At 35.6% G+C, this 72,089-nt stretch overlaps 2 protein-coding genes across 2 annotated transcripts; both read right to left on the reverse strand.

Annotated features, from left to right (window-relative positions):
- Positions 1 to 12,808: 12,808 nt before the first annotated feature.
- Positions 12,809 to 17,714, reverse strand: LOC141718806 (uncharacterized). Its single transcript, XM_074521187.1, has 6 exons — positions 17,184 to 17,714; positions 16,577 to 17,095; positions 14,984 to 15,564; positions 14,220 to 14,899; positions 13,848 to 14,093; positions 12,809 to 13,311 (listed from the first exon to the last, which is right to left on the reverse strand). Exons 1-6 carry the CDS (start codon positions 17,712 to 17,714, stop codon positions 12,809 to 12,811), a joined length of 3,060 nt encoding a protein of 1,019 aa, XP_074377288.1.
- Positions 17,715 to 19,011: 1,297 nt separating this feature from the next.
- On the reverse strand, positions 19,012 to 22,992 carry LOC141718679 (amino acid transporter AVT6A-like). The gene is made up of 6 exons (XM_074521060.1): positions 22,801 to 22,992; positions 21,893 to 22,396; positions 21,582 to 21,734; positions 20,915 to 21,118; positions 20,092 to 20,557; positions 19,012 to 19,515 (listed from the first exon to the last, which is right to left on the reverse strand). Exons 2-6 carry the CDS (start codon positions 22,320 to 22,322, stop codon positions 19,380 to 19,382), a joined length of 1,389 nt encoding a protein of 462 aa, XP_074377161.1. The 5' UTR covers positions 22,323 to 22,396; positions 22,801 to 22,992; the 3' UTR covers positions 19,012 to 19,379.
- Positions 22,993 to 72,089: the final 49,097 nt, after the last annotated feature.

Genomic DNA, 72,089 nt, shown 5'->3' on the forward strand with positions numbered 1-72,089 from the left:
AGTAGTGAAAGTTCCAGTCATTGGATTTACATGCTTTAAATGTGGGAAGCCAGGACATATGGCCAGGGATTGCAAGACACCAACCCCAATCAGTAATGCATTAAGGATTATGGGATCTACCCCAACAGTGAATGAGACTCCGAGGGCTAGAGTTTTTGACATGTCGGTGAAGGATGCGATCCAGGATATGGATGTCGTGGCAGGTATGCTTAATGTGAATTCTTTATGTGCCAAAGTGTTAATAGATTCGGGAACAACTTGATCGTTTGTTTCACAAGATTTTGTTAGTAAGTTAAATTGTCCAGTTGGGTATTTAAATGAAATAATGACTGTGGAATTAGCAAATCAAGAACGTGTAACTGTTAACCAAGTTTGTGGGAATTGTGAGATTGAGATTTCTGGTAGTAAGTTTTGTGTAGATTTGATACCGTTTAAGTTAGGAGAATTTGACGTTATATTAGGGATGGATTGGTTATCTAAGCATGATGTTCAGATAGATTGTCGCCATAAGAAAGTAATGGTGAAAACGCCAGATGAAAGAATAGTAACGTTCAAGGGACAGAAGCAGGTAAAGAAGTTCTTAACGATAATTCAAGCCAAGAAGTTACTACGACAAGGATTTGAGCATTTCGTAGCATATATGATCGACAGAAGTCAGGAGCCAGCAAAACTTGAAGATATTCCAGTTGTAAATGAATTTCCAGACGTATTTCCCGACGAGTTATCAGGACTTCCTCCAGATAGAGAAATTGAATTTGCAATCGACTTAGCACCTGGAACCGAACCAGTATCCAAGGCCCCGTATAGAATGGCGCCCGTTGAGATGAAAGAATTAGCAAAACAATTGCAAGAGCTGTTAGAGAAAGGAGTAATTAGACCCAGCGTATCCCCGTGGGGTGCACCGGTATTATTTGTCAAGAAGAAGGATGGAAGCATGAGACTGTGCATCGACTATAGGGAGCTCAACAAGTTGACGATCAAGAATAAGTATCCGTTACCCAGAATTGATGATTTGTTTGACCAATTGAAGGGAGCCAAGTATTTCTCCAAAATCGATTTAAGATCGGGATATCATCAACTGAAGATCAAACCAGAAGATATACCAAAGACAGCTTTCAGAACAAGGTATGGACATTACGAGTTTTTAGTGATGTCTTTTGGATTGACCAACACCCCAGCAGCGTTTATGGACCTGATGAACAGAATTTTCAAGGAATATTTGGACAAGTTCGTTATAGTATTTATAGACGATATTTTGATCTATTCAAAGACGAAGGAGGATCATGCGGAACATTTAAGGACAGCTTTGGAGATTTTAAGGAAAAAGAAGTTATATGCTAAATTGTTGAAGTGTGAGTTTTGGCTACAGGAAGTTCAGTTCTTAGGACACATAGTCAGTAACGAAGGGATCAAAGTGGACCCGGCAAAGATTGAGGCAATTACGAATTGGGAAAGACCGAGAACACCCACTGAGGTAAGAAGTTTCTTGGGATTGGCAGGATATTATCGACGATTCGTTCAGATTTTCTCAAGAATTGCAACACCATTGACAAAGCTTACACGAAAGAATGAAAAGTTTATATGGAATGACAAGTGCGAAGAAAGTTTTCAGGAATTGAAGCGGAGATTAATCACAACACCTGTTTTGTCACTTTTAGACGATCAAGGGAATTTCGTAATTTATAGCGATGCTTCTTACAAAGGATTAGGATGTGTTCTTATGCAACACGACAAGGTGATTGCGTATGCGTCAAGGCAATTGAAACCCCACGAACAGAAGTACCCTACTCATGATTTGGAGTTAGCAGCTATAGTTTTTGCTTTGAAGATTTGGAGACATTATTTGTATGGAGAAAAGTGTGAGATTTTCACGGATCACAAAAGTTTGAAATATATATTTACCCAGAAGGAACTTAATATGAGACAAAGGAGATGGTTATAATTGATTAAGGATTATGATTGCTCGATTAATTATCATCCCGGTAAGGCGAACGTTGTAGCAGATGCGTTAAGTCGGAAGGAAAAGTTAAATGTATTATCCGTACCTGAAGAGATATATAAAGAATTTCAAAAATTGGAATTGGAGATTAGAATTTGCAAGCCTGAGGAAGCAAAAGTGTACGGTATGATTTCCCAACCGGAGTTATTGGAGAAAATAAAGAAATGCCAGAAAAAGGTAATGGATCAAGATATAAATAGTTTGGTAGGTGAGGAATTATGCACGCAACAAGATGATCAAGGTATTCTTAGGTTTTCTTCAAGAATTTGGATTCCATCAGTAACGGAGCTGAAAAATGAAATTTTACAAGAGGCACATAGTTCAAGATATTCCATCCATCCAGGGAGTACCAAAATGTACAGAGATTTAAAGAAGAATTATTGGTGGCCAAATATGAAGAGGGAAATTGCGGAATGGGTTAGCAAATGCTATACCTGTCAGAAAGTTAAAGCAGAGCATCAGAGACCAAGCGGATTGCTACAGCCATTGGAGATTCCAGAGTGGAAGTGGGAACATATTGCCATGGATTTCATAGTTGGATTACCAAGGACAAGGGCTAATCATGATACCATTTGGGTTATAGTAGATAGACTTACCAAGTCAGCTCATTTTCTGCCTATAAATGAAAGATTTTCGCTCGACAAGTTAGTTCATATGTACTTGAAAGAGATCGTAGTTCGTCATGGAGTTCCAGTGTCTATTGTATCTAATCGAGATCCAAGATTTAATTCAAGATTTTGGAAGAGTTTTCAAGAATGTTTGGGAACAAGACTGAATATGAGTACAGCTTATCACCCCCAAACGGATGGCCAAAGTGAAAGAACGATCCAGACGATTGAGGACATGCTACGTGTTTCTGCTATTGATTTCAAAGGAAGTTGGGACGAGCATTTACCCCTGGTAGAGTTTGCTTATAACAACAGTTATCACGCCAGTATTGGGATGCCACCTTATGAAGCCCTTTATGGACGCAAGTGTAGATCTCCAATATATTGGGACGAAGTAGGAGAACGCAAAATACTCGGACCTGAATTGGTGCAGCAGACAAAGGAAGTTGTTGAAATTATCCAGAAAAGATTAATAGCCGCACAAGATTGTCAAAGGAAATATGCTGACCAGTCAAGAAAAGACATGGAATTTGAAAAAGGAAGCTTGGTATTATTGAAAGTATCACCATGGAAAGGACTAACGAGGTTTGGGAAGAAAGGGAAGCTAAACCCAAGATATGTCGGACCTTTTGAAATCCTAAAGCGTATTGGCAAGGTAGCTTACGAGTTGGCGTTACCTCCGCACATGGAGCACATTCACAATGTTTTTCACATATCAATGCTTAAAAAATATAATCCACACTCCAGGCATGTAATAGAATATGAGCTAATAGAACTTCAAGCAGATTTATCCTATGTAGAGAGTCCGATAGAGATTCTAGAGGAAAGAGAGAAAGTATTGAGAAATAAAGTGGTAAAGTTAGTAAGAGTATTGTGGAGAAACCCAAAGGTTGAAGAGTCAACCTGGGAGTTAGAAAGTGATATGAGAGAAAAGTACCCTCATTTGTTTTCTTAGAGATTCTGAGGACAGAATCCTTTTAAGGGGGGAAGAATGTAATATCCGGGATATATCGTGTAATTATTTTTGCTATTATATAATTATTATGTGTGTTCAGTATCTATTCTGTGAGCTAATTGTTAAGTGTTATCTGTACTTGAATATTCAAAAATAATATTAATTGAGTATTTTAATTTTTATATGTCCAAAATAAAATATAGATAATTGTCATATCTTCCTAATTATTTTTATGTTGGTTTATGGATTTATAAGAATCATATGAAATTTCTAAAATCTTTTTCCGGGTAATTAAAATCTATTTTATAAAAACGGGAACCAACCGACGTCAACCGTTGTTACGTTTTTGGAACCCGAAACTTTTTCGAGAACTCCTTCCTAACCTAATTGTAATATTCCGAGCATATTCCATGTTTCGACTTTTTCGATCCGGCGTACGGTTTGTCCTGCGCGGGTCCCGGCGCAACATTTTCGATACAATATTCGTTTCGGTAAATCAATAAAACCCGTATTTTCGATAAACGGGAGCTTTTTATTAAACTATCACAATTATCACTTCGTAATACGTGTAACCAGGCGCTGAGACCAAGACCGCAGTACAAATTGTACTGATTTGGATAATTATCCCGAAAACCGATACCGTTTGGATCAGTTTTTACAAATAAACGTACCATTTTATATCCGGAATGATCCAACGGGATACAAATTTTCCGTAATTATAAATAGCCTTTTACCGTATTTTATTTCGTATCAAAATCATTTGCAGATAGTTAATTATATAATTTTCAGAGAAAAGCCCTAATTTCCTAAAACTGTTCTAAGAATCAAACAACAAAACGAAGGCGTTACCGATCTCTGTTTTCAAAGCTTGAGTAACCAAAACGAAGGATTTGAAGTGTTCTATTAGATTCTGAGCTTTGTTTCACTGCTGAAATCAAGGTTATTTTTCTAAAAATTTATTTATTTTCGAATTTATTTTATTAAAAATATGAAATTTTGTTCGGATGATTGTTTGTATGATTTGATGATTGCATGTTGTAGAGCTTGTTTTCCTGATGATTTTCATATGTCATACGTCTGATTTGGAGTTCAATAACATGTTCAAATTTGAGTTTAATTTTCGAATTTCAAAATTAGGGTTTATAACCCGTATGAATGTTCTTAATTGAAATTTGGGGGTTTCTTATTCTGTGATAGATTGATGTTGTGATATAGTGGGTTATATTCTCTGTGAAATTTGCAATCTAGTCGTATAAGTTTCATGAACCAACGAGGTCTGTAGAGAAGGGAGTTGTATTTTGAAGTTTTCTCCGATGTTCGCCGGAAACTGGAAAACTTCACGGCCAAATTCCGGCCAACTCAGGGATTGTTAGGATGAATTGATTGCATGGTTGTGTTCCTAGTGTTGTGTAGATGTGATCTGGAGGTGTTGGTGGGGTGAGGACGCCGGGAACGTGTTCTCCGGCGAACCCGACTGTTTTCCGGCGAAGGGCCGGAAAATTACAGTTTAGTACCCCAACTTTTGAAAATGATGCAGTTAGGTCCCTGAAGTTTCCAGACTTTGCAAATTTAGGATTCCTGTTTATAAAATGTTTAAAGATCATATTTCCTATTTATTTTAATTATAAAAATTCATTTTTAAATTCTGAAAATTCTAAAAATTATTATTTTAATTCTGAAAATTATTTTTAATTCACAAATAAATCTAAATTAATTAGTTAATTAATTTCAGTTAATTTATAATTGATTAATTGGTCAATTAATTCGAAAATTAATTGATTAATTGATTTAATTAATTATTAATTGATTTTAATTAATTATTTAATTAGATTTAATTATTTAAAAATGATTTAAAAATTCTGAAAAATAGTTTCGAGCTTTAAAATATTATTCTAAATTATTTCCAAGGCTCGATAATTATTCTAAAATTATTTCGGAGCGAGAATGGGCCAACCGAACCCTGTTTATTAACCCGAAATTGATCCAACGACCCGTTTTAATTCCGAAAAATGTTTTAAAAATCATTTTAAATACCAGAAAGCCTATTTATGACCCGAGACTTCTTTATAAATAATATATCATTGATTACGTGATGTATTATGTGCTATATGTGACTTGTTAATTGACTATCGGTCTATATATTCGGTGTTTACTTGATTATTGAATAACTTTCAATCCGTTAATCGGATTTGGGTAAACCGAAGGGTAGATAGAAGTATGTGTTGAATAGAATTCCATGAGTAAATTATTGATAGATGCTTATGATATTTGAGCAGAAGAGGCAAGACGTAAGAAAGGGAAACAGATAGTTGAAGAGTAAGACGGTTGTGATTGGAAACGAGTGCAGTGTAGTAAGCTAATATCAGGCAAGTGTTTTGAACTTTCTCGAGATATTGTAGTACTTGATAATCCTGTGATATTGCAAGTGCTTTGAAGCACAGAAACCTAAATCCTGATTTCAGTTATTGTTCTTGAGCCATGAATCATATTCTTTCTAATCCATTGATTATTGTATACCCAAACAAGAACCACAAATCTACGATACTACTCCACAAATACATATAAACTAAATACCAGACACTGACATGAACTATTATATACTCAACCCATGGTATCTTATACTTTGAAAGACCAAATCCTTGAAACCTTGAAACGTTGATTCCTTTGTTATCCAATTCTTTCATTACCCAGCATCCAAGCTTTTAAATTGCCTTATTGATCCTTACAAAGATTGAAACCCTTTCATTGTTAAACATTTATTGTTGTTAATGATTTCGGTTATTGTTTATTATTGCATATTCTGTTATTATATTAGAATTGGATTGTTTTTATAAAATTGTGGACCAGATTCGTGGTCAGACCATATAATGGTCAAGTTAGGCCAATGTGTGCCTTGGATCCAGTAGTTAGAGAAATGCTGTGTGCCTTGCTCGGGGTTAGTGCGTGACTGATCAGCAGCCTAACCTTGGTTTTTAAATTAAAAGTATAATATCCAATTCTAAATCATAATCCATTGTTCACTTGATATCATAACCATATTCACTTGATGATCATTATTCTCAGTTTTGTCATTGTGACTTGTTGAGCTAGTTAGCTCATTTGTGCGATGTTGTTTATATTCTTTCCAGTTAAAAAGGAACCAGTTGGTAAAGAGGATCCCCAGTCCAGCGCGAGAGCTAGGGGTTCAGGTTGAGAAAGCGGAGCTAGTAGGCTTCTTTTGGAATAATTTAAGTTTGTAAAAGTTTGTAATAATGTTTAATATTCAGTTTGAATTTGAAATAGTTGGTATTTGAACGGTTTGTAATATATTAGTGTGTTTGGCTTGTGTGCATACTTTAACCTGTTGCGGTCCGTGGTGGTTGGAAAGTAGGGTCATTGCATATATTATTATTATCTTTATTATTGTTATAAGCAGGTTATAATTAAGGTGTGTGTGTGGACCCCAAACTTCTGACCCGGGTTTGGAGGGCGTCACATCAAATCCCATGGCTACTGCCACCAAGTTAGATAAAGATACTGGAGCATCAGTAGATATTACTAACTACAGAGGTATGATTGGCTCTTTACTCTATTTAACTGCAACTAGACCAGATATCATGTATGCTACCTGTCTTTGTGAAAGATTTCAGGCTGATCCAAGGGAACCTCATCTAAAAGCTGTGAAAAGAATTTTCAAGTACCTCAAGGGTACAGCTGATCTAAGATTGTGGTATCCTAGGGAATCAGATTTTAAACTAATAGGTTACTCAGATGCAGATTTTACAGGATACAAAATAGACATGAAAAACACTAGTGGAAGCTGCCAATATCTTGGAGGCAGATTGGTTTCTTGTTTTAGCAAGAAACTGAAATCAATTTCCACATCAACTACAGAAGTAGAATATATTACAGCAGGAAGCTGTTGTGCACATATTCTTTGGATGAAGAATCAGTTACTGGACTATGGGTTAGAATTTTCTGAAGTACCTATTTTCTGTGATAATCAAAGTGCTATTGCTATGACAGGAAATCCAGTTCAACACTCAATGACAAAGCACATCAGCATTAGGTATCATTTTATAAAGGAACATGTGATGGAAGGTACAGTGGAATTGCATTTTGTTCCAACAGATCAACAACTAGCAGATATCTTCACAAAACCACCACGTGAAGCTACTTTTACAAGACTGGTAAATGAACTTGGAATGGTTTCAGGTTCTTTCTCAAAATCTGTTTAGTTTTTGTTCTCATACATCAGACTTCATGATCAGTGTTTATAGATTTTCTCATCTCAATGTAATCTGTGCTTAAATTGTAACATATTAAACACTGCTTATTATCTGATGTGATTCCATAAACTCTGAAAGTATTTTGAATGTTCTGTGACTATTCATTCCAATGAGGATTATCTTGTTAGATGCTGACTTAGTAATCTTTAACAAACTATGTATCCCATGTTTGAATTAGTTATTTATGTGGTAATCAATAACACAAGCAAATTCTGATTTTGATCTTAGTCAAATTTACTTCTTGTATCTTATTACTAAGTCACAAACTAGATTATTGCTTCTTATTTGTGAAATTCTGATGTCAGTAAATCTTAAGGATGAATTACATGCTTGATAAGCCTCACTTATCTGTAGAAAATAAAAAAATATTGAAATCAGGTACTCCTTTGAGATCTAGAGTAAATATGTGAAAAGGAAGATACAAGTGCATTGTTGGTATTAAGTTATATGCATTAGAAAAACAAATTAATTTTTCTTGATGACTTTTCACATTCTCTGATTAATGGAGAAATATTCTGATAATAGCATTAATTCTGATGGCAGTTGTAACTCATTTACACTGAGAAGCTCTTGTCAAAAGAATTTTAAAAGATGCATAAAATAAGCACAAACAGTTGAGGTGGATTCTTGCATAACTTTATTCTACAGTAGACTTCACAATTCAAGACAGATTTTAAGCATTTTTCTTAGTTATGCCTTATTTCTAAGATATACTGAAGTTTATCAGACTATAATCTTTATCTGATCATTTGCACATACACACACTATCACTCCATATAAATGATGAAAATTAATGTGGTGATTAAGTTGTTTCTGATAAACAGTTAAGTATTATTTGCATAAATTCTGAGGACAAGTTATGATTATGTTCTGATGATTAAACTCTAAAGAAACCAGTCAGTATTTGTGTGAAGAAACACAAAAACAATCATTCACTTTTTGAGTACAGAAGCCATATTCTGATGACCGTTAAATTCTGATAATAGTCAAGTTCGATGCAAATACTGATGTTTACGTGGCATTATTTATTTACTTGACTTATTTTTGGTATTTACTGTAACGGTTATATTTCTCAGAAAAATAATTAGGTGAGATAAAAATAGTCATAATCATTTGTTAGTGGGTTGCGTGTTGGTTTTGGTATGTGCATGTGTGCAATAATTACTGCATGTTTACTGTGCCCACTATTTATGTTTTAACTGATTACACGCTGCCAAGCGTAAAGCTGCCGGTTCTAATTCACAAAAAGAGACGTTACCATGTGCAGAATATAAATATCAGAGATAAAAGATTATACAATCTTTTACCCACTCTTTTACTCTATTCTCTTCTCTCTTATTTTCCTACTCTCTTATTTTTCTGACGTTCTCTTACAGGCATTTTATCAAACACCTTGCAATCACAAAATCAAGCTGCTCAACATACTCAGTTAAATGAGATCCAATCTTCAGTGGAACTACTTCTTTCTCTACTCCTGACAGATGATGCCAAAAAGGGGGAGAAGGTAGTTAAGTCCAAATACTCACCAAGCCAAATACTGAAGAAAAGGATGATCATGGAGATGACCAGGGAAACTATGAAAAGAGTAGAGGTCAAAGTCAAGGGAAGCAGCTGTGCAGAATTCCCACTCACAAACAAGTTCTCATCAGAGAATTTCTAGTAGCAAGAACTCTGATAGATCTGCTATGCAAGGAAGGAATAAGGAAGGAAAGAAGCCAACGGATCAGGATGTTCTCATCAGAGAATGTCTAGTAGCAAGAACTCTGATAGATCTGCTATGCAAGGAAGGAATAAGAAAGGAAAGAAGCCAACAGATCAGGATGTTCCTTTGTTGATCACAAATGCTGATACTTCAAATACTGATGATCAAGTTCTGACAACTACTTCTGATGTGATAGTCCAAGCTGGAAGCCAAGAGTCACATAAGTTTTTGCAGACTTTGAAATTCAAAGGAAAGAAAGCAACATTCTTCTACAAAGATCCCAAAATTTAATCTGTTGATGAAGAATTGGCCAAGAGATTATTCCTTAAGGATAATCCAGGAGTGGATTTAGAGGAATTAAGAGAAGAAGAAGCTAAATTTGCTGCTGAGAAGAGCAAACCCAATCAAAAGCTTCTGATGCTAAAAAGCCACCAAGGCCAAAAGAAAAGGGGATTGTGATAAGAGAAAGCTTTGCCACAGAGATTCTTAGATCAAGTACTAGATCTCAAACTACTACTGATCCCAAAGTCAAGGGAAAAGGAAAATTTGGGGAGACAGTCAAGAAACAGAAGATGAAGATTCCTCAAATTCTGATGGATCCTGTGTGCAAGATGGTTCAAGTCTTTGATGATACTGCTGCTGAAGATGAAATAGTTAAAACTCTGAAGAGAAAGAGGATGACAGAAGAATCTAAGACAACCTATGACATAGCTCAAGTTGTTCAGACTGAAGATATTTCAGAACAACAAGCTACAGATGAAACTGCAAATTCTGACCAATTCATCAAGACATCAACCTCTGACACTGCTCAAGTTGACATAGACAGCTTAACATTAGAAGACAAGAAGAAGCTGCTATGGAACAAGTCTATTCCAGTTCAGACTAAGACAAATCAGATGTTGAATCAACTTGCAGCATTTGGGGTAAAAGCCAAGCAAGCTAGAGACACTTCTGGATTAGGTTCCGACAGAGAGAAATTCCAGACTGGGATAGAAGTTGATATTAGAGATCCATTCACATTAACTGACAAGCCATTTGAAGAGATCACACAGAAGCACCTTGAAAAGTGTTTTCTGCTCAAGTAGTGATGGATACTCATGATGATTATGAAGTAAAAGAGAAATTGATCTTATTTCTGATTGATGGCAGAACTTATAGATTATCTGAATCTGATGTGCTGAAGAAATCTGTCAAAGAGCTCCAATATATTCATTATCTACTGGAGGTAAATTCTGATGTTATAAGGAAATGGTCAGAATATATTCTGAAGACAATAAGAAATTTACTCAGAATATTTGGTGCAAGAATGACAAAGTATACTCCAATGATGACTGAGGATGATGGAAGAGAAATTCTTATGAAGAAGAATTCTGCTAAGGTAGAATTAATTCTGAAAGGAAGATGCTTATGCTATAATGAAGATTCTACACATCCAAGGGTAATCAGACTGGGAGATGGACTTGAAAGAACTCTAATTTATGCACTCAGAGCTGCCATATATCAGATTGGTGATACTGAAGATGAAGAACTGCAGCAAGTCAAAGCTCAGTTACTTGAAGTTAAAAGAAATGCAGAAACCCAGATGGTATCAGACTTTGTAAGGAATCATTTTGGATTCAGGCTGATTCAGTGAATTTGGTTAAAGCTACGTGTACTGTAAGGTGTATTTAGCTGTTTAAAATAATATCTCATTGCATTTGTACTTAAATGTTTTTGACATCATCAAATCTGTTAACTTGCATATTTTTCATAATTTATAAGTTGGGGGAGATTGTTAGATATATTTGTGATGTCATGTCTAATCTGATTTGTTTAGTTTCAGAACTTAGTATCAGAACTTAACTGAAAATCAGAACTTACTGAAGACAGGAAGTTATCATAACTTAAGGCGTCAGAACTTATATCAGGACTTAAGTGCGGGTACACTTCAGATAAGGAAAACAACTGATTTATAGGAGAGGATCTGGATTAAACAAGTAAAGATATGCATGAAGAATTAGACAGCTATAGGACTGCAGTAGATAATCTCCGATTGATGTATTCTAGGAAATAGAATCATTATCATATCAATTAGGAGATATCTTGTAACATTGTAGTATATAAACACAGATTAGGGTTTACACTATAAGTGTTATCATTCACGAGAATATTATTTATTGTAACCCTAGCAGCTCTTAGTGATATCATACATCACTGAGAGAGTAGATTAAACCTACTGTAACAGAGTTTGAAATATTGAATAAACTTGTTTTTTGTTACATACTTGTGTTTATAATCGAATTGATTGTAGATACTATATTCAACCCCCTTCTATAGTATGATTGAGGCCTAACACTAAGTTCTCTAATGGAATTTGACTTATCGATAACTCAGAGTTCTCTAATGAATGTTGACTTGTCGATAACTCAGAGTTCTCTAGTGAAGAAATGACTCGTCGATATCTCCAATCTTCATGTCTTCAATTTGGCTTGTCGATATCTCTCTGTGAGTTCTCTATAAGCTTTTCTAACTTCTCGATAAGTCATTTGGAGTTCTCGAGTGACTTCTCTATAACACTAAATCTGTGACTTGTAGAGATCTTTGACTTAGAATATTTTTATCCAAACAGATTTATTCAACTTCAAGCTTCTTCATAATTCTTCTGAGTCATGATCTTCTTCCAGATAGAATCCTTAGGCTTGATACTGTTTAAATAAAAAGACTCCAGTCTGCTCTTTTACATTTTTACAGACTTTAAATGTTACAAGTACAAATGCAAACTAAGATTACAATACAACTTACTTAGGCTTGTTAATTTGACTTAGTCTTGTTAAAGTATAAGCATGTCTTGCACAACAGCTGCTGTCCAGTAAGGAAAATGAGGATCAGACATAAAATGACTTAAATGTTGAACACAGAAGGCAAGATCAGGTCGAGTATGTGTGAGAAAATTGAGTTTCCCAACTAATTTTCTACACAAAGATGGATCAGGAATTGGAAGACCTGTTTTGTGAAGAAGTTTGACATTTAAATCCAAAGGACTAACTATAACAGTATAATCTGTAGGATCAAACTCATCGAGCAATTCCAAAGTAAATTTTCTCTGTAAAATACTATGCCATCAGAGACATGATTAAACTCAATGCCCAGAAAATAATGGACGGGGACAAGATATTTGATTTTGAAGGTTGAATCAAGAGCTTGCTTGACTGAAGTGATCTCAAACATATCATTTCCCACAACCAGTATATCATCAACATAAACAGCCAGAAAAACAACGGAAGAACCTGACTTCTTTTAAAACATTTTTAGTTTCATGTACACATCCTCATGTAAATCCCCGTGAAGAAAAGTGTTATTAACATCAAGTTGTGACATATGCCACCCTTTCTTAACAACAACAGCAACTAATGTCCTTATGGTGGTCATTTTGACAATAGGGGAAAAAGTTTCCGTGTAGTCTACACCCAATTTTTGTGTAAACCCTTTAACAACTAATCGTGCTTTATAGCGTTCAATTGATCCATCAGCATGACGTTTGATTTTAAATACCCACTTACATGAGATTGCCTTCTTACCAGGTGGGAGAGGGACTAGTTCCCAAGTTTTATTAGCTTCTAATACAGAAAATTCTTTAGCAATAGCATCCTGCCATTCATGATATTTAATAGCCTTTTTATATGAATGAGGTTCAGAGACAGGAGTAGAAAGGAACTGAGAAACATTATGGTAGGATGAAACAGGGACATGAAGTAAGGGATTAGTGCAAAGAGATGGAATTGTGCAAGCACAAGTAGCAGCTGTACAAGAAGACTGCTATGGATGGATGTAATCTTGTAATTAGGATGGAGGTTTAATGGATCTTGTAGAATTTCTTAAAGGAAGTTCAGGATTAGGTTGAACAAAGGACTGGGAAGGCAGAGAAAAATCAGATGATGAAGTTGAGAAAGAGGTGTTGGAACAGAGAATTGTTCTATAGAAGTAAAGTCAGATACAGGTAAAGGGAGGCAGTGAGAAAGCATAAACATTTACTTACAAATAAAGAAGAAGATACCATGTAAACATTGCAATGAAGAAGAAGATACCAAGTAAAAATTGTAATGTAGAAGAAGATGTTTATCAATGAAAGAGAGCAAAATCTTATTTACTGAATTGTTTGTTAAATCTGGAATGCTGTATAATATGTTATTTAAATACAGATTAAGAGGGAAAATCTGTTACTAACTAACTCGTTGACCCTCGTTGACTATTTACAGTAATCAATAAATAGAAAAGAAACTGTGATGTCATGTAACACTCCCAACACTCCCCTCAAGTTGGAGGGAGGTTTGCAGACCCAACTTGCCAATAATAGCATGATGCTGTAGACCAGTTAGGGGTTTAGTTAAAACATCATCCAACTGATCTTTAGTTGGTGTATAGCTGAGAGTGATGAGACCAGAACTGAGCTTTTCCCGGACAAAATGACAGTCGATGTCAATATATTTGGTGCGTTCATGATATACCAAATTCTTAGCAATGTAAATTGCATCTTGATTATCACATTTAATTGGAACATGTATAACACCAGGTACCTCAAATTCTGTTAACAGACGTGACGATCAAGCGAGTTCAGCAGTGATTCTTCGAAGGGACCTGTATTCAACCTCTGCTGACAATAGAGAAACAATATGTTGTTTCTTAGATTTCTAGGGGATAATATTGTTACCAAGAAGAATGACAAAACCACTGACAGATCGTCTAGAGTGAGGACAAGCTCCCCAATCTGCATCACAATAACCTTGAATAGAAAAGGAAGGAGTATTGCTGAAAAATAACCCCTGAGCTGGATCATTCTTTAAATACCTTAGGACATGTAAAGTTGCTGTCCAGTGAGGCAAACGAGGATCAAACATAAACTGACTTAAATGTTGAACACAGAAGGCAAGATCAGGTCGAGTATGTGTGATGAAATTGAGTTTCCCAACTAATTTTCTATACAAAGATGGATCAGAAATCGGAAGACCTGTTTTGTGAAGAAATTTGACATTTAAATCCAAAGGACTAACAACAACAGTAGAATCTGGAGGATCAAACTCATTGAGCAATTCCAAAGTAAATTTTCTCTGAGATAATATTATGCCATCAGGGACATGATTAAACTCAATGCCCATAAAATAATGGACAGGGCTAAGATCTTTGATTTTGAAGGTTGAATCAAGAGCTTGCTTGACTGAAGTGATCTCAGACATATCATTTCCCATAACCAATATATCATCAATATAAACGGCCAGAAAAAATAATGGAAGAACCTGACTTCTTGTAGAAAAAAGAGTAATCATTTTTAGACGTGTTATACCCTCTATCAAGTAGAAAATCACGAAGCTTAGAGTGCCATTATCTGGAGGCCTGTTTAAGGACATTTAAGATTTTAAGAATTTGCAAACTAGAGTTGAATCGGATAGTTGAAGACCAGGGGGTGGTTTCATGTACACATCATCATGTAAATCTCCGTGAAGAAAAGCGTTATTAACATCAAGTTGTGACATATGCCACCCTTTCTTAACAACAACAACTAATGTCCTTATGGTGGTCATTTTGACAACAGGGAAAAAAAATTCCGTGTAGTCTACACCCAATTTTTGTGTAAATCCTTTAACAACTAATGATGCTTTATAGCGTTCAATTGATCCATCAACATGATGTTTAATTTTAAACACCCACTTACATGAGATTGCTTTCTTACCAGGTGGAAGAGAGACTAGTTCCCAAGTTTTAGCTTCTAATACAGAAAACTCTTTAGCAATAACATCCTTCCATTCAGGAAATTTAATAGCCTCTTCATATAAATGAGGTTCAGAGACAGGAGTAGAAAGGAACCGAGAAACATAGTGGCAGGATGAAACAGGGACATGAAGTGAAGCATTAGTACAAAGAGATGGAATTGTGCAAGCACAAGTAGCAGCTTTACAAGAAGACTGATATGGATGGATGTAATCTTGTAAGTAGGTTGGAGGTTTAATGGATCTTGTAGACTTTCTTAAAGGAAGTTCAGGATTAGGCTGAACAGAAGACTAGGAAGGCAGAGAAAAATTAGATGATGAAGAAACATGATGAGTGTCTGGAATAGGATTAGGAGATGGTGATTGAGAAAGAGGTGTTGAAACAGAGAATTATTCTGTAGAAGTAAAGTCAGATACAGGTAAAGGGAGGCAGTGAGGAGAGGAAGAAGTAACATAAGGAAATATAGTTTCATGGAAAGTAGCATCCCTGGAAATATGAACAGTGTGTGTTTCTAAGTTTAAAATTTGTATGCCTTTTTCCCAAATGGATAACCTAAAAAAATATATGGGATAACTCTGGAAGAGAATTTGTTTCTATGAGCAGAAGTGGTAAAATAAAGCTTAAACAACTAAAGGCTCTAAGATGTGTGTATGTAGGTTTAGGACAAAACAGAATTTCATATGGAGAGAGACCTTTAAGAACAGTAGAAGGCAATCTATTTATGAGATAGGTAGAAGTTAAGACACAATCTTCCCAATATTTAATTGGTAAATTGGATTGAAAAAGTAAGGCCCTTGATGTTTCAAGTGAATGTTTATGCTTTCTCTCCACAACACCATTTTGTTGTGGAATATATGCACATGAAGTCTGATGTATTATTCCTTTAGATTGAAAGAAATTACTGGCACTGAGACCTAGTTATAGAGCATTGTCTGTCCTAATAGTTTGAACAGTAGTGGAAAACTGAGTTTCTACCAAGGCAACAAAGTACTTGATAAAATTGAAAGCATTACTTTTACTACTTAAAAAGTGAGTCCAAGTAACTCTGGAAAAGTCATCTACAATGGTCATAAAATATTTATATTTGTTGTAGGTTAAAACTTGATAAGGACCCCAGATGTCAACATGTATTAATTGAAAACACCTAGTTGTAGTAATAGAACTATGAGGAAAAGGACGTCTTTGCTTTCTGGATTTTACACAAATACCACAAGCATCAATGGTATGATGAGAATCAGTATTACATAAGGACAAAGTTTTCAATTTGTAAAGAGGTAAATGCCCTAATCTGGAGTGCCATACAGAAACAGTGCTATTATGGTATGATTTCTCAACATTATTACAATATTGTGGAGAAGAGAAAGATGAGATTCCAAGCATGGAGTCAGGAACAACATGTGAAAAGAGATATAACCCTTTGTTCAATTTACCAAGTGCCAGAGGCATCTTCAGAGAAGAGCCCTGCAGAAAGCAACCATCATGAGAGAAATGTATGGTGCAATGAAGTTGTTCAGTCAATTTGTGAACAGACAGCAGATTAAATTTGAAGTGTGGAACAAACAAAACATTTTGTAAAATCAAGTCAGGTGAAATGGGTACTGTTCCTATGGAAGAGATAGTTATTGTATGACCATTAGGTAAAGAAACTGTTATAGGTTGAGCTAAAGGATTTATAGAAGAGAATAAGGATTTATGAGCACACATGTGATCACTTGCTCCACTATCTATTATCCATGTAATGTAATTACTATTTATTAAACAAGCAGTGTGAGCAGAATTACCAGCAAAGTTCACAGAGGATGGAGCATTAGAATCAGAAACCTGAGCAGACTTGAGCAGATTGATTAATTGAGAATATAAATATGGAGATAAATCAACATTACCAGAAGTGCCAGCTGAGAAGCATTACTAGAAGTGCAGAAGGAGTGCCAGGAGAAGAAACACCATTGTTATTATTAGTATCAGCAACTTCCACATGTGCAACCATTCTTTTAGGTTTAGTAAACTTGAAATCAGCAGGGAAACCATGAAGCTTATAGCATTTATCAATAAGATGTCCAGGTTTCTTGCAATAGTTGCAATGCAAAATGGATTTCTTAGATTCAAAATTAAATTTCCTTCGAAAACCTTGAGAAGAACCAGACTGAAACTTTGTATTAACAGCCAGAGATGCTGAGTCAGACATGAAATGAGCACCAGATTGGATTTCCCTTTGTGATTCCTCTTGAAGTAAGATGTTGTAGACTTGACCAATGGATGGTAATGGTGAAGACATGAGGACATAACCTCGCATGACAGAATAGGTGTCGTTCAAGCCCATTAGAAATTGTATGACTTTCTGATCTTGCTGCAATTTGGATAGTTTCTGTGCAACTCCACATTTACAGCCACAAGAACATAATGGAGCAAGACATAAGCCTTCAATATCATCCCATAACATCTTGAGTTTTGTAAAATAGTCAGAAACACTATTATTTCCTTAAGACAATTCACTTAGTTCCTTGTGAAGTCCAAACAACTGAGTTCCATTAGAAATCCCATCTCGTTCTTCTAATTCGATCCACATGTGATGTGCAATATCACAATATATCACACTGCGACCGATAGACTTGGAAAGGGCACCAAGAATCCATGAAATGACCATGTCATTGCATCTTGACCAGCTTTTTAAAGAGGGACAACAAATAGAAGGTTTACACAATGAACCATCAACAAAGCCAAGCTTATTACGTGCAGAAAGAGCAATAGACATTGACCTTTTCCAATTACTAAATCCAGTGCCATCAAAAGATTCGATGACAAGTTCATATGTAAAAATAATGGATTGTCTTGTTGCGAACTGAAATTGCTTGTTTGGAAAGTATTTTGAGTTTCAGGCGTATTAGAACGCTTAATAGTGTGAGAGGACGAGCTATTAGCTATGATAATTGTGCTAAAGAAAGACAGAAAAGTATGCACCAAAGGTGTTTGATAATATGTCAAAGAGAGATTTCAGATAAACAAACATTTTTTCCCTTGAATCAATGTGTACTAGCACAAATAACACTCATCAACACATTCAATACGTTCAATCAAGTCCAGATACTTAATTCGAACGTAAACAGACCAAACAAGATCAAAATCAAGTTGAAATGAAGATAAACATGATTTTGCAGAAAAGGATGAGAAAATGATGATTATACATACAAATTGTGTATATATCTCAGATTATGACCAGATAAGAATGAAATATGAAGATTATAGATGCGGAAATGAAAATAAAATGGAACTTTATAGATGAATTTCAACTAAATTGATGTATCGAACTTATCTAATTCACCATTGATGAAGATCGATGAAATTGATGAAGATCGTTGAAGCTTTTATGCTCTAATATCATGTAAACATTGCAATGAAGAAGAAGATGTTTATCAATGAAAGAGAGCAAAATCTTATTTACTGAATTGTTTGTTACATCTGAAATGCTGTACAAGATGTTATTTAAATACAGATTAGGAGGAAAAATTTGTTACTAATTAACTCGTTGACCCTCATTGACTATTTACGGTAATCGATAAATAGAAAAGAAACTGTGATGTCATGTAACACTCCCAACAGTAAGTAGAGAGTATGGGATGGTAAGATGCCGACAGATCTTTTCCTACTCGTGCAAGTAGAAAGAGTGTTTTTTTGTAAAAGGTTCTGTTTTTTAGGAAATCGAAGAGATACCAAAAATGCAGCTGAAAATAGTACAAGACTACAAGAGAAAACCAATATTTAACAATCTGGCTACAAAGCGTTCTGACAGGGACAGCAATATCAAATACACAGATCGGTAACCATCAAATTGCTTAGCCATTTTTCTAGATTTAAACAGAGATGTGATACAATAATGCGTCGGGTAGGGAACATTAAGACCCACAAAACAGACAAATATTGTTACATACACTTTGAGAAGGCAAATAAGCCTCATAACAAGTAGCATAATGTACTTCATATTATACATGCATCATCAAGCTCCCGGGAAAATGGAACTCGTAACTCAATCAAGACAATCATGCCTGGAGCACTGTCTTGTAATGACGTCAAATCCTGTTCTTAATGTAGCATTGTCGGAGGATATCATTCACTGGGGAGATCCAGTTTTCTTAAACAATGCATATGCATCACTATATATGGCCACCACATTTGAGAAGACAGCGAGTACAATCATGAAGATGCACAAAATCTTGTCTTTCTTTGTTGCTATTCCATGATGATCCCTAAAATAGAAGCTTATCATTAGTTACTTGTGATCATTTGCAAAAATAAATATATGATGAATTTCCTATAGTATCCTTTTTAAACGAAGACATACTAATTTTTTTTATGTGATAAGCTGCATGCTTTAGTTAGTTTCAGTGTAGGCAATATTCAGTTTTCTCTTCCATTCGTATGTCGAACTTAAAGATAACTCTTCACCAACAACCAGAATACACAGCCCAATTAAATATTACCATTCTTTAGTTTTCTGTTATTTCCTCTTCTAGTTATGGAAGATGAATAAAGAAAAGTTAAACTAACATGCATTTGTGGATACAAGGCAAATTCCAATAGGACAGAATGTCTTATCTTCAAGTTTCAACAATAAGTTACTAGTTTGTTTCATGTCAAGGCCTTAATGGAAAAATTTGTGATTAAGATGGTACCAAATGTTGAGACGAACATCCATGTTGGTGAGGTATCCGACAAAACAATACTGGGTTAAGTATTCTCTTACGCAAAGTTCAAAGTCGCAAAATGCATATCTTAAGTTAACAGTTACTCATGATTCCAGTAGTAAATAGAAGAAAACATACCCCAGAGTCACAGCAGCAGGAAAAATGAATCCAATGCAAACAGCAGCAGTTGCTCCAGTAAACTGGAAAGCATCCCAGATGCTAGGTATAAAATTTGCACCCAAGAAGATAAGACCAATGAGGCCAATGCTGATTACTGCAAACCTCATATTACTCAAAACTAAAGGCCTCGCAGATGGGAAAAGGAGTCCATCCAAATTTAATCTTAATGGAAAAAACACAATAGGAAAGACAAGCATCAAGTGGGCGGCATAACTAACACGAACAACATCACTTAGTACTGAGCTAAATGGAACTCCAAGATTTGTGTCAAAGTTGGCAAGTACATCATCGAGAGTTGCGTCACCGAATAGGAGAAATCCAAAAAGGCTTATCATTACATACACGGTCGAGCAGAGAGCTAGTGAAGATCTCACAACTCCTCTTATTTGCTTTCTGTCCTCAAGTTCATTTTCTATTGTGTGAACTGCAGAATTTGAATTATGTTAAAAAATGCTGGGGTAAAAAAAAAACTACTTTGCAATTACTAATATTGATCACGAAGCCATGACTCAAGCTTCCTAGGAAGCATATATGTACAAGAGATGTGTGATAGCATTGATGGTAGATAATAATATTTCATTCCGGGGTACCTCTTCAGTTTCTATGTGGCTCAGGACTCGGTAGCTCTAGTGATGAAACAACATTCAAGTATATAGTGTATAAATGCCTCATGCTTGTCTTATTTAAGTTACCCTACGGTGCATTTACATACTAATGACATAAGCCTTTTGTGTAAGTTGCATTAAAAGTAGATACAACATAATTACAAAAGCTTAAGTACCATTGTAATGGCAGATGTATGCTGTAACAAGAACAGGAACTGCAGTAAATAGTTTAAGGGCTGAAGTGAGATCAGTAGCTTCTGGAAGCAATCTGGGCATCATGACATTCCCACTCAACAACTTGTAGACGGTGATTCCTGCTGTGACAACTAGAAAGACAACCGCCAGAGCCACTGATAATGCAGATGTATATCTCAACGAATCTGCAAGTACAAATATGCCACCCCAAAATAAATTCAGAAAAAGAAGATGATAACGGGTACTTTGAATCATATAACTGTATACAAATTATACCATGTCCTAATGCATGGCAGTGGATTATTATATACCATAGGCATTTACTAGGTTTTAAATAATAGCTTACGACTTGCACAAAACCAGGACCTTTTCTCTTATATTTTACAGCTCGAGGCCCCGCTGATACAAATAAATTGCATCATGAGATAGCATAAACTCAAGCAACTATTTGACAAATTATAGGATTGGAATAACAGGATTACAAGAAAGAAAAGCAAAGTGTCAAGTCAAAACTCTAGATTGTACTTTGATTTCAAACAAAGCAAAAAAGAATTATGCGAACAACATATGATACAGAACCAGGTAAATAAGGAGTCATTTCAGAAAGAACAATTTTCTTGTTTTATCAACTTAAAAGAGAAAACTAACCAATCCGCTTTAAACTTGCCAATGGAGCAAATATTCCCAGCGTTGTGACAAGAAGAACAATGGTACGACCATTCCACCATTGCATCCCAAACCACCCTTCCAGAACACCGGCATGGTGAACTCCACTTGAAGTTGTTCCAGAAAGCACATCACCTGCAGATCATGTTTACATTACAGCATTAAAAGTGAAAACTGTAGAACATACATGTTATAGAGATTAAGATATCTTAGACTAACTAAACTTAAAAAACCAGAATATAAAAAGAAACTAAACAAATTAAACATGCTCAATACTAGAGAAAGACAATTACCTATTATAATCATGTATACAACAAGTACACCAATGTTATTGACTAAAACGCATACTTGCAGTAACATTCTCCCATACTTCCCAAAGGCATCATTCATAACACCTCCATAGGAAGTATTCTTCCCAGCCCTGCTAAACCTAAGTAGCATCTCAATAGAAGCATCAGTCAAGAATGCCATAAACACAATCATAGAAATCCCAAGTGCAAGACCCAAGACTTTCATAGTAGCAGGCAAGGACATAATTCCAGCACCAACAATCGTGGTGGATAAATTAAAAACTGCCCCGGTATAGGAAGCCCCGTTAAACTCATCAAATCCTCCATCTTCCACTTGCTTAGTCGGTAACAGAGGCACTTTCTCATCAACAATTACTTGCTTGTTCTTTCTTGACCTCTTCTCTTTAGTTGGTTTAGGGCTTCCAATCGTCATTTTCTTCTAAATTATCGAAATTTATTCGACCTTACACAAACAGCTCGAACCCCTCAATTTAAACAATACAAGACCTGTACAGGTAACTTCAGAATTAGCTTCAATTTCAACACATAAGCCTCATAATTCAATATCATTTTCTATATATCTTTCAACATCTTATCAAAAATCATAACTTTATACACTCAAATAACAAAAACTTACCCAAGTCAGTAATTCTTCAAGGGACAAGTAAAATGAGATAACTTAATTTTTTTTAACTAATCAAGTAAGAACACTAATCACATACTCCAACTTCACAAATGTTTCTAAATTCAAAGAAAACATAAAGGAGATAGCTTTCAAATAATTAAACCAAACTGACAACTACACGACATATTAGAATCACTTGTTTCATATACAATTGACAAGAAAATAGAAACCCCAATACTTCAAATAATAATACAAGAAAAAAACACAGAACAGAAGTAAATGTTACCTGATAGCCAGGTAGAAATGGATAAATCTTGAACACCTCTTCAAAGCAGATAGAGAGAAAGGGGGGGTAAGAATTTAAGGGGGTGTCTGAATGCACTTATATATACACACAATTATAGAGAGGTTGAAGAAGATGATGAGGGTGAAAAATAAGAAAGTATATAATTGACTGGACCACAAAATTTTCCCCAGTTTATACTTGACAGGTGTATCTGACATCATGCGGGTGAATTTAACGTAAACAATCAAAGATTACTCACGTGCCCGATTACAATGCATATCGTCCATATACGATTAAATGATGCGGAATCTAATATTCTAGGAGGATTTTGGTATATTTTTAAATAAATGGTATTAAGAAGAGTAAATCTATCTCAGCAGGCAGTTAATTATATGAAACTATCTTGAAATTCTAGGGATATCTGTAATGAAACTCCGAGAATATTAGATTCATATAATTATACCAAAATTAAAAATATACCAAAATTCTCGGAGAATATTAGATTCTGCATCATTTATTCATAAAATTTAAGAATATGGACTATATACATTGTAATCTAAAAGCACCATTTGGAATTTGAGAATATACCAAAATTACAGATATATTTTACAGGATATCTATAATTTTGGTATAGTAATTATACCAAAATTATATGAAACTCTCAAACAAGATTAAATGAAAGATATTCTTCTGAGATGTGAGAATCTATCTGGGCAGGCAGTTAATTATTGTAAATCGAGTCTTGTTTTCAGCCCTAATACGTCTGAACAGGATCGAGCTAGTGTCTGCGAGAAGCTGCAGGTGCAAGAAGTTGACAAACCTGGTAAGTACTTGGGGATGCCGATATGCGTGCGTTTAGTTTATTGCAGGGATAAGGTTGAGAAACGTTTACAAACATGGAGTAATAAGGAGTTATTCAAAGGAGGTAATTTGTTAAAATCTGCTGCACAAAGTATCCCAAACTTTTAGATGAGTTTGTTCCTAATCCCAACCAATCTGTGTGAAGGTATGGAGTGAAGGATAAATGCGTTCTGGTGGGGACATAGACAAGCTAAGCAGGGGGTTTAGTGGATGGCTTGGGAAATGTTGTGTATGCCAAAAACTAACAGAGGATTGGGGGTTCGAAGTCTTAAGAGTTTTAATCTGGCTATGTTGGCAAAACAGGGTTGGAGAATTCTAAATGATTGCAATTCTTTAGTGTCTGCAATTATGAAGGCAAAATATTTTCCGCATACTGATTTTCAGAATGCACAGGTGAGGTAGAATGCAAGTTACGTATGGAGGAGTATTATGAGTGCACAAAATGCTATTAAGAGAGGTTCAAGGCGAAAGATTGGAGATGGGATGAGTACAAATGTATGGGGTGTGCAGTGGTTACCAGATGCTGAAAATGGTTGTTTAGTGTCAGATATGCCACAACAGTTGCGAGATAGTAAGGTTCAGGGTCTCATGAATAGTGCAAGGAATGAATGGGATATAGAAATTCTACGGGATATCTGTAATGAAAGGGATGTGGATCTTATTTTGAGAGTTCCAATACCAATTAGTAAGCGTCCTGATATGTGGTTCTGGTTATTAGAAGATAGCGGGAAGTTCTCAGTTCGTAGTTGTTATAGAAGTTTGCAAGGGGAGTTCAGTAGTGTCAACTCGAAATTTTGGAAGCGTTTATGGTCTCTGAAAATGCCTGGGAAGGTAATAAACTTTTCTTTGGCGTGTTTGTAGAGGGTACCTACCAACTATGCTAGCGTTACACATGAAAAGAGTTAGTGTTGAGATACAATGTCCTTGGTGTCACAGTAGCCCAGAAACAGACACTAATGTGCTGCTTAAGTGTGAATTTCCTAGAACAATATGGTTCACTTCGGGGGTACAACAACTTATACAAACAACGGTGGATAGTAATGCAGCTATAATTTTGGAGAAAATATTCGAGGTGGGTACAGGGGAGCAGTGTGTGTTAGTAGGAATGATCTGCTGGAGCTTATGGAACAGGTGTAATAATTGGGTTTGGGAAAAACGACCGGATCTGTATTTGGGGTTTAGGCTTCGGCTTTGAATCTGCTGCAGGATTGGCGTGAGGCACAGGAGAATGATAGGACGACGAATACATAGAGTGTAGTACCGGTTCGAGTATGGTCTGCACCACCTGGAGGATGGTTGAAGGCGAATGTAGATGCTGCAGTTTTTCAGGACGGAACGATTGGCATTGGTTGTGTGGTTCGGGACTCGAATAACCAGTTTGTAAGTGCTCGATGCAGAAAAGTTGTTGGGGGCATGGTGTGGCGCCCTCCAAACCCGGGTCAGAAGTTTGGGGTCCGCCCAAACACCTTAATTATAACCTGCTTATAACAATAATAAAGATAATAATAATAATAATAATATATGCAATGACCCTACTTACCAATCACCACGGACCGCAACAGGTTAAAGTATGCACACAAGCCAAACACACTAATATATTACAAACCGTTCAAATCCCAACTATTTCAAATTCAAACTGAGTATTAAACATTATTACAAACTTTTACAAACTTAAATTATTCCAAAAGAAGCCTACTAGCTCAGCTTTCTCAACCTGAACCCCTAGCTCTCGCGCTGGACTGGGGATCCTCTTTACCAACTGGTTCCTTTTTAACTGGAAAGAATATAAATAACATCGCACAAATGAGATAACTAGCTCAGCAAGTCACAATGACAAAACTGAGAATAATGATCATTAGGTGAATATGTTTATGATATCAAGTGAACAATGGATTATGATTTAGAATTGGATATTATACTTTTAATTTAAAAACCAAGGTTAGGCTGCTGATCAGTCACGCACTAACCTCGAGCAAGGCACACAGCATTGCTCTAACTACTGGATCCAAGGCACACATTGGCCTAACTTGACCATTATATGGTCTGACCACGAATCTGGTCTACAATTTTATAAAAATAATCCAATTCTAAAATAATAACAGAATATGCAATAATAAACAATAACCGAAATCATTAACAACAATAAATGTTTAACAATGAAAGGGTTTAAATCCTTGTAAGGATCAACAAGGTACTTTTAAAGCTTGAATGCTGGGTAATGAAAGAATTGGATAACAAAGGAAACAATGTTTCAGGGTTTCAAGGATTTGGTCTTTCAAAGCATAAGATATCATGGATTGAGTATATAATAATTCAGTTCAGTGTCTGGTATTTAGTTTGTATGTATTTGTGGAGTAGTATCGTAGATTTGTGGTTCTTGTTTGGGTATACAATAATCAATGGATTAGAAAGAATATGGTTCATAGCTCAAGAACAATAACTGAAATCAGGATTTAGATTTCCGTGCTTCAAAGCACTTGCAATGTCAACAAGACTATCAAAAATTACAATATCTCGAGAAAGTTCAGAACACTTGCCTGATATTAGCTTACTATCCTGCACTTGCTTTCAATCACAATCGTCTTACTCCTCAACTACCTGTTTCCCTTTCCTACGCCTTGCCTCTTCTGCTCACATATCATAAGCATCTATCAATAATTTACTCACGGAATTCTATTCAACACATACTTCTATCTACCCTTCGTTTTACCCAAATCCGATTAACGGATTGAAAGTTATGCGATAATCAAGTAAACACCGAATATATAGACCGATAGTCAATTAACAAGTCACATGTAGCACATAATACATCACGTAATCAATGATATATTATTTATAAAGAAATCTCAGGTCATAAATAGGCTTTCTGGTATTTAAAATAATTTTTAAAACATTTTTCGGAATTAAAACGGGTCGTTGGATCAATTTCGGGTTAATAAACAGGGTTAGGTTGGCCCATTCTGGCTCCGAAATAATTTTTAGAATAATTATCGAGCCTTGGAAATAATTTAGAATAATATTTTAAAGCTCGAAACTATTTTTCAGAATTTTTAAATCATTTTTAAATAATTAAATCTAATTAAATAATTAATTAAAATCAATTAATAATTAATTAAATCAATTAATCAATTAATTTTCGAATTAATTGACCAATTAATCAATTAGAAATTAACTGAAATTAATTAACTAATTAATTTAGATTTATTTGTGAATTAAAAATAATTTTCAGAATTAAAATAATAATTTTTAGAATTTTCAGAAATTAAAAACAAATTTTTATAATAAAAATAAATAAGAAATATGATTTTTAAACATTTTATAAACATGAATCCTAAATTTGCAAAGTCTGGAAACCTCAGGGACCTAACTGCATCGTTTTCAAAACTATAGGTACTAAACTATAATTTTTCAGCTCTTCACCGGAAAACAGTCGGGTTCGCCGGAGAACACGTTACCGACGTCCTCACCCCACCAACACCTCCAGATCACATCTACACAACATCAGGAACACAACTATGCAATCAATTCATCCTAACAATCCCTGAGTTGGCCGGAATTTGGCCGTGAAGTTTTCCAGTTTCCGGCGAACATCGGAAAACTTCAAAACACAACTCCCTTCTCTACAGACCTCGTTGGTTCATGAAACTTATACGACTAGATTGCAAATTTCACAGAGAACACAACCCACTATAACACATCATCAATCTATCACAGAATAAGAAACCCCCAAATTTCAATTAAGAACATTCATACGGGTTATAAACCCTAATTTTGAAATTCGAAAATCAAACTCAAATTTGAACATGTTATTGAACTCCAAATCAGACGTATGACATATGAAAATCATCAGGAAAACAAGCTCTACAACATGCAATCATCAAATCATACAAACAATCATCCGAACAAAAATTCATATTTTTAATAAAATAAATTCGAAAATAAATAAATTTTTAGAAAAATAACCTTGATTTCTGCAGTGAAACAAAGCTCAGAATCTGATAGAACACTTCAAATCCTTCGTTTTGGTTACTCAAGCTTTGAAAACAGAGATCGGTAACGCCTTCGTTTTGCTGTTTGATTCTTAGAACAGTTTTAAGAAATTAGGGCTTTTCTCTGAAAATTATATAATTAACTATCTGCAAATGATTTTGATACGAAATAAAATACGGTAAAAGGCTATTTATAATTATGGAAAATTTGTATCCCGTTGGATCATTCCGGATATAAAACGGTACGTTTATTTGTAAAAACTGATCCAAACGGTATCGGTTTTTGGGATAATTATCCAAATTAGTACAATTTGTACTGCGGTCTTGGTCTCAGCGCTTGGTTACACGTATTACGAAGTGATAATTGGGATAGTTTAATAAAAAGCTCCCGTTTATCGAAAATACGGGTTTTATTGATTTACCGAAATGAATATTGTATCGAAAATGTTGCGCCGGGACCCGCGCAGGACAAACCGTAAGCCGGATCGAAAAAGTCGAAACATGGAAAATGCTCGGAATATTACAATTAGGTTAGGAAGGAGTTCTCGAAAGAGTTTCGGGTTCCAAAAACGTAACAACGGTTGACGTCGGTTGGTTCCCGTTTTTATAAAATAGATTTTAATTACCCGGAAAAAGATTTTAGAAATTTCATATGATTCTTATAAATCCATAAACCAACATAAAAATAATTAGGAAGATATGACAATTATCTATATTTTATTTTGGACATATAAAAATTAAAATACTTAATTAATATTATTTTTGAATATTCAAGTACAGATAACACTTAACAATTAACTCACAGAATAGATACTGAACACACATAATAATATCAAAAATACTTACACGATATATCCCGGATATTACATCCTTCCCCCCTTAAAAGGATTCTGTCCTCAGAATCTCCTAGTTCATTTTCAACAGATATACAATGTAGCTTAGTTTTCTCTAAGTCAATCAACTTATCTTCTAACACAACATTTCTATTACTTAAAAACAGATTGTTCTCTTTAATCCTACTATTTTCTTTAGCAAGTGATTTAAGAGACACACGCAAATGATACAATTCAGTAGACATGTTATTAAAAGCATCATTGCACTCTTCTTTAGTAAGCTGTGTTAAATCAGTAGTGATTACCTGGTTGCTTGATGAACTAACTTCATTTTCCTCAGAATCAGCCATGAGAGCCAAGTTGACATATTCCACATCTTCATCCTCTTCTTCTCCATCAGCTGCCCAGTCTTTTTCTTGAGTAATGAAAGCCCTCTCCTTTTGCTTGAGCAGATCAAAATATTTCTTTTTGTAATCTACTTGGTCAAATTTCTTCTTTTCAGAAGTTGGCTTTCTGCACTCACTTGCAAAGTGTCCACTTATACCATAATTGAAACACTTGAACTTGGATTTGTCCACCATGTTCTTATGAGGTTTAGTGGCTCTAGTGTTTTTCCTAAATTTCATCTTTGCAAATCTCCTGGACAGAAATGCAAGATGCTCATCAATACCATCAGAGTCATCTTGGCTGGAGTTGTCTTCATTCTCAGCAACTTGCTCCTTACCCTTGCTTGATTCTGATTTGCTTGTGCCATCTTTGGAGTTTGATGTAGATCTCACAGTTTCTTGTCTGCATTCTTTCTCATTTTCAGCTACCAAGGCAACTGAACCTCCTTTCTTTCTTCCCTTCTCCAATACCTCATCCTGTTCCAGCTCTAGTTCATAAGTCTTCAAGATTCCATATAAATTTTTCAAGAGAGAAGTCCTTATAATCTTGAGAGTTTCTCAAGGAGACAGTCATGGGTTTCCATTCCTTTGGTAAGGATCTTAAAAATTTAAGATTTGAATCTTTCACCTGGTACACTCTACCATACAGCTTCAGTCCATTCTACAGCTTTTGGAATCTATTGAATGTGTCATTTAAAGATTCATTTTCTTCAAAATGAAAATACTCATACTGTTGAATGAGAAGCTGCATTTTGTTTTCTTTTACTTGTTCTGTACCTTCACACAGTAGCTGAACTGTGTCCCAAACCTCTTTGGCAGTTGTGCAATTTATCACATTATCAAACATATCCTTGTCAAGACCATTAAACAAAATGTTCATAGCCTTCTTATCCTTGTGGACTTCTTCTGTGTCTTCCATTGTCCATTCTGCTCTAGGTTTTGGAATGGATTGACCAACAGCAATTGTGGCCGTAGCAACTGTGGCTACTTTGTGGGGAATCTGAGGACCATTCTCAATGCAGTTTACATAACCTTCATCTTGGGAGAGTAGATGAAGGTGCATTTTCACCTTCCAATGGTGATAACTGTCTTTGTCAAGAACTGGGATTTTTACTCCAATATCCTTCTTACTCATCTTTGTTAGTTTCCAAGATCTTTAAACTCTTTGTGTGTCAAGAGCTTGCTCTGATACCAATTGTTATTCCTAGTGGACTAACAATGAGATTTACAGAAGGGGGGTTGAATGTAAATCTCAAAACTTTTTCTATTTTTGAGTAGTTTTAAAGGCTTTGTGTTCAAGATAAACAAGTGTGTGAATTGCTTTAAGCTAATACAGACAGATATATATTCAAGCACTAATGTAAAGAACACAACAGACCTTAAAAACTTTTCTGGTGGATTGTTGTTCCACCAGAGATGGTATTTCAGAAAATCTGTGATTCTAGATGTTGATCACAGCTGCATCCTAGTACAAACTAGATAATTTTTCTCTCAAGATTTTTCTAAATAGCACTGGAAAAATTCTTATCTAATTACTAGCTGCTACTTGGTTTATATATTACCAAGTGTACAAGTGAAGACAAAGATAAAAATACAATAATAAAATAAGTTCTCCACTTGTTTCTTCTCCATATCACTCAAGTACTTTGTTGACTATTGCCTCTTTGTACTAGAGTAGAACGGCTGCTTTTTCTGATGTTCCTGAAATTAGGCTTCCATATTTCAGTTATCTCTGTCAACCCATGTGCCTCTGTCTGCTTTTACAACTACCACTTATCAACTGCTATTTAACAGAACATCCGTTGAAGCCGTCATCCGTTGATGGCTTTATCCGTTGATGTGTTAGCAGTTGAAGCTCTATCTGTTGAAGCTTTGGAGACATCCGTTGTAGCTTTGTTTCTCATCCGTTGAAGGTCTTTAAGATATCCGTTGATACCACTTCATTTATACAAAATTACAAGGCATGAAATATTTACAATTGGCCTTCCTATTTGCATATCTTCTAGTAGTCAACATGACTTATATTTTCTCTCAACTTCTAAGAATTATATCTTAAATACAGAGACCGAAATGTGCTACAACACTAGACTTATTTCTAAGTAAAGCTGCACCATCAACGGATAGCCAAAGTGGTCTTATCCGTTGAGGCTACAAACACTAAACTTCTACTTAAGTGTTTTGTTAAACATATCATCAAACTAATGCACATATATTCCTAACAATCTCCCCCTATTTATGTCTATAAGAATTGTAGACATAAATTCAGGGTTAACTTGATGATAACAAAACACTTAACAAATATATGAATTGAAACTAAGTAGAAATTTAAAAGTGCTGCAAAAGTGTATGTACTAGGAGGTAATTGAAGATTTACAGAATTTCCAAGGGTGCTCCTCTAGTCTGAGCAAATCATCTTTTTCTTCTTTGTTCCCTTGTTTTCTTTCCTAGCCCTTTTTCATTTTCCTCAATTTGGAGTTGGAGTTGTCTGTAGAATTCAGCTTCATCTTCATCACTGATATCCAACTTAGATTGCATTTCCTTGAGAGTTTCATTGCTGGTAATCTTGAGTTGGTCTTCAAGTCTGAAAAATCTTCTGACTCCTTTATCATCTCTAAATTCCATCAACCAATGAGGTGATTTATGGATTGTAATTCCCCTTTCTTGAATGAGTAAAGTTCTGGGCAAAGCATTGGGCTCCCTCCAAGTTTTCCTTATGTTGGCAATCTTGTTGAGAATTTCAGTCTTGGCAGTCCTGGTAAAGCCAGAATCCTTTTGTATGGCTGAAAAGACTCTGATCAAGGTAGAGTAGCCTTCATTCAGAATCCTGTAGAGAGGCCATGTTCTTTCCCCAGCTCCTTTGTATCTGAACACCAATCTCTCTGGTAGCTGTCTGTAGGCAGCTATTCCCCTTACATCCTCCAGCTCATCCAGATAGAGTTCAATGTCTGAAATTTCTTTTATGTCACAGATGTGAACATAATCATCTTTAGAAATGGGTGGCTTAGGCTTAGGTTTTTGTTTTTGAGTGAATTTCTTAGAGGTTAGGGGAGGTGTAGATTTGGATTTTCTTTTCTGTTTCTTTGGTAGTGGAAGAGTGGTTAAAAAGGTAGGCAATTTGATGGTGTCCCAATCAATAGGTTCCTCTTTTGGGATGATTAGTTCACCATGGATGTTTATAGTGGGATCATCAACACAAGGTTCAGGTATGGAAGGTAGTGGTTTAGATATTGATTTAGTTTCTTCAGTGTTATCTTCACTCCTTCTATGTGCCTTGGCCTTTCTTCTGTTTCCCTTCTGCCATTCCTCTCTTTCCTCCATACTCTCACCAAATATACTCCCAAAAACCTCATCTAGGTTTGCAATCTTGTTTTCACCCCTGACTTCAATTCCTTTCTCTCCTACAACTTGACTTGACTTTAGCTGTTGTTCAAGCTTTGCTTGTGCTCTTTTGTCAGCCTTGAGTTTTTCAGCTTCTTTCTTAAACCTTTTGGTTTCTTCCCTCTTGGCCTTTGGAAATTTGGGATGTCCTTGCATCACACAGATACTCTTTCCCTCTCTAAAGATAATGGCCATTTTCATTCTTTCAACTATGTCCTTGGTCTCCTTGTGCTTTTTGATGTTAGCACCCAAAACTTTGTCTTCATCAGGCTTTGGAAGAGGAAAGTCCACTTCTTTCATCTGAGCAAAGTCTAGGGGGTTCTTTGTGGAGTCCTTGCTGGATCTAGTGTTGGGCTTGAGAACTATAGGTTTTAGATTCTTGAAAGAAGTCTCTCCAACCTTATTCCTCCTTTCTGGCTTGTGCTCCATAATGATTGGTTCAACCTTTGTGCTATGTTTCACAGATATTGATTTATCTTGTGTTGAGCCAAACACTTGTTGCACCCTTTCATCAATTCTCCTCCTTTGCTCTTTCACTTGAATTTCAGCTGCTGCTAGCTGGATTAGGTCAATTCCATCAGGCTTTCCTTTGATTTGCATAATTGGAGAAGTAGTGATGGCAGGAACTAGCACTTTAGATATCTGGATTTTTGTAGATGGCTCTCCTTTCCCTTCCCTTTTTCTCTCCCCCTTTTTGTTATCATCAAGGAGAGGGGTCAAGCCTTGTGCCTTTGCCAGCTGCATAAGTAGACTTGTTTGAGATTGTTGGTTATGAAGAATGCTGGCCACAGAATTTTCAATAACTTGGACTCTGTCTTCTAACTTAGCCAGCCTCTTTTCAGTATTTGAATCCTTTTTCAATCTCAACAATAAGTCCTTCATTGTACCATAGGGCATGACTGAATCCAATTTTTCAGAATTGTAGGATTTCAAGTCAGCAATATCCTTCTTGAGTTCATCCACACTCTGATTCTGGCTTACTTGCTGCAACTTCATGAGATGCAGTGAGTCCAGGTGAGCTGTAAGGATTGCCTTGGTACCAGCATGTGAAGTTTTCTGAATGGCCTGTTGGATAGTACTGATTTGTTTGACTAAGGAGACATTGAATTGCCCTGGTGTAGACTCCTTTGTTAAGGCCCATTCAGGTAAATTTGAAATAGAACTAGGGCTTTCATCTCCCCCTAAGTTCATGCTTCCATCAAAAGAAACAGAGTCATCATCATCAGAATTTACTCCAAATTCCTCAGATGACTCACCAGCTGTAGAAGGCATCTTGTTAATAGCAGCTTTATCCCTTTGAAGAGATTCTGTTGTATGTACTAGATGTAGTGTCTTTTCTGCCTCCTCATTGCCCTGAGCAGCCAACAACTGATAGGCTGACACAGGATGAGTAAAAGTGTCAGCATCCAAGGAAATGTTATCAATTACAGCTTTGTAATGTTGCTGAAATTGTCTTTCCTTTTCAGCATCATCCACAATCATTGACTCATTAGCAATGGCTGGATCCACCCTTATATCTGCTGTACCTGCCTTTCTCTCTTTTTCTCTATATTCTTGCATCAGGGGCTCCCCCTGGCTCACACTCCTCACTTCCTCACCTTCACCTACTAAGGTGGTACTCCTCTCACTTACTTTTGCCATGCTGGAAGAAATAGCATGCATATTTGAGCTCTCAATCTCTCCTTTTGCCTGGGTGCAACCCAGCCTCTCACTCAAATTGTCACTCCCTTCCCTCAGTCCTAAAAGTGATTGTACAGTAATCATGTCTTCTACACTTGGAATTGTTTCAGTTGTGTGTGTAGAGACTATCAACGGATATGAAATAGCCGTTGAAGGTGACACTGATGGTATCAACGGATAACTGCTGTTAAGCTTATCCGTTGAAGAACAACCACTTGTCAACGGATGAGTGATATCCGTTGAAGAAGGAAAAGAAGTAGAAATTGAAAGTGATATAACTGTTGAATTTGTGTGGATTGATTTGAGTTTTGGTGACACCGATCCTTCAATTACATCTGAAAGAATTTGCGGGTGATCCAACAAATCATCTAAAAGATGATGATCACCTGTATTTGAGTGGGGCTCCTCCCTGAGTTGTAAAGAGGGAGAATCAGGAATTGATGGGAATAACATATCCACATCCAGAGATGGTGATGAAGTGTGTGGTGATTGATGTATGTTAATTGTGAGAGAATGGGGCTGTGACTCCACATTTGTTGGAGCCACATCAAACTGAGTTTGAGAAGGCATAGATACAGATGGATGTATCTGTGCAGTGTGTGCACCCTGTGTAGAAGATTGGGTTCTAGCCCTCTTTCTTCTAATAAAAGCTTTTGTTGGTGAGTGTTTGGCTTCTGTGTCCCTCCCTCGTTTGATCTGTGTTCCTGGTTGGGAACTATTTTCAATAGTTACATCCTTTTGGGAGAATGCAGCTAGGGATGTGCTAGTAACCTTTTCAACCACCACAGCTTTTTGAGAAACTGTGGCTTGGCTAGCTTGGGAAACACTTATCTCTCCTTCCTTATCCTGGGGGTTTCTTTGATGTTCACCCCTCCCCTCACCACTCATACCCTGTTCACTCCCCTCAGGGTTAAGGGTAGGTGTTACAACTATTGTCTTTTGAGAAACAACAGAGGTGGTTTTCTTTGTCTTTGATTTTGAAAGTTTAGTTTTGGTGACCTTGGTAGGAATCTATTGGGGCATTGTCACAGATTCCATGGGCACACTAGAAGATAAAGAAATAGAGGGGTTGGAAGAAGTAGGAGTTGTAGAGATAATTACCTCACTTACCTGAGGTGCATCCATGATTGGTAAATATACCAATGGTACACTGCTGTTGAGATCCATTCTCAATAAATCTGCAAGAACTCTTTTCTCTTGTGCCCAACACTTGAGTTTGTTATTCTCATTGGTTATGACCAAACCTTCAGCAACATGGTTAGCCAATAATATAAAGAATCTAGCATAATAGATGTTATTAGGTCTATTAGCTTTGTTACCTAATCTAGTACCCAATTCTAGCATAACATAATTGCTAAAGTTAAAATACCTATCAGAAACAAGCATATAGAGCATATTAACAAGAGATGAAGTTATGGCATCAAAATTACTAATTTTCCTAGAGAAAACCTTGATAAAGGCATCCCCAAGAAAACTCCATTCTTTTCTAAGGCCTTTTATTTTAATACTCCCTAAACTAGCAGAGTTAAGAGAATAACCTATGGAATCTAACATGCTGGATACATCATTATCAGTGTGTGGTGTCATGGCATTGTTCTCAGGTAATTTAAAACATGCTAGTAAATCATCACAGTTAACACAATGATTTTTACCTTTGAGAGTGAAAGAGATGGTCATATCTATGGAGTTGAACTCAGCAGTTGTCCAAATCTCCTCAACTACTTCACAGTAAATCGTTGGGGCTTCCAGCATTGCATAGCTAAGTTTACAGTTTTTGATGAAGTCCATCATTTTGTGATAATCTGAGTGGGCTTCATTCTTTGCTACCAAAGCTATGAAATTGTTCTTCTCATAGATGAACCCAGATTGAGACATAATTTTTACTACTGGTGCCATTGTTGTAAGTAGAAATTGCAGAGAATAACTTGAAGGTTTTGCAGAGAGTAAATGGTAAAAGCTTTGAAGTTTCAAGAAAGCGTAAAGTAAAAATGAAAAATCAGAAGGGCTTTTATACTTTCTCAAATTAAACAGCATAAATAAAAGATTAAATAATAAATATATGTAAGTGAGTTTCAGTCGTTTAAGAATAAACTGTAAGTATTCTAAAAACTACCTTTAAAACAAATACATACAGCTGTATGTATGAGTATCAACGGTTAAGAAAATAGAATCAACGGCTGTAAGACACCTGAATCGACTGATGTGACATTTCAACGGATAAAGTAAATTGTCATCCGTTGAAAAGTACTACAGTTTTATCCGTTGACGGATAAAAATTCCAGAAATGTATATGTCTTTCAACGGATAATGAACATCCGTTGATGGAACAATTTTGACTTTCAACGGATAGGAAATACCCGTTGATGGAATAATCTGTGTTAAAAAGTCAAATTTGTTCTAGCAACTAATACATTTCAGGCTTCAATTCAAATTGCAATTAGGACATAAATTTTATGAGTAATTAAGCATACCTAGCTCACTTACCAATCTTGTGAATGTTGATTCATCAAGTGGCTTGGTAAATATGTCTGCAATTTGTTGTTCACTTGGAACAAAATGTAGTTCCACTGTACCATTCATGACATGCTCTCTGATGAAGTGGTACTTGATATCAATGTGCTTGGTCCTTGAGTGCTGCACAGGATTCTCTGTTATGGCTATGGCACTTGTGTTGTCACAAAAGATAGGAATTCTGTCAACATGAAGTCCATAATCAAGGAGTTGATTCCTCATCCATAACACTTGAGAGCAGCAACTTCTAGCAGCAATGTATTCAGCCTCAGCTGTAGAAGTAGAGACTGAATTTTGCTTTTTGCTAAACCATGATACAAGCTTGTTTCCCAGGAATTGGCAGGAGCCTGTTGTACTTTTCCTGTCTATTTTGCAACCTGCATAGTCTGCATCTGAATAACCAATTAGATCAAAGCCAGATTCTCTAGGATACCAAATACCTAAATTTGGTGTACCCTTGAGATATCTGAAAATCCTCTTGATAGCAATTAAGTGAGACTCCTTAGGATCAGCTTGAAATCTAGCACACAGACATGTAGCAAACATTATATCTGGTCTACTGGCAGTTAAATATAAAAGTGAACCAACCATGCCTCTATAACTTGTAATGTCCACAGACCTTTTAGTCTTATTCAATTCAAGTTTGGTGGCAGTGGCCATGGGAGTTTTTGCAGATGAACATTCCATTAAGTCAAACCTTTTTAGAAGATCATGAATATATTTAGTTTGACTAATGAAAATTCCATCACTAACTTGTTTAACTTGTAAACCAAGAAAATAGGTTAGTTCTCCCATCAGGCTCATTTCATACTTACTTTGCATTAGCTTAGCAAACTTTTTGCAAAGTTTATTATCTTTAGAACCAAATATTATGTCATCTACATAAATTTGAACAAGTATACTAGAGCCATTAACATTCCTAAAGAAGAGAGTTTTATCAACAGTGCCTCTAGTGAAGTGATTCTCCAAAAGGAATTTTGATAGGGTTTCATACCAGGCTCTAGGTGCTTGCTTCAGTCCATAGAGTGCTTTCAACAGATAATACACATAGTCTGGAAAATTTGGATCTTCAAACCCTGGAGTTTGACTTACATAGACTTCTTCCTCCAATTTCCCATTTAGAAATGCACTCTTGACATCCATTTGATAGACTTTGAAATTGGCATGGGCTGCATAGGCTAGAAAAATTCTGATGGCTTCAAGTCTTGCAACATGAGCATATGTTTCATCAAAATATATTCCCTCTTGTTGAGAATAGCCTTTAACAACCAATCTGGCTTTATTCCTTATGACAATGCCATTTTCATCCATCTTGTTTCTGAATACCCATTTTGTGTCAATAGGACTCTTGTTCTTTGGTTTGGGTACCAGCTTCCAAACTTTGTTTCTCTCAAATTGGTTCAGCTCTTCCTGCATAGCTAATATCCAATCTGGATCCAATAAAGCTTCTTCCACTTTCTTAGGTTCCTCCTGAGATAGAAAACTACTATACAGACATTCATCTTGAGTAGCTTTTCTTGTTTGCACTTTAGATGATGCATCACCAATGATCAGTTCAAAGGGATGATTCTTGGTCCATTTCCTTTGAGGTGGAAGATGTGCTCTAGATGAGGTGGCCTCGGTATTGTCATAATGTGAGACAGAGTGTTGATTAGTTGAAACTCCCCCTGAGTTGTTGGTTCTTTGCAGGGAATTTGGAGTTCTATCAACTGATGATGTAAATCGATTATCCGTTGATGAACTATGATCAACGGATGCTTCATTTTGTACTTCAACGGATGATGCACTATGTCTTTCAACGGATATTGCATTGCCTCTATCAACGGATGCAGAATTTTGTGCATTATCCAAGGGCATATTTTGAATCCCTTTTGAAGTGTCATCTACATCAATCTCCTCTTCACTATCATCACAATATATCTCAATGTTATCAAATTTGAGTCTCTCATTGTGTCCCTCATCTGTTAGTCCATCAATCTTTTTATCATCAAACACAACATGCACAGATTCCATAACAATGTTGGTTCTTAGATTGTAGACCCTATAAGATTTTCCAGCTGAGTAACCAACAAATATCCCTTCATCAGCCTTTGCATCAAACTTCCCTTTATGGTCAGATTGATTTCTCAGTATAAAGCATTTACATCCAAAGACATGAAGAAAGTTTAGAGTTGGTTTTCTTCTCTTGAACAACTGATAAGGAGTCATGCCTTTAGTTTGATTGATTAAAGAAATATTCTGAGTGTAGCAGGCACAATTAACAGCTTCAGCCCAGAAATATGTTGGTAACTTTGATTCTTCAAGCATTGTTCTGGCAGCCTCAATCAAAGATCTGTTCTTTCTTTCAACTACCCCATTTTGCTGAGGTGTTCTTGGAGCTGAGAACTCATGCATGATTCCATTTTCTTCACAGAACAGCCTTATTGACAAATTCTTGAACTCAGTTCCATTGTCACTCCTGATTTTCCTAACCTTCAAGTCAGGATGATTATTGACTTGCCTGATGTGATTGATAATGATTTCACTTGCTTCATCCTTTGATCCAAGAAAATAGACCCATGAAAACTTTGAGAAATCATCTACAATCACTAAGCAATATCTTTTTCTTGCAATTGACAATACATTGACTGGTCCAAACAAATCCATATGTAGCAGCTGTAATGGTTCATCAATTGTTGTTTCAAGCTTCTTCTTGAATGATGCTTTCCTTTGTTTGCCTTTCTGACAAGCATCACACAAACCATCTCTTGAGAATTCAACAAGAGGAATTCCTCTGACTAAGTCCTTTTTGACTAGATCATTCATTGTCTTGAAATTCAAATGTGATAGCTTCTTGTGCCATAGCCAACTTTCAACTGGACTTGCTTTGCTGAAGAGACAAGTAATAGATTCTGCATCTGTAGAGTTGAAGTCAGCTAATTACACATTTCCTTTTCTAACTCCAGTTAGAATCACTTTGTTGTCTTTCTTACTGGTGACAACACAGACTTCTGAATTGAAGGAAATTGTATTCCCTCTATCACATAGTTGACTGATGCTCAGTAAGTTGTGCTTGAGACCATCAACTAATGCAACTTCATCAATGATGACATTCCCTGTTGAAATCAAGCCATATCCCATAGTAAACCCTTTGCTGTCATCTCCAAAGGTTATGCTAGGGCCAACTCTCTCCTTAAACTCAGTGAGCAGGGAGAAATCTCCTGTCATATGTCTTGAACAGCCACTGTCCAAGTACCATAGATTTCTTCTTTTTCCCTGCACACCATAAAATCAATCAAGTTGATTTTGCTACCCAAGTTTCCTTGGGTCCATTCTTGTTAGCCTTTCTCCCAGACTTCATTCCTCCTGCATCTTTAGACTTAGGTAACTTTGAGTCAACCTTGATCTTAGATGTAGTTGGTTGAGGTGTAGGATTATTCACAGAATCATTTAGCACATTTGGAATTTGATAAGGCATGGATTGTGCAAGCATGTTATTCCATATTGGCATATTGTATGGCATTTGAGGCATACTAAATACAGCAAGATAAGGATTGTTAAAATATGGCATGTTTGCAAAATGTGCATAAGGATTCTGTTGAGACATAACAGGCATAGCATTCAGAGGTGATGCAGACATATTAGGCATGGAAGAGGGCACATGTATGGGAGTTTTCTTAATAGATTTGCAATTAGCAGATAGATGATTAACACTACTACAATGCACACAGCTTTTTCTAGGAGCATACTTATCAGGTGTGTAATTGTTATGTTTGTTAACCCCTACCTTCCCATTTCTATTAGATTTCCTTTTAGTTTCCTTTTTATCCTCAACCACTTTGAGCCTATTCTTTAACTGTTCTAAGGTCATGTGTCCTATATTCACCTTACTGAAATCTTTGGATGTGCTTGCTTTTTCTTTGACAAAGTTCTTGGAAGTTGAACCAAACTTTTTGTTGAGTTTCTTTAGATTTTCACTTTTAGAAACATCTGCCTGTTTTAATTGAGGAACCTTCAACGGATGCTCCTTTTCTTCCTTCAACGGATAACTTTCATCATCCGTTGATTCCACATCCGTTGACAGCCCATCAATTAATTCCAGTTTCTTTTTGTTTTTATCCCAGGCAGTCTCACAAAATGATTCAATTCCTTGGACCTTGGAAATTTGAGCACTAACATCCCTAGATGTCTTCCAGGCTTTAATCACCTCTTGCTCTCTCTCTAATTGATTGGAAAGTATTTCTACTTTCTTAACAGATTCAGCTAGTTCATTTTCAACAGATATACAATGTAGCTTAGTTTTCTCTAAGTCAATCAACTTATCTTCTAACACAGCATTTCTATTACTTAAAAACAGATTGTTCTCTTTAATCCTACTATTTTCTTTAGCAAGTGATTTAAGAGACACACGCAAATGATACAATTCAGTAGACATGTTATTAAAAGCATTATTGCACTCTTCTTTAGTAAGCTGTGTTAAATCAGTAGTGATTACCTGGTTGCTTGATGAACTAACTTCATTTTCCTCAGAATCAGCCATGAGAGCCAAGTTGACATATTCCACATCTTCATCCTCTTCTTCTCCATCAGCTGCCCAGTCTTTTTCTTGAGTAATGAAAGCCCTCTCCTTTTGCTTGAGCAGATCAAAATATTTCTTTTTGTAATCTACTTGGTCAAATTTCTTCTTTTCAGAAGTTGGCTTTCTGCACTCACTTGCAAAGTGTCCACTTATACCATAATTGAAACACTTGAACTTGGATTTGTCCACCATGTTCTTATGAGGTTTAGTGGCTCTAGTGTTTTTCCTAAATTTCATCTTTGTAAATCTCCTGGACAGAAATGCAAGATGCTCATCAATACCATCAGAGTCATCTTGGCTGGAGTTGTCTTCATTCTCAGCAACTTGCTCCTTACCCTTGCTTGATTCTGATTTGCTTATGCCATCTTTGGAGTTTGATGTAGATCTCACAGTTTCTTGTCTGCATTCTTTCTCATTTTCAGCTACCAAGGCAACTGAACCTCCTTTCTTTCTTCCCTTCTCCAATACCTCATCCTGTTCCAGCTCTAGTTCATAAGTCTTCAAGATTCCATATAATCTTTCAAGAGTGAAGTCCTTATAATCTTGAGAGTTTCTCAAGGAGACAGTCATGGGTTTCCATTCCTTTGGTAAGGATCTTAAAAATTTAAGATTTGAATCTTTCACCTGGTACACTCTACCATACAGCTTCAGTCCATTCTACAGCTTTTGGAATCTATTGAATGTGTCATTTAAAGATTCATTTTCTTCAAAATGAAAATACTCATACTGTTGAATGAGAAGCTGCATTTTGTTTTCTTTTACTTGTTCTGTACCTTCACACAGTAGCTGAACTGTGTCCCAAACCTCTTTGGCAGTTGTGTAATTTATCACATTATCAAACATATCCTTGTCAAGACCATTAAACAAAATGTTCATAGCCTTCTTATCCTTGTGGACTTCTTCTGTGTCTTCCATTGTCCATTCTGCTCTAGGTTTTGGAATGGATTGACCAACAGCAATTGTGGCCGTAGCAACTGTGGCTACTTTGTGGGGAATGTGAGGACCATTCTCAATGCAGTTTACATAACCTTCATCTTGGGAGAGTAGATGAAGGTGCATTTTCACCTTCCAATGGTGATAACTGTCTTTGTCAAGAACTGGGATTTTTACTCCAATATCCTTCTTACTCATCTTTGTTAGTTTCCAAGATCTTTAAACTCTTTGTGTGTCAAGAGCTTGCTCTGATACCAATTGTTATTCCTAGTGGACTAACAATGAGATTTACAGAAGGGGGGTTGAATGTAAATCTCAAAACTTTTTCTAGTTTTGAGCAGTTTTAAAGGCTTTGTGTTCAAGATAAACAAGTGTGTGAATTGCTTTAAGCTAATACAGACAGATATATATTCAAGCACTAATGTAAAGAACACAACAGACCTTAAAAACTTTTCTGGTGGATTGTTGTTCCACCAGAGATGGTATTTCAGAAAATCTGTGATTCTAGATGTTGATCACAGCTGCATCCTAGTACAAACTAGATAATTTTTCTCTCAAGATTTTTCTAAACAGCACTGGAAAAATTCTTATCTAATTACTAGCTGCTACTTGGTTTATATATTACCAAGTGTACAAGTGAAGACAAAGATAAAAATACAATAATAAAATAAGTTCTCCACTTGTTTCTTCTCCATATCACTCAAGTACTTTGTTGACTATTGCCTCTTTGTACTAGAGTAGAACGACTGCTTTTTCTGATGTTCCTGAAATTAGGCTTCCATATTTCAGTTATCTCTGTCAACCCATGTGCCTCTATCTGCTTTTACAACTACCACTTATCAACTGCTATTTAACAGAACATCCGTTGAAGCCTTCATCCGTTGATGGCTTTATCCGTTGATGTGTTAGCAGTTGAAGCTCTATCCGTTGAAGCTTTGGAGACATCCGTTGAAGCTTTGTTTCTCATCCGTTGAAGGTCTTTAAGATATCTGTTGATACCACTTCATTTATACAAAATTACAAGGCATGAAATATTTACAATTGGCCTTCCTATTTGCATATCTTCTAGTAGTCAACATGACTTATATATTCTCTCAACTTCTAAGAATTATATCTTAAATACAGAGACCGAAATGTGCTACAACACTAGACTTATTTCTAAGTAAAGCTGCACCATCAACGGATAGCCAAAGTGGTCTTATCCGTTGAGGCTACAAACACTAAACTTCTACTTAAGTGTTTTGTTAAATATATCATCAAACTAATGCACAGATATTCCTAACAAATGTCCATACCTTGTTCTGAAGGCTGTCTTTGGTATATCTTCTGGCTTGATCTTTAGTTGATGATATCCCGATCTTAAATCAATTTTGGAGAAGTACTTGGCTCCCTTCAATTGGTCAAACAAATCATCGATTCTTGGTAACGGATACTTGTTCTTGATTGTCAGCTTGTTGAGCTCCCTATAGTCGATGCACAGTCTCATGCTTCCATCTTTCTTCTTGACAAATAATACCGGTGCACCCCACGGGGATACGCTGGGTCTGATTACTCCTTTCTCTAACAGCTCTTGTAATTGCTTTGCTAACTCTTTCATCTCAACGGGCGCCATTCTATACGGGGCCTTGGATACTGGTTCGGTTCTAGGTGCTAAGTCGATTGCAAATTCAATTTCTCTATCTGGAGGAAATCCTGGCAATTCGTCGGGAAATACGTCTGGAAATTCATTCACTACTGGGATATCTTCAAGTTTCGCTGGCTCCTGACTTTTGTCAATCACGTATGCTACGAAATGCTCACATCCTTGCCATAGTAACTTCTTGGCTTGAATCATCGTTAAGAACTTCTTTACCTGCTTCTGTCCCTGGAACGTTACTATTCTTTCGTCTGGCGTTTTCACCATTACTTTCTTATTTCGACAATCTATCTGAGCATCATGCTTAGATAACCAATCCATCCCTAATATCACATCAAATTCTCCTAACTTAAATGGTATCAAATCTACACAAAACTTACTACCAAAAATCTCAACCTCACAATTCTCACAAACTTGATTCACAGCTACACGTTCTTGATTTGCTAACTCCACAGTCATTATTTCATTTAAGCACTCAACTGGACAATTTAATTTACTAACAAAATCTTATGAAACAAACGATCGAGTTGCTCCCGAATCTATTAACACTTTGGCACATAAAGAGTTCACATTAAGCGTACCTGCCACGACATCCGTATCCTGGATCGCATCCTTCACCGACATGTCAAAAACTCTAGCCCTCGGAGTCTCATTCACTGTTGGGGTAGATCCCATAATCCTCAATGCATTACTGACTGGGGCTGGTGTCTTGCAATCCCTGGCCATATGTCCTGGCTTCCCACATTTAAAGCATGTAAATCCAATGACTGGAACCTTCACTGCTGGATTCCGGATAGGCTGATCCTTATTTGCTGGCTGATTTCGGCACTCCCTCGAGTAGTGCCCTTTCTGGTTGCATTTAAAATATACCACATTCAACTTGTTACAAACTCCTCCATGCTTCTTTCCACATACTTGACAATCTGGAAAAGTTAATCTCAACTGATTCGGCTGATTCACATTAGCTGGACGATTGCCCTGGCCTCCGTCTCCTGCATTTCGTCTCCTGAAATTAAAATTTCTCCCTGGCTGAAACTTGCCCTTCTTAAAATTTGGAAACTTCCCTATTTGTGACTGACCCTCACTTCCCTCAACTTTCCTTTTCTTGCTTTCCTTATCTTTCTGGAACATCTCACTCTCTGTCTCTGCGATCATAGCCTTCTGTACAACCCCGACATAGGTATCCAATTCAAAAATAGCTACCTTCCCCCTGATCCATGGCTTCAAGCCTTGCTGGAATCTCTTAGATTTCTTTCTATCAGTATCAACATACGACGGCACATACCTTAACAATTCCTCAAACTTCCCCTCATAATCTGTTACCGACATATTTCTTTGCTTTAACTCTAAAAACTTCAGCTCCATTTGATCCTGAACAAACTGAGGAAAATACTTTTCTAAAAACAATTCCTTGAACCTTTCCCAACTAATAACATCTGTGCCTTCCAATGTCTTCACCATTTCCCACCAATAGGTGGCCTCATTCTTCAGATAGTAACTTGCAAACTCAACCTTCTGTTCCTCTTTCACTTTCACTAAGGCAAATGCCTTTTCTATTTCCTTTAACCAAACATTTGCTTCAATTGGCTCTAAGGAACCCTTGAATTCTGATGGGTTTATTTCCTGAAAAGTTTTGAAAGTTACCTGGGGATTGGTCTGTCTTTGTTGTTGTTGTGCCAGGTGAACTGTTTGTTGGGCCAAGATTTGAAGAATCTGGGCTATTGCTGGGTCCATGGGTCCAGGGTTCACATTCTGGGTTGTATCATCTTGGTTATTATTGTTGTTGGTTTCTTCATTCTGGGTGTTGGTGCGGGTATTTCTTCTGGGAGGCATTTTCTGTAAAGAATCAATCAATTTATTTAGCTTTTGAATTAAATCTTTGTATAAAAGAAAGGTTTTGTAAAACAGGAATATCTCTTTTTGAAAACAGTTGTGACTAAATAAATTGCATGCTTCTTTACAGAATATAAACAGTTATGGAAAACAGGGCACATGGTATCACAGGGTATAACTGGTGCAATAAATAAGATAAGGTAAAACAGGTGCAATAAAATAAATGAGAGTGCTGGAAAGGAAAAAGGTACTGATATATATAGATCAAAAGTTTTAAGGTAGTACAAGCGTAAAGATGCTTTGAAAGTCAAAGCAAAAAGGGTACAACAACCTACTCACTAGTCAGCATCGCTAGTCTATAAATACAACTCAAAAGTCTTCTGATACACACTACACACTACTGTCCATACTACATAACCATACAACACTGCTCAGCATCTCCATCTCAGAATCTCTGGCTCATGGCAAATCTGGACCTCCTATCTCCTCAAGCTCCTCTAGAACCCACTTAGCCCACTCCATTAGGAAATCAGGGGTGATGTCCTCATGTGTAGCCTCAGCAATCCTCACAGCAGCTGCTCTACGAAACGCCTGGAGCCTCTCCCTAAGTCACCTCTCACCACTCCCCATCTCTCTGGTACACATGATATGCAATAACTCTTGGATCTGACCCTGTAGGAATCGCTGCTCCATAAGGCAAGCCTCCAACTGATGATATGGGACAGGATAGGAAGAGAACTGGAAAGGTACTCCTGTGACTGAATGACTAGTAAAGCTTGAATCAGCAGGTGGGGGTCCTCTGACAGGTGGCCTCATGCCTGGAGGTGGAATAGCCTGCAATGGTACGGGCTGCAATACCGGTGGAGGTAGAATAACCAATGCTGGTGGAATCACAGGACGTGGATCCGATGCTGGTGCTCCAACTGAAGGCTCTGAGTGATCAGCTAATACGGGAACAAAAGAGTCGGCCATCTCTGCTATCTGAAATTATATCGTAATATAAGAATCTCGTACCACGACGCAAACTATACTAATACCGGTTATACCATAACACTCAACCTCTCGACATTCTATCATCCTATACCTTACTTCTAATCCTAACCCTCTACCCATTCCCGTTAACCTAGGCTTGTGTCAGTGACTTATAACCTGTAGCTCTGATACCAAACCTGTGGCGCCCTCCAAACCCGGGTCAGAAGTTTGGGGTCCACACAAACATCTTAATTATAACTTGCTTATAACAATAATAAAGATAATAATAATAATATATGCAATGACCCTACTTACCAATCACCACGGACCGCAACAGGTTAAAGTATGCACACAAGCCAAACACACTAATATATTACAAACCGTTCAAATCCCAACTATTTCAAATTCAAACTGAGTATTAAACATTATTACAAACTTTTACAAACTTAAATTATTCCAAAAGAAGCCTACTAGCTCAGCTTTCTCAACCTGAACCCCTAGCTCTCGCGCTGGACTGGGGATCCTCTTTACCAACTGGTTCCTTTTTAACTGGAAAGAATATAAACAACATCGCACAAATGAGCTAACTAGCTCAGCAAGTCACAATGACAAAACTGAGAATAATGATCATCAGGTGAATATGTTTATGATATCAAGTGAACAATGGATTATGATTTAGAATTGGATATTATACTTTTAATTTAAAAACCAAGGTTAGGCTGCTGATCAGTCACGCACTAACCTCGAGCAAGGCACACAGCATTGCTCTAACTACTGGATCCAAGGCACACATTGGCCTAACTTGACCATTATATGGTCTGACCACGAATCTGGTCTACAATTTTATAAAAATAATCCAATTCTAACATAATAACAGAATATGCAATAATAAACAATAACCGAAATCATTAACAACAATAAATGTTTAACAATGAAAGGGTTAAATCCTTGTAAGGATCAACAAGGTACTTTTAAAGCTTGAATGCTGGGTAATGAAAGAATTGGATAACAAAGGAAACAACGTTTCAGGGTTTCAAGGATTTGGTCTTTCAAAGCATAAGATATCATGGATTGAGTATATAATAATTCAGTTCAGTGTCTGGTATTTAGTTTGTATGTATTTGTGGAGTAGTATCGTAGATTTGTGGTTCTTGTTTGGGTATACAATAATCAATGGATTAGAAAGAATATGGTTCATAGCTCAAGAATAATAACTGAAATCAGGATTTAGATTTCTGTGCTTCAAAGCACTTGCAATGTCAACAATACTATCAAGAATTACAATATCTCGAGAAAGTTCAGAACACTTGCCTGAAATTAGCTTACTATCCTGCACTTGCTTTCAATCATAATCGTCTTACTCCTCAACTACCTGTTTCCCTTTCCTACGCCTTGCCTCTTCTGCTCACATATCATAAGCATCTATCAATAATTTACTCACGGAATTCTATTCAACACATACTTCTATCTACCCTTCGTTTTACCCAAATCCGATTAACGGATTGAAAGTTATGCGATAATCAAGTAAACACCGAATATATAGACCGATAGTCAATTAACAAGTCACATGTAGCACATAATACATCACTTAATCAATGATATATTATTTATAAAGAAATCTCGGGTCATAAATAGGCTTTCTGGTATTTAAAATGATTTTTAAAACATTTTTCGAAATTAAAGCGGGTCGTTGGATCAATTTCGGGTTAATAAACAGGGTTCGGTTGGCCCATTCTGGCTCCGAAATAAATTTTAGAATAATTATCGAGCCTTGGAAATAATTTAGAATAATATTTTAAAGCTCGAAACTATTTTTCAGAATTTTTAAATCATTTTTAAATAATTAAATCTAATTAAATAATTAATTAAAATCAATTAATAATTAATTAAATCAATTAATCAATTAATTTTCAAATTAATTGACCAATTAATCAATTAGAAATTAACTGAAATTAATTAACTAATTAATTTAGATTTATTTGTGAATTAAAAATAATTTTCAGAATTAAAATAATAATTTTTAGAATTTTCAGAAATTAAAAATGAATTTTTATAATAAAAATAAATAAGAAATATGATTTTTAAACATTTTATAAACATGAATCCTAAATTTGCAAAGTCTGGAAACCTCAGGGACCTAACTGCATCGTTTTCAAAACTATAGGTACTAAACTGTAATTTTCCAGCTCTTCGGCGGAAAACAGTCAGGTTCGCCGGAGAACACGTTCCCGGCGTCCTCACCCCACCAACACCTCCAGATCACATCTACACAACATCAGGAACACAACCATGCAATCAATTCATCCTAACAATCCCTGAGTTGGCCGGAATTTGGCCGTGAAGTTTTCCAGTTTCCGGCGAACATCGGAAAACTTCAAAACACAACTCCCTTCTCTACAGACCTCGTTGGTTCATGAAACTTATACGACTAGATTGCAAATTTCACAGAGAACACAACCCACTATAACACATCATCAATCTATCACAGAATAAGATACCCCCAAATTTCAATTAAGAACATTCATACGGGTTATAAACCCTAATTTTGAAATTCAAAAATCAAACTCAAATTTGAACATGTTATTGAACTCCAAATCAGACGTATGACATATGAAAATCATCAGAAAAACAAGCTCTACAACATGCAATCATCAAATCATACAAACAATCATCCGAACAAAAATTCATATTTTTAATAAAATAAATTCGAAAATAAATAAATTTTTAGAAAAATAACCTTGATTTCTGCACTGAAACAAAGCTCAGAATCTGATAGAACACTTCAAATCCTTCGTTTTGGTTACTCAAGCTTTGAAAACAGAGATCGGTAACGCATTCGTTTTGCTGTTTGATTCTTAGAACAGTTTTAAGAAATTAGGGCTTTTCTCTGAAAATTATATAATTAACTATCTGCAAATGATTTTGATACGAAATAAAATACGGTAAAAGGCTATTTATAATTATGGAAAATTTGTATCCCGTTGGATCATTCCGGATATAAAACGGTACGTTTATTTGTAAAAACTGATCCAAACGGTATCGGTTTTCGGGATAATTATCCAAATTAGTACAATTTGTACTGCGGTCTTGGTCTCAGCGCCTGGTTACACGTATTACGAAGTGATAATTGGGATAGTTTAATAAAAAGCTCCCGTTTATCGAAAATACGGGTTTTATTGATTTACCGAAACGAATATTGTATCGAAAATATTGCGCTGGGACCCGCGCAGGACAAACCGTAAGCCGGATCGAAAAAGTCGAAACATGGAAAATGCTCGGAATATTACAATTAGGTTAGGAAGAAGTTCTCGAAAGAGTTTCGGGTTCCAAAAACGTAACAACGGTTGACGTCGGTTGGTTCCCGTTTTTATAAAATAGATTTTAATTACCCGAAAAAAGATTTTAGAAATTTCATATGATTCTTATAAATCCATAAACCAACATAAAAATAATTAGGAAGATATGACAATTATCTATATTTTATTTTGGACATATAAAAATTAAAATACTCAATTAATATTATTTTTGAATATTCAAGTACAGATAACACTTAACAATTAACTCACAAAATAGATACTGAACACACATAATAATATCAAAAATAATTACACGATATATCCCGGATATTACACATGGAGAGCCTGTGAGGTATAAGCTATAAGTTTAAAAGAAGCTATGTCGTGGGTGAAGGGAATGAATATCACGCATTGCATCTTTTAGACTGATTCAAAGAGTTTGGATGACACTTGTAATGGTACACCAAGTGAAGCGTATTTTGGTACTATTATTTTGGATTGTATTCATATAATGAAGCACATTGATCACGTGCTAGTTGGTTTTATCTATAGATCTGCGAATAGTGTAGCGCATGAGTTAGCAAAAGCTACATATTCCATGTCAGATGTGAGTGAGTGGCATGTCACTCCGCCTAGTTTTATTCATGTACTGCAAATTGATAATGTTTGAGTAATGCAAGTACGTAATTTTCAAAAAAAAAAGAAGATTAATTCCAATGGCAAAAAAATGTGTCGGCCAAATGTCATTTTTTGGTTAAAATAGCCCTAAATATCATTTTAAAAAAAATTGGCCCCAAATATATCAATTCAAAATGGGATACCGGGTGACTTTTTTTTAAATCATAAGTAACCCGCAGCCGCTACCTTTCGGGTGTGCACCGAGTAAACCCTACGGGTTCACGCAATATCCTGCAAATCACGTGAACCAAGGTAAACCACGTTTTTTATATTACACAAAAATGTAGTTGCGTTTTGTTTTTAATTTTTTTTCTAAAACTGAAAACGTAACTTGAGTTAATGTTTAGGTGGCAAAAACGCAAGCTGAATATTGGTTCTTAACGTTAACGCTAGCTGAATTAGCGTTCGTCACCGTTTTTTTATTTTATTTATTCTTTTAATTCAAAAGGCTAGATAATATATGGTTTCAAGCTTAAAATAATTTTTTAAGGGATATTTTATTTATATTATATATATATTTAATATTTTTCAAATTCAAATTGAGAACTGGTCAAGCCTAAAATATTAAAAACGCTTAATATTTAGAGTTTGGTTCCTAGGGCTAAAGGCCCTAAATTCTAGATTAAATTAGGGTTTAGGCTAAATCCTAAACCTTAAATCTTTATGTAATGTTATTTATTTATTTTTTAATATTTCTAAAACCCAAAAGAGGATTGGTGCCCTAAAATGTTAAAAATTGTTAAATTAGGGTCCACTTTTTAATATATTAGGCATCACCAATTCTCAATTTGGTTTTTTTAAATATTAAAAATGTTTATAGATATGAATAAAATACAAACAAAACATCCCTTAACGTGTTAAGCTAGGAAATATAACATTATTTAGTATTTTTGAAAAAAAATAAAATAAAAATAGCAAAATGGGTATGTAAAACCAAACATGAGACCACGTTTTTCCATGAAAACATGAATTTAACTTGCGTTTTGAAATAAAAAGAAAAAAAATAGCAAAACGGGAGTCGCATCTCGATTTTTGCTTTATAAGAAAGACGGCACCCGAACCTCCGTTTTGGAGTGACATTTGGGGCCATCTTTTCAGAAAGTGACATTCAGGGGCATTCTTCTCCGAATAGTAACATTTAGGGCTTTTCTCCAAAAAATTGGGGCGAAGAAAATATATACCTTTTTTTTTGTAAAATGTAGACAAGAATACCAACACGCTAAGATGCTGGCCATTTATGGCGAAACAGTTCAAAAGATACCCGATTTTTAATCAGAACTAAAGAGATTACCAATATTTTAGAAAGATGACGAATTTTACCGATTTCATTACCCATCTAACATATGCCTATTCATATCGACCCGTCTTTTTTTTCTTAAACTCATTTTCTATGACGACCACCACCAACAAACATCACTCTTCCCTTTTATATACACACACAAGAATACAAACATACAACCCTAGTTGATTACACGATACTTTCGATGGAGATTTGATTGTTTGAGTAAAGAAAAAGCTGACAAAGAGTTATAAGTATGTATATGTGATTGTATCCATAAATGTGTTTAGAAAGTAATGGAAATACGCATATGCTAACGGGGTATACATATAACATGCATTTACTATTTTGGTATTCTGCTAGATATTTCTTTATGTTACCCAACATACAATTGTGTATTCATTTTTAATATTGTCAACTAATACCCCAATTGCAAATGCGTAATAGCTTGATGACTACATGTTACTCCAACTCTAAATGCATATCACATGTTACCCTAATATATAATGCGTATCCAGTTCAGTATTTTCAACCTATCGTGTCGAGTATTTTTATTCTCATCACTAACATGTAAAAGTTTGTTAATTTTTTCCTTCACCCAGTTATATCCCTGTATTACGCATTTGTAATATGAGTAATACTTACATATTCTCACAATGCATATTATGTTTTCTTTATTTTTAAAGTAAATATTACGCATATGGTGGATGGGTAATCTGTCTAATACGCATTAAAAGAGGGGTAATGTTTATCATGCATGGCTTAAATGCGTAATAGACAACTATTTTTTTTAAAATAGATGTGTTGGTAATTACGAATTTCACAAATGCATAATATGATTAATTATTTATTTATTTTAAAGAAAATTTGGTAAATACGCAATTGACAAGTGGCTTATTCTATATTCCCCGTCCCTTTTACTTATCATATTTGTATTTTGTGAAGTCAAATTAACTAAAATTTTACTGAAATTTATTAATATTTTATAATTGAATAAAATAAAAAATTATATCAATATAAAGAACATTTAATATATCTACTTTAATATTATTTTGCTTGCAACTAGTGAAGTCATATTGAACTATGTGAGAAAAAGCTCAAAACGGATTAGGGTATCAGAGTTTAAACAAGAGAGAAGAAGCAAGAGAGTGAAAAGAGTTTGATTAGAGATAACATGATAATTTTAAAATCAAAATTGATTTTGTAAAACTCTGTACTCTATTACTCACAAACGGTTCAAATTAGTAGGACACGTGGCAAGATGTCATTGCTCGGTAAAATAATCATGGAACAGATAATTAGGAGCAGTAAAGACGTGCACGGTTACACAAGGTAATATGTTGTAATTACTGAACTGTTTCCTGTACATACGCTACTAACTACACACTTTTAATCATTTGCATATAATCACCCACTACTTCACAATTATCGTTTTAATTAAAATACCGACTTAGATATTTTCTGAATAAATTCAAAAATCATCAGTGATTAATAGTAAACCAGAGTTTGGCCATTATCAGTATTTAATCAACTACTGTCAGAGTTTATCAGTCAATACAATTATTAGAATGACAACAGTACTTAGTCATATCATCAGAGTTTATTCATGCAACTACTGTAGAGAATAAACTATCAGAGTTTAATACTCTATTTGAATTTCATATGATAAAAAACATGAGTACATGGCATAAGTGTTTAACAAAGTTATTAGAATTTAAGAAGTACTGATACATTAAAAAAGATACCAAACTCTGATCTTATATGACTATTACAGAATATAATTTATTCAGCGGTATTTGAGAATTGTCCTGAGATCATTCCCAACTCATTCACCAATCTTGTAAATATAGTTTCACAAAGTGGTTTGGTTAAGATATGCTAATTGCTGATCTGTAGGCACAAAGTGCAATTCCACTGTACCTTCCATCACATGTTCTCTTATGAAATGGTACATTATGCTGATATGTTTTATCATTGAATATTGTACTGGATTTCCAGTCATTACAATAGCACTTTGATTATCACAATATATAGGAATTTTAAAATACTTTAACCCATAATCCAGTAACTGATTCTTCATCCAAAAAAATTGTGCACAAAAGCTTCCTGCAACAATGTACTAAGCTTCTGCAGTTGAAGTCAAAATTGAATTTTGTTTCTTGTTAAACCAAGAAACTAATCTACCACCAAGAAATTGGCAGTTTCTTGAAGTGATTTTCCCATCTATTTTGCATCCTGCAAAATCAACATCTGAATATCCAAATTGGCTTAAAATTTGAATCTCTAGGATAACATAATCCAAGATTCATGGTGCCTTTGCGATATTTAAAAATTCTTTTCACAACTAACAAATGTGGTTCCTCTGGATCAGCTTGGATCCTTGCACACCGACAGGTAGCATACATGATATCAGGTCTACTAGCAGTCAAATATAGGAGTGAGACAATCATACCTCTGTAGTTAGTTATATCTACCGATGAACCAGTATTTAAGTCAAACTTGGTTGCAGTGGCCATTAGAATTGTAGTAGTTGAACTGTCTTGCATCCCAAATCTTTTAAGGTAAATTCCTGGTATATTTGGCTTGATTGATGAAGATCCCTTCTTCAGTCTACTTGACTTGTAATCCAATAAAATAACTTAACCCTCCCATCATACTCATTTGATATCTAGACTGTATTAGCTTTGCAAACCTCTCGCAATGTTTATCATTAGTAGAAAAAATGATATCATCAACATAAATCTGAACTAGCAACAAGTCTTTACCATGATACTTATAAAATATATTTTTATCAATGGTACCTCTTTTTAAACCATTTTCCAATAAAAATTGAGCAAGTATTTCATACCAGGCTCTTAGAGCTTGATTTATTCCGTAGAGTGCTTTATCCAACTTATAGACATGATTTGGATATTTTGGATCAATGAACCTTGTAGGATGTTCAACATAAACTTTCTCATCAATTTCACCATTCATAAATGAACTCTTCACATCCATTTGCAACACCTTAAATTTCATATGAGCAGCATAGGCCAGAAAATTCTAATGGCCTCAAGCCTTGCAACTGGACCAAAAGTCTCATCATATTCAATGCCTTCTTGCTGTGAGTAACCCTTTGCAACCAACATTGATTTATTCCTTTTAATAATGCCCTCACTGTCAGCCTTGTTTCTGAATACCCATTTAGTACCAACTACTGATCTATTCTTTGGTCTTGGTACTAATGTCCAGACTTTGTTCCATTCAAATTTATTGAGCTCCTCTTGCATTATTGTGATCCATTCAGCATCTTAAAGAGCTTCTTCCACTTTCTTAGGTTCAGTTTGAGATAGAAAATAATGGTAGAGACATTCATTCTGAGTGGCTTTTCTGGTCTTGACACCACTATCAGGATATCCAATGATTAAGTCAGGAGTGTGTGACTTAGTCCATTTTCTTGCAGAATGAAGTTGACTTCTTTAAGTAGATCCCCCCCTTCATCCATGAAGTCTCTATTTGCACTTTGTTGTGTACCATCATTATTTCCTAAAACTCCCCATGAATCAGTGCTTCCAGAGTTATCAGTATTTGTTTCATCAGTATTTGAGGAATTAGTGTCTGATGAAGTATTTACTGATGTTTCTTGATTTGAATCACTTAAATCTTGATGTGAATCCATGTTGCTCCTCCTCAACATGTGCTTCAGTATTTGCATTATTGCCATTGACTAATTGGTCATCAGTGTTTAAAGTGACATTAGGATTTGCAGTATCCAGAGTTTTTCAGTTCATCAGGATTTAGTTGTTCAACATATGGTACTTCATTTTCAAATCTCAATTCTTCATGTTCATCCTTATCTTCTAGACTTGTAATCTTCTTGTCATCAAAAGATACATGTATAAATTCCATAACCACTTTTGTTCTCAGATTTTAAACTCTGAAGGCTTTTGTTGACAATGGATATCCAACAAAAATATCTTCATCAGCTTTTAGATCAAATTTTGTAAGCTATTTAGGATGAGTTTTGAGAACAAAGCACTTGCATCCAAAAATGTGAAAGTACTTCAAATTTGGCATCTTTCTCTTCACCATCTCAAATGGTTTTTTTCCGTGCTTATTTATCAGAGTTGCATTGTCTGTAAAGCATGCAGTTTGCACAGCCTTAGCCCAGAAGTAGGTTGGCAATTTTGCTTCCTCAAGCATGGTCCTTGCAGCTTCCATAAGAGTTCTGTTCTTTATTTCAATAACTCCATTTTGTTGTGGAGTTTGGGGGGCAGAATATTCCTGTTTGATCACCTTGTATTTATAGAATTCTTTCATAGTGCTGTTCTTGAATTCAGTTCCATTGTCACTTCTAATAATCATCACTTTATATGTTGATCATTTTTCCAATTCCCTTACATGATCAAGAAGAATGGATGAAGTCATATCCTTGGTATGTAGAAAATATACCCATGTGTATCTTGTGTATTCATCAACAATCACAAGTGCATACCTCTTCTTAGCTATAGACATTACTTTGATTAGACCAAAAAGATCAACATGTAATAAGTGTTATGGTTCAAGAATTGAGGATTCAGTTTTACTCTTAAAAGATGATTTCCTTACTTTGGACTTCTGGAAAGAGTCACATAGGCCATCAAGATTAAACACTATATTGGGAAATCCTCTTACAAGATCTTTCTTCACAAGTTCATTGATATTGTTGAAGTTGAGATGAGAAAGTCTTTTATGTCAGTTCCAGTTGTCTTCCACGGTTGCTCTACTCAATAGACAAATTTCAGAACCATCAGTATTTGTGGAGACCCAGGCTTCATATAAGTTACCATGTCTGTACCAAGTCATTGCAACATTGTCATCTGAATTGTTGACAATTTCACAATGTTCTTCATAAAAATCTACATGGTAACCTCTATCACAGATTTGACTCACACGTATCATATTATGCTTGATTCCTGCAACTAGAGCTACATTTTCAGTGATGACATTTTCAAGTTTGATATTGCCATATCCCAGAGTCTTTCCTAAGTTGCCATCTCCATAAGAAACATTGGGGCCAACCTTCTCCATAAAATCTGATATCAGTGCTTTATTTCCAGTCATGTGTCATGAACATCCACTGTCCAAGACTAAATAATTCTTCTTGTTACCATGCAATCAGATAAGCCATTAATTAGTGTTTTTAAGGACCCAGACTTTCTTGGATCCGTTGACCTTTTTAAGTATGTTAACATTTTCAGCAGAAGTCTTTTCATCAAAGTTTATGCTAACCTTCTTAATATCAGAGTTTACACGTGCAGAAATAACTTTTGTCTTATTTAAAGAGGGTTTATGTTCATAATAGTCAAATACAAACTGTGATACTCTTTACATGTGTAAATGTAATGCCAAACATTATCACGATGCAAACATGGATTCTGTGGTTTATATCTAAATGTTCTATTCCTAAACTCAGATTTAGGAGGAACGGTATTTCTTCCTTTATTCTTAAAGCAAGCAACATCAAGATGATTAGTACTATCACAACTTAAACAACTCTTTCTAGGTGCATTAGGAATGGGTTTGTATCTGTTTTCATTGTTAACACATACTTTTCCATTTCTATTCTTTCTAGGTTGTTTTTCCTTGTTTTTTTTACTTCCTTCAGCTTTTGCTTAAGCTGTTTCTGAGTCATTAAACCAATATTTAATGACTTGATATGAACTTGTTCACACTGTTTTTAAGTTTGACTTAGTTGCTAATGTTGACCCTATTTCATTTAATGACTTAACAACATCAACACTTAAATTAACCTGAATAGGTTTTAACTGAGACTTGTTGAGTTTTACCTTTTTATCAACATCTATTGGTTATACCTTCTCAATTTCTTTTTCATTTAATTCATCAGAATTAGATTTATTAGCATAACCTACATCTGATCCCCAACATCCACTTTCTATTAAATCCTGAGTTGATTTTCCTGAATTAGTCCAAAGTCTGATAACTTCTCTTTATTTAGCTAATTCTTTTCCAAGATAAGCATGCTTTTCTAATAATTTATCTTTCTCATACATAACATTATCTCTTTCTTTTTGAATTTCCAACATGAAAACCGACTCAGCTTTTAGGTGATCATTTCTTTTCTTAAGTCAGAGTTTTCAATTCTGATCCTAGCATTTTCAAGAGTTTGATCCCTATAACTAACATTCAGAATTTTAGGAAAATTGCCTTAGTTCACATATATCATCAGTATCAAAAGTAAGAGTAGTTTGAGGTACCTTCATCTCAGTAGTCTCAAGTTCACTATCAGCATTTACCATGAAAGCATAGTTGACACCCTCATCAGATCTGATGTATCATCCCAATTCTTCTTTTTTGTGATCAAGGCTTGTTTCTTCTCAGCTTTTGGCTTTCTGCAATCAGCTGCAAAATGTCCAACTCCATCACAATTGTAACACTTTATCTTTGACTGGTCAATTTCCCAGACCTTGACTTCTTCTCATCAGAATTTTTCCGGTAGTTCCTTCATTAGAGTTTGAGGAACTAGAGCTTTTCTCGGAAAACCTTTTTCCCTTCTTGAATTCTTTTTAGGCCATCTTCCTGAAGCTTTTAACTAAGAGAGCAGCCATTTGTAGAATATTCTCATCATCATCGTGATCATTTTCAGAGTCCGATTCATTATCATAGTTTGAGTCATCATGATTATTTGATGACTCGGTATCATACTTTACAATCATAGCCTTTCATTTAGAATGGCTCTTTCTCCCAGCTTTCTCCAATGGTTTTTTTTCAACCCTTAGTGCGACATGTCTTGCTCTAGGCCTTTTCCTCTTGCTCCTCTGCTCCATCTTTAGTTCGTGAATTTTGAGCATCTCATAAATCTCATCCACAGATGTATCTTCAAGTTTATAGTTATTCCTTATTGATGTGACTTTCAAGTCCCACTTTTCAGGAAGTGCAAGAAAAAACTTCAAGTTGGAATCTTCTGAATCATATTCTATGTCAACTAATGATAATTCACTCAGTAATTTCTGAACATGTCATAGATTTTAGTCAAGGACTCATCAGCTTTTAAGATAAAGTGTTCATACTCCCGAGTGAGTATTGTCCTTCTATTCTTCTTGATAACATTAGTGTCTTGAAACTTAACCTCCAAAGTATCCCAAATTTCTTTGGCAGTTTTACATCCAATCACCCTATTAGACATGACACTATCAAGACTGCTATGAAAAAGATGTCTAACTTTTGTGTTAGGCCCTTAATCAACTATAGAGGGAGGGTAAATACAGTTAATTCAATCAATTCCACAAAGCTTCAACAGAATCAATAGTTTTTATATTAACTAATAAAAAGTTACTACAATCGTACTCTCTCGAAAGGATGAACAAAAAATCCTTGAGAGCTGCTAGGTTATGCGAAAGATATAACAATGTCACAATGCTTATAGCATGAACCTAATCTGTGCTTTATATAGAGCATAACTACCAATGTATAAGGAATCTTATTCTATTAACAACAAGAAAACCTATGCAATTGCTTCTAAGATAAAGTCCTTCACCGACTTGAGTTCCTGTTTCCTTTTCCTCCTCAAAGATCAACTGATGTGACAAATACTGATTTCATCATCCATTGACATCAATATATGTTGATATCATTATCCATCGATTATCAACATCCGTCGATGTAGTCATCATTCGTCGATGCTTCTGATAGTTTCTATTTGATATCATCAATTGCTCCTAACAATCTCCCCCAACTTGTTCATTATAGAAATATGGACAAGTTCCAATTGATGATGTTAAAAATATCTAAATGCAGGAATCAAGTATGCATATTCAATCCTGCTTCAGTGAATATCAGACTTTACTCTTCATCCTGAACTGCTTCTTTAACTTGAGCAATGTCAGAAGTTAATAATTCAACTTCCTCAGCTCAGAATGCTTCAACAAAAAAAATCTTCCACCTTCTTCTTTTCAACAGCTTTTGGCTTTAGACTTTGAAAGCTTTGACTTATCTCTTATCTTCTCTTTTACTTTAAGCTTCAAGTCAGCAGTTACTATAATTTCTGATCTGAGATCTTCTGCTTGAATGATTTCCCTTATAACTACCCCTCTGGTTGGTCCGTTAAAAGGATCATCTTCATAAAGTACTTGAGAAATAACAGCAATGTAAGCATTTGTTGTCTTCGTGGAATTTTTGAAGTCTTCCTCCATTTGCCTTAGCTGTTCAAGATCAACTCCAGAATTTGCATTTGCTAATATTCTTCTACTCTCCTCAGAGTCAAATAATTAAATTTTTAGATCTTTGTAGAACAGAGTTATCTTTCAGATATTGAAGAAATTGACTTGCTTCAGCACCAGCTTCTATCTCCAAAATACCTTGGTCTTCATCATCAATGTTAAATCTTCAACTCTTCTTTTGCTTTTCTCCTTTTGCTATCCTCCTGTCCCCCCTTATTACCTCCATCAGAATTTTCAGCATCAGTACCTGTCAATGACAGCTGTTTGCATTTAGATTTAATAATATTCTCCCCTTTTTTGGCATCATCACCAAGCAGTAGAGAAAGAATCAGCTCCACTGAATTCTATACTTCCGTAAACAAGCATACATTTGATCTTGTTTAGCTTCCAATCTATTTGATTGTCTTCAATTGTAGTTTGTCTGGAAACTATTGGTAAAATTTGTTTCTGAATTTCCTGATGAGTAGTCAGCTTTGAAGCAATCAAAGATTCTTTAATCTGATTGATTTGAGTAGTAATTGTTTCATGAGCTGTGTGTAAGGATCTGACAACTAAAGTTGATGCTTTCAGATGATTCAGCATATCAGGATTTGTAATATTAGATATATTTGTGATGTCATATCTAATAATGATTTGTGTTTAGTTTTCAGATCTTAACTAACAGGACAAATCAGGTTTTAACTGGAAATCAATACTTATACTGAAGTCAGGACTTAAGATATCAGAACTTAAGTTGTCAGAAATTAAGTTATTAGAAGATATTTATCAGGAGATAATATCAGGATTTAAGGAGACTTTCAGATAAGGAAGGCGGCTGATTGAAGGAAAGAAGATTGAGACTAAAACAAAAAGTGATATGCATGAAGAAGAATTATATGAAGAATAGAATACTTGGAAGAAAAGATAACTAGTTCATATATTTTAGAATGAAGACTTATGTTCGATATCAATTAGAAGATTATCTTGTAACTGTGTGTCTATATAAACACATCATAGGGTTTACACTATATGTGTTATCTTATTCGAGAATATTATTCATTGTAACCCTAGCAGCTCTCGTGATATTTGTTCATCACTAAAAGAGGACGGTTCCATTGTAATACTGTTTTATTAATAAGATTATTGTGTGTTTCATACTTGTGTTCTTAATTCGATTTGATTGTGCTAGACACTGTATTCAACCCCCTTCAACAGTGTGTGTGACCTAACAAGTGGTATCAGAGCCATCTGTTAACATACATACAATAAAGATCCAAAAACAATCATGTCTGAAGAAGCACAAACTCCAACCAAGCCCACCAAAACTGAAGAAACTCCAAAGACTCAAATCCATAATCGATATGAGACTATTAAGGTTCTTATACTGAAACTTTTTGAGTATCCCATATGGAAGGTGAGGATGTCTATGTTTCTGGAAGCTACAGATCCAGAATACCTTGACAGAATTAATGAAGGACCACATAAGCCAACCAAGCTCTCTGTTGTAGTTGCAGATCAGCCAACACAGACTGTACTAAAGGAGAAAAGTGAATATACAGCTGAAGATATCTCATCTATTGCAAAGGATGCAAAGGTAAGACATTTGCTGCATAGTGCCATTGATAATGTCATGTCAAACAGGGTAATTAACTGCAAGACTGCAAAGGAGATATGGGATGCCTTGGAGACAACATGCCAGGGAACTGATTCAATTAAGAAGAACAAGAGGACTATACTCACTCAAGAGTATGAGCACTTTGACTCAAAATCTGATGAGTCATTAACTGGCTTATATGACAGATTTGTCAAACTCTTGAATGATATGTCACTGGTGGATAAGGAATATGATCTTGAAGATACTAATCTTAAATTCCTTTTAGCTCTTCCTGAAAGTTGGGATTTGAAGGGAACTACTATAAGAGACAACTATGCACTTGATGAAATTTATGGTATGCTCAAAACTCATGAACTTGAGATGGATCAAAGAAGCAAGAGGCATGGGAGAAAGTCAAGGACAGTTGCTCTTAAGGCTGAGGAGGAATCCCCTAAAGTGGTTGTCTCAAAGAAAGGAAAAGGAAAGGCTCTCATCACAAAATCTGATACCTAGTCATCAAGTTCTGATAGTGATGAGGATTTAGAAACTGAAAGTCTATCTGAGATGGATGTTGATGAAGAGATGATGAAATTGTGTGCTCTTATGGTGAAGGGTATCACAAAGATAGCTTACAGGAAATTCAGAAGGGGAAAGAAGTTTTCCAGGAAAAGTGGAAGTTCTGATAAGAAGGGTTTCAGAAAATCTGAAGGCAAAGCTGGAAAGTCTGACAGAGGAGATTACTCAAATGTTAAATGCTACAATTATGGTGAGAAAGGCCACATATTTCCTGACTGCAAGAAATGAAAAGGTGACAAAGGCAAGGCACTTATCACAAAGAAGAAAAGCTGGACATACACTTCAGATTCTGAAAGTGAGGTGAACTATGCTTTGATGGCAAATGCTGATAGCAATTTTGAAGCTGCTGAGTTAAAGGTACCTCAAACAACTTATGCTTTTCATACTGATGATATTACTGAGTTGAGAAGATATCTTAAAACCATTTTCATTAGTTATAGAGATCAAACTTTAACATATGAAAGGTTAACTTCTAAAATTTTGGCTTTTAAGAAAATGAATGACTATTTGGAAAAGGAGTTAGTTATGTTCCATCAAACTCAGAAAGAAAGAGATGATGCTTTTTATGTTAGAGATGAAGTGTTAAAATTGAATCAATCTCTAAAAACTGAGTTAGAAAAGGAAAGAGAGATTATCAGGACTTGGACTAACTCTGGATGAACAACTCAGAATTTGTTAAGTAGTGGAAACTGGAAAGAGGGCTTAGGTTATGGAGATGATAAGAATAATAAAGGAACTGTAGAAATTGAGCCTATAGTTGTTAAACAAAAGCCAAAGGTAAATCCTGTTAAGTTTGTAGCTGTAAAGTCTGATATTAATAAATCAGAAGTTAAAGAGAAATTAACTTCTGACAAACCAAAACAGGATAAGCCAACTGAAGTTAACATAGGCTTAATGACAAAGAAGCAGCTTAAGCATAAGCTGAAAGAAGTTAAGAATATATACAAGGTAAAGCCACCTGGGAAAATAGGAATGGAAAGGAAGGTGTGAATAAAAGCAATGATTATAAGCCTGTTCCTAATGCTCCTAGAAAGAAATGTTATAACTATAGAAATTCTAACCATCTGGCTTCTTTTTGCAGGAAGAATAAAAATATAAACTCCTTACCTTCAAAATCAGGAGTTAAGAGTCAGTCTGTTAGATATAGGCCACAAAATCCTTGTTTTCATTGTGGTAGTTTATGGCATTCCATTTATACTTGTAAGGAATATCATAGTTTGTACTATGATTATTATCAAATAAAACCTTCTTTAAAGAAAGTTAGCATTATTCCTTCTAGTGTAAGTTCTGATGCAAAGTCTGATACTATAAATTCTGATAAGAAAAATGTTAACATAAACTCTGATGTTAAATCCGCTGCAAATATTAACAAACTTAATAAGGCCAAAGGATCCAAGCAAGTCTGGGTCCTTAAAACTAATCATTAGTGGTCTTTGTGATTTCAGGGCAACAAGAAAAACATCCTAGTTCTGGACAGTGGATGTTCAGGACATATGACTGGAAATAAAGCCCTGCTATCAGACTTTATGGAGAAAGCTGGCCCAATTTTTCTTATGGAGATGGCAACATGGGAAAAACTCTGGGATATGGAAATATCAATCTTGGGAATATCATCATTGAAAAAGTAGCTCTAGTCTCAGGACTTAAACATAATCTGCTGAGTGTTAGTCAAATCTGTGACAGAGGTTATCATGTGGATTTATTTGAAGAACACTGTGAAGTTGTAAGCAAATCTACAGGCAAAGTTGTTCTAAAGGGAAACAGGCATGGTAACATTTATGAAGCCAAGCTTTCAACAAGTTCTGATGGTTCTGCAATCTGTCTGTTAAGTAGAGCATCAATTGAAGAAAGCTGGGATTGGCACAAGAAACTCTCTCATTTAAATTTCAGCAATATAAATGAACTAGTCAAGAAAGATCTTGTGAGAGGACTGCCAAAATCAGTATTTGCTCCTGAGGGCCTTTGTGATTCATGTCACAAGGCAAAACAAAGAAAATCTTCATTCAAGAGCAAGACTGAATCTACAATCTTGAGCCTTATCACCTACTACATGTTGATCTATTTGGTCCAGTGAATGTCATGTCTATTGCAAAGAAGAAAAATGCTATGGTCATAGTGGATGAGTTCACCAGATACACATGGGTGTATTTCTTGCACACAAAAAGTGAAACTGCATCTATCTTGATTGATCATGTCAAACAACTGGGTAAATTGGTTAAAGACTCTGTGAAAATCATAAGAAGTGATAATGACACTGAGTTCAAGAATTTCATTATGGAAGAGTTCTGCAAAGACCATGGAATCAAGCAGGAATTTTCTACTCCTGGAACTCCACAGCAAAATGGAGTTGTTAGGAGAAAGAATAGAACTCTTATTGAAGCTACACGAACTATGCTTCATGAAGCAAAGTTACCAACCTATTTTTGGGCTGAAGCTGTGCAGACTGCTTGTTTTACTCAGAATGCAACACTTATCAACAAGCATGGAAAGACACCATATGAGATGGTGAAGAAAAAGAAACCAAATCTGAAGTATTTTTATGTATTTGGATGCAAGTGTTTTGTTCTTAAGACTCATCATGAACAGCTATCCAAATTTGATCTAAAAGCTGATGAAGGAATTTTTGTTGGATATCCACTTTCCACAAAAACCTTCAAAGTCTATAATTTAAGAACAAGGGTTGTCATGGAATCTATCAATATCTCTTTTGATGATAAGAAGATTACAGGACTTGAAGATTTCAATGATCATGATCAGCTGAGATTTGAGAATGAAGTTTTAAATTCTGATTCTGTAAATCTTGACAATCTAAATCCTGACAGTCTATATCCTGATACTGCAAACTCTGATGGGTTAAACTCTGATATTATTGAAACTGTGGTAACTACGCCAAAGGAAAATGCACCTGTGCGGGGGGAGCATATTGAAGATACAACCACATCTCAAGAAGCATCAGAACCTAGAACAGGCTCTTCAAGTTCTGATTCATCAAGTTCTGATGGGCCAAGTTCTGATAATTCTGGAAACTCAAATTCTGAAGGATCCAACTCAGAGAGCTTAATTTCATGGGGAGCATCATAATATGTTGATGGAGACAGCATGGATCATGGGGGAGCATCCAGTTCTAGAGATAATCTTCCATCTGCAAGGAAGTGGACTAAAGCACATACACCTGACTTGATTATTGGGGATCCTGAAGCAGGTATAAGAACTAGAACAACAACATCAAATAAATGTCTCTATCACTCTTTTCTTTCTCAGACTAAACCAAAGAAAGTGGAAGAAGCTCTTCAAGATGCTGATTGGGTGCAAGCAATGCAGGAAGAGTTAAATAAATTTGAAAGAAATAAAGTCTGGACCTTAGTTTCAAGACCAAAGAACAGATCTGTTGTTAGTACAAAGTGGGTGTTCAGAAGTAAAACTGACAGTGATGGCATAATTACAAGGAATAAAGCAAGGCTGGTTGCAAAAGGATATTCTCAACAGGAGGGAATTGATTATGATGAAACATTTGCACCAGTTGCTAGATTGGAAGCCATAAGGATATTTTTGGTTTATGCTGCTCACAAAAAGTTTAAAGTCTTTCAAATGGATATGAAAAGTGCTTTTCTTAATGGAGAATTGGAAGAAGAAGTATATATTGAACAACCTCCAGGTTTTGTAGATTCAAAATTTCCTCATCATGTCTACAAACTTGATAAAGCACTTTATGGCCTTAAGCAAGCTCCAAGAGCATGGTATGAGACATTAGCTCAGTTTCTTCTGGAAAGTGGATTTAACAGAGGGACAATTGACAAAAATTTATTCTATCTCAACCATGGAAAGGACTTTTGGTGCAGATATATGTTGATGATATCATTTTTGGTTCTACAAATGACAGACTGTGTAAAAGGTTTGCCAAGCTAATGCAGTCAAGATATCAAATGAGTATAATGGGAGAACTTAGCTATTTTCTGGGCCTTCAAGTCAAGCAGAATGAAGAAGGAACTTTTATTTGTCAATCTAAGTACACTAGAAATTTGTTGAAGAAATTTGGAATGCAAGACTGTTCAAGTGCATCCACTCTTATGGCCACTGCAACAAAATTGGATAAGGATACTGGTATATCAGTAGATATTACTGATTACAGAGGTATGATTGGCTCACTACTCTATCTAACTACAAGTAGACCTGATATCATGTATGTTACCTGTCTCTGTGCAAGATTTCAAGCAGATCCAAGAGAACCTCACTTAACAGCTATGAAAAGAATTTTCAAGTACCTTAAGGGTAGAGCTGATATGGGATTGTGGTATCCTAGAGAATCAGACTTTAAGCTAATAGGTTACTCGGATGCAGATTTTGCAGGATGCAAAATTGATAGGAAAAGCACAACTGGAAGCTGCCAATTTCTTGGAGGCAGATTGGTTTCTTGGTTTAGCAAGAAACAAAAGTCAATTTCCATATCAACTGTAGAAGCAGAATACATTGTTGCAAGAAGTTGTTGTGCACAGATTCTTTGGATGAAGAATCAGTTACTGGATTATGGGTTAACATATTCTAAAATCCCTATTTACTGTGATAATCAAAGTGCTATTACTATGACAGGTAATCCAGTTCAACACTCAATGACAAATCACATCAGCATTAGGTACCACTTCATAAGGGAACATGTGATAGAGGGTACAGTGGAATTGCACTTTGTTCCAACAGATCAACAACTAGTAGATATCTTCACAAAACCACTGTGTGAATCTACTTTTACAAGATTGGTAAATGAACTTGGAATGGTTTCAGGTTCTTTCTCTAATTCTCTTTGTTTATGTTCTGATACATCAGACTTTATGATCAGTATTTACAGATATTACTATCTTTGTGTATTCTCTGCTTAAATTGAAATTTTCTAAGTGTTGATTGTTGTCTGATGTGAATTTCTAAACTCTGATAGTGATATGAATGTTTCCGTGACTATTCAATCCAATGAGGATAACTGTGCTAGATGCTGACATAGTAGTCTTGAATATACTGAAGATCTCATGTTTGAAGTAATTGTTTATGTGGAAATTTTTAACACAAGCAAATTCTGATATTGAGGTTGGTTAGGTTTACTTTGTGTATCTTATTACTAAGTCAAAAACTAGAATAGTGCTTCTTATCTGTTAAGTTCTGATGTTGGTAAATCTTATGGATGTACTAAGTGCTGATAAACCTCACTTATCAAAAAAAAAGAAAAAGAAAAGAAATAAAAATCAGGTACTCATTTGAGATCTAGAGAAAAATACATGTGGAAGGGAAGACCCAAGTACATTGTTGGTATTAAGTAATATGCATTAGAAAAGAAAAATAAATTTTCTTGGTGACTTTTCACATTCTCTGATTACTGGCGAAATACTCTGATAATAACATAAATTCTGATAAGCAGTCGTGACTCACTTACACTGAGAAGCCACTGTAAAAAGGAATTTCAAAAGATGCATAAAATGAGCACAAAATAGTTGAGGTGGACTCATACATGAACTCATTCTATAGTAGGCTTCAGACTAATGACAGATTTTAAGCAAAGTTCTTAGTTATGCCTTATTTCTAAGATGTACTGAAGTGAATCAGACTTTACTCTTTGTCTGATATTTAGCTTAATGCACACACTTACACTCCATATGAATGATGAAAATTACTGTGGTGATCAATGTTGTTTTGGATGAACAGTTTAAGTGTCAGTTGTATAAATTCTGAGGACAAGTTCTGATGGAAGTTCTGATGATTAAGTTCTGTTTTAACCATATCAGTATTTGTGTGAAGAATTACAGAAATAAAAATTCACCTTTTGAGTTAAGAAGCCATATTCTGATGCCTTTTAAATTCTGATAATAATCAAGTTCTGATGCTGACGTGGCAGTATTTATTCACTTGGTTTTCTTTTAAGTCAATACTTGAACGGTTATATTTTTCAGAATATTGGACTATGTGAGATAAAGCAGTAATAATCATTTGTTTAGTAGGAATAGTTTCTTTTTGAAAAACTGAACGTGCAAAGTAATCATTACTTATTTACCGTGCCCTTTAACTTTTGTCTTAACTGCTGCATGGCTGACAGGTGTAAGGTCTGTTCCACTTCTCAAAAATTGTTGTCACGTGGGTTTTCTAAGTAAAAGAGATAAAAGATTTTCAAATATTTTATTCACATTTCTATTCTATTCAATCTCTCTCTTTTTCTTATTCTCTCACATTTTCTGACGGTTTTCTATACAGACATTTTCTCAAACACCTTTCAGGCACTCTAACTTCTCACTTATTTTTGATGGCGCCCAAGGATTTAATTGTTGATGGAGCCAAGTTTATACCAAATAACTATGCTGCAATCTTGAATAAGGCTGAAGCTCCATCAAATATGTACTTTGTGCAAGATTTATTAGCCAATAGTGAGATTGGGTATGCTTTGACCCAACCTCAAACTATTTCAAGCAAACAAGTGCTGACATTTTGGCGAACTGGGCTTTTTGATAATGGTGGTGCTGCTGGGTCACCAAGCATAATTTTCATATTAGGAGATGTCGAGCATGTGGTTACTCTAAGAGCAGTTCGTAAAGCTCTCCACTTACCTGAAGGTTGTTCATTCTCAACAGTGGAGGATCCTGTTTTACAGCAGCTTATGGCCAGTCTGGGCTATGAGAAAAGTTTGGGAAAGCTGGGTCAACTGAAAAGAGCAAATATTAGAAAGGAATGGAGCTTTTTCTTTGATTGTATCACCAAGGCATTCGCCAATAAATGCTCAAACTTTGATGCTATTCCCATCATGAGTCAGCAAATCAGGTATGCCCTTATCCATCAAATCATTTTGATTTTGCAAGTGTTGTGCTAGGTTTTATAGGGGATAGGATGACAGAGGATAGGAATGTTGTATACTTTGCTAGATTCTGTCAGCTTATATATACTTATTGTTGTGTTGATGAACCCCAACCAGCCAGTGATTTAATTTCACCCTTTAAGCTTGCAAAAAGGGCCTTTGATGATTTGTTAAATGCTGATAATAAGAAACAAGTGTTGAGACCCTTACAGATTCCTCAGTCAGTAAAACAAATCTTGGTAAATGCTGATCCACAAACTTATACATCTGTCTATCCTGATGTCCAATCCACCAACTCATCACAACCAACACAACAACCATCTGAACATACCATCTCTCACCAACCTCAAACTCAACCACAACCTTCAGCACATCCAGTGAAGCCTTCATCTTCAAAACCCAAGAGGACTAAGATTGTGCCTCAGTCTCAGCAGAAGAGAAGGAGAATTATTCTTAGAGATGAGTTAGATAATGAGGAACAGGTTCCACTATCAGAACCTGTTGTTGTAGAAGCTGAGAATATCTCTTCTCAGAAAGATACTGAAACTGGGAGTTCTAGGCCACTCAAAAGGCTTAGAAAGATAAATACTGATGATGAAGCTCCCAAAGTCTCAACTTCAGCAAAAAGACTTAAAAAGCAAAGAGCCAGGAGGGCTCTAAGTGAATCATCACACTCTGAAGAAATCCTGAAAGCAACAGCTAAGGAAGGGGGTCAGGAATCTCTTATCCTAACAGAACCTATAGTAATTGAATTACTTCCCACTGCTGAATCAGCTCACAAGTCTCCTATTCAAGAACAAGAGGATATTCCAGAGAAAGTGCCTACACCTCCTGTGTCTCCTATTAATGATCCTGTACATGCTGAAGATCCAGGTACAAGTGATGAAATAGACATTCACAACTTGGTTGTGCCTGATGTTCTGTACTTGGAAGCTCCACCCACTCAAGTTACTCCACCAATAACACCAATTTTAGATGCTGATTTCTATGCAGATGTTCCAACAACACCAAATCTGAATCTGGATGATGAAGATCATATATTAGGTGATCATCAAAATTTGGATGTTGATCAGAATTTAGAGGCAGATCAGAACTTAGAGGATGATTTTGAAACCTCTATAGCCTCATATACTGTTATTCTATCAGAGGATGCTGATACTGTAGGCTCTGTAAGTTCTGATGCTGATAATGCTGAAATTACTAGTGAAGCTGCTACAAATGTAGATGCTGATGCAGCTGGTCCATCTGGACATGCACCTCAACAAACTCCATGCAAAGCTGATCTAATCAAGAAGTTTGTTAGAGAGGATGCACCAGTACCTTGGAGTGAAACTCCTAGAGGAAAGGAGTGGACTAAGGAGTGTAACAAAGTTGATTTTGTTCCTACTGAAAAAATTCTTGCTGAGCACCTGGCCAAAGCTGATGAAATGCTGATAAATGATGATTTCAAGGCACAGCTTAGAGTTACTGCATTGAGTACCAGGCACCTTCAAGGCCAACACTCAATAACTCATGACAAGGTGAACAAATTTCAAGAATCACTGATCCAGCAAGATATGAATGTAAAATTGGAAAAGAACGGGTTTTTAAGCCAGCCTTTGACCGAATTGGGTATATTGAAATGACTCAGGAGAAGTAACAAGATCAGATTTTTGAAATTCTAAAGAATCAAGCTTCTCCGCAAACTTAACTCAATGAGATCCAATCCTCAGTGGAATTGCTTGTCTCTCTTCTTTTACCTGCTGATGCCAAAAAGGGGGAGAAAGTGATTAAGTCCAAATGTAAATCTATTCAACCACTGAAGGGTAAAGATGATGGAAATGATGACCAAGGAAACTCTGAAAAGGGTAGAGGTCATGGTCAAGGTCAAGGTTCTTCATCAAGGACAACTGAAACTTCTACATAGAGATCAAGCTCTGATGCTGATAGAAGAATAAGTTCTGGTAAACAAGTTCTGACAAAGCCTGATGTTCCTACACAGGGTGAAAGTCAGGAGTTTATGCAGAAACTGAAGATCAAGGGGAAGGAAACAATAGTTTACTATCAAGACCCTAAGTTACAGAAGCTGGATGAAGAAATTTCAAAGATATTATTTCTTAAAGAAATTCTAGGAATGGACTTTGAAAGTCTAAAGGAAGAAGAAGCCAGACTTAAAGCAGAAAATGTCAAATCCAAGTCCAAAGCTTCTATTGTTGAAAAGAAACTTCCAAAGCCTAAGGGTATTGTGATTAAGGAGAAGACAAATTCTGAGGCAACCAAAGCCAAATCACAAGTGGAGGTAGATCCAAGATCCAATGGAAAAGCAAAAATTGATGAACCTGTAAAAGTATACATGCCAATCATGGATGAAGAAATAATTAATGATGAAGATACTAGTTTGATTTTGAAGAAAAAGGATATTCAAACAACCTCTGATAGAGCTCATGTTGTTCAAGATCAGGACTTAGTAAAATCTAATATTACAGTGAAGCAAGCAACCTCTGACATATCTCAAGTTGGCTTGATATCAGAAGATAAAGAAAAGGAAACCTCTGACATTGCTCATGTTAAACCTTCAAAGATGCTACTACCAGGATTCACAAAAGCTCAACAGACACAACCTTTGAAGACTACATCAAGTGGTTTTGAAGCAAGAGTTATTCAAGGAAAGGAAGCAAGAGACAAATCAGGATTGGGTAGTTCTGATGAAAGAAGAATACACAACACTACCAATGATCCAACTTCCTTAAGTGAACTAGGAGTAGGAGCAACTCCTGAAAGATTGAATCAACTTGAATCTTTACAAATGGTTTACCACTCTGTTTTGAAAGAAGATATCATGTTATACTTTATGACAGATGGGAGGGTATTCCAGATCAGGAAGAATACTATTCCATTGAAGTATTTTGAAGAACTGGAACATGTTCTATTTCTACTTCAAGTGAAAAACAGATCAACAGATGGTGCTGCAGGTTATTTAAAATCAAATATTCAAAGACAGAAGAGGCTTTACTCTGTAAAGTCTGACATCCCATACTGTCCTAAGTACAGATCTCACAGTGGAGATATTGTTGAAATGAAGCCTAATACTGCTAAAATCATCACTACATTTTCTGGTATTAAGGGACTTGAATTCAATCTAGAGTCTGATAAAGCCTATATCATCAGACTGGATCAGGATATAAGAAAAGCTAAAATAAATGATCTCAGGGCTGCTATCTTTCAAACTGGTGAAGATACAGTTGAACTGAAAAATGCTAAAAGGGGGATGGTCAATGAACTTGAATATGCTGAGAGAACACTTTTGAAGAACTATC

Source organism: Apium graveolens, chromosome 4, assembly GCF_009905375.1.
Source record: "Apium graveolens cultivar Ventura chromosome 4, ASM990537v1, whole genome shotgun sequence".
NCBI classification, from domain to species: domain Eukaryota; kingdom Viridiplantae; phylum Streptophyta; class Magnoliopsida; order Apiales; family Apiaceae; genus Apium; species Apium graveolens.

What these genes read in the sequence shown, in the direction of transcription:
- LOC141718806 (XM_074521187.1), bottom strand. Translation starts at nt 17,714, where the DNA reads ATGTTATGGGATGATATTGAAGGCTTATGTCTTGCTCCATTATGTTCT. An exon ending in GCACTCCTTCTGCACTTCTA is followed by an intron (nt 17,096 to 17,183) that starts GTAATGCTTCTC and finishes AAGTCTGCTCAG; the next exon opens with GTTTCTGATTCTAATGCTCC. An exon ending in TGGTTTTGTCATTCTTCTTG is followed by an intron (nt 14,094 to 14,219) that starts GTAACAATATTA and finishes GTCTGTTAACAG; the next exon opens with AATTTGAGGTACCTGGTGTT.
- LOC141718679 (XM_074521060.1), bottom strand. Translation starts at nt 22,322, where the DNA reads ATGACGATTGGAAGCCCTAAACCAACTAAAGAGAAGAGGTCAAGAAAG. An exon ending in GGCAAGTTTAAAGCGGATTG is followed by an intron (nt 21,119 to 21,581) that starts GTTAGTTTTCTC and finishes TTGTACTTGCAG; the next exon opens with ATTCGTTGAGATATACATCT. An exon ending in CCTGCTGCTGTGACTCTGGG is followed by an intron (nt 19,516 to 20,091) that starts GTATGTTTTCTT and finishes CTTCTATTTTAG; the next exon opens with GGATCATCATGGAATAGCAA.